The following is a 72,089-nucleotide window of genomic DNA, read 5'->3' on the forward strand; positions in this document are numbered from 1 at the left end:
ACACTTTTATAAAGTGTAATATTGAGCAAACAGTGGTTCATTGGGGCCAATTGATCCCTTAGATGTTCATTTATGGAGAAAAAGGAAGATTGTTTACACTAAGTTCATTTGAAAATCAAAAATACACACTCAATCAAGTAAAACAAGCATAAAGCAGGACATCCTCCAAAATGTTTAATGTGATTCATTTATTCATTGCAGAATGCCAACTATATTCTATCTCTTTTTGTACTAGAATTATCATGATCCAGTGCTCACAGAAAGGTAAAGAATAGGTGCTTTAGTGAGTGAAAAAAAGGTAAAACATGAAACTCTTTTAAACAACAAGACCTTGAACTCCTGTTGATAATTTTATATAATAAAACAAGGGGTTAAGTAGTAATAACGTCAAAGGCGTTTCAATCTCATTCACTTGAGATCAAAACAGGTGTGTGAGCACCTAGTATCTGGCTAGCTGAAGGCTAATCCAATGCCTCAATATGATCGGTCCCAATTGAGAATGACTGTGGTTTTTGATCCGCGTGCTCTGAGCCGTGAGCAGCTGGTTGATTAATTTGGTTTGTTCCTCTGGAAGTTGTTTTGGTATTCTAATTGACTCAGCAACCTTTAGAAACTGGCCATTTTCTTGCCTAACCATTCTGTGCCTCTACCTGTCTGTAGAATACTCATCTGGGTTGGTTGACAGTTGGGCTTTGTGCCTTCACTCCAGACAGTCACACAAAGGGAGCTTAGGTGTGCCTTGCATATCCTGTTTGCCCATCATCAGGCTGGTGCTCCTTCCTGAGCTAGAGTGGTGGGAGGAGTTGTCAATGACACTTGGATAGGGCTGCCCCTGTCACCACACAAAGCTTTCTCTACCCCCCCCGTAGTGTGTTTGGAGCCAGGTCAGGGAAAGTTAGGGTCTTCTGCGCTACAAACAAGTTCCATTGAAGTTTGTCTACTTCAAAGGCAGAAAGGTGTATAGGTATTGGGCCTCTGACACCCCAAATTCAGAACACATCTGGACTAAAGACTTTCAGCCAGGAAAAAGAGTTAGATGCTGTAGCAGGGACTGCAGTCTGCCTGTTGCCTTGCTGTGCTTGCTGCTTCTATTCTGGAAGTGAAAGGGCTGGACTTTGCTTTCTATATCCTGCTTCCAAGGTTCTCCAAGGGTTTGTGCTTGCTTGCCTCCTGTTAAGAAGTCTCAGGGTCATGAAAGATTTCACCTACCAGTGATAGGGCTTTTCTGGTGCCAAATCGAGCTCTTGGGCCATTGGAAGTAGAATATGGTGATCTAAAGGAGACAATTCACAGTTTGACTCCAGGAGCTGGTTTTCTCTATGAATTACTGCAGAAGATCGAAGCATCGCCACTGCCTGCCCCAAGCATGGTTCCTTATGGCGCATTGACCACAGCTTTCACCACAGGCCCCAGCTTGGCATCGCAGGATGTCAGGATAATCTCAGCACCATTAATTTTGAGCACTGTGTCACAATACAATATTGCAGCGCATCTGGATTTTTGACACATCGTCCCTGGACACTGATTCTTCATCGACATCGCACTTCAGTATGGAACCGAGACCCCGTGTCAGGAAACAATGCATCACCTCCACCTATCAGTAAAGAACTGACACATCATCTCCCCTGCCTAGGAGTAAGGAACTGACGCATCACCTCCTCTGCCACTAAGGAACCAACATATTACCTCCCCTGTGTAGCAAGGAAAGAATGCGTCACTTTACTTTTCTGACACCTCACTAGCCCTGCGCCTGGCAACATCTTTGATTTTTTATGCATCTTAGGTACTTCGTACTAAAATGAATGTATCCATTGATTTCTATGGACTAAACTTGCTTAATCTTTTAAAAGTTATATTTTGACTTGTGTATGTTGGATTTTTGTTGTTTTGGTCTTTTTTTATTCAGATAAATATGAGCTATTTTTCTAAACTGGTGTGGACTCTTTTTGTAGTGCTTTTAAAGTATTAACGTGTGTGTGTGTGTACAAATGCTTGACACATTGCCTCTGAGATAAGCTTGACTATTCATAGCAATGTATCAAGGGGGTGATCAGGGGTTATCTTAGCTTTGTGACTCCCTTACCCTGACTAGAGTGAGGTTCCCTACTTGGATAGGTTGCAAACCACTGCCAACTAGAGATTCCAATTTTAACACCCGTCCTTCACTTCCTCCACAAATTATATGTCTTAACTCTCTTGTGGGGCGTTTTTCCTAGAGACCTGACAGTTGGCCTTACCAGTGACATAACAAATGAAGCAGAGTTCCACGTGGGAAATATTTTATACATTATAGCTGTCAAAGTCACCTCTGTACAGTATGAATGTAATGACCACATGTGATGGTGCACCTATATGCACATAAACTGTACTTATGTTATCTTTTTTCACTGGAAAACTTGATATGCGCCTACCTCACAGCGTCATTTGCTATGTAAGACATACAAATTTGCATTAACTGCACCACGCGGTGCCTGCCATGCTGTGCATGAAAGTGCACAGCATGCTTTCCTGCAATTGTGGCGGGCGGTGCTGAGTGCACCGCCCACCACAATGGTAGGAATGCAGGATGCGCCCGCCACTGTGGCGGGCGCATCCTATTGCTGCCAATGGGACCCCCGCCCTTATGGCGGGCGGACCCTAGTGCCGCGAGGATGGCGGGCAGGCAAAGTCCGCCCGCCATCCTAATGGGGGCCTTTGTGTTTACTCCTGTTGACGACATAAAAATAGTGTTTGTAGATATTTTTCACATTCTTCAATAATTTACAGTATACATGTAGCTGGTTTCCACTTTTGCCTCCCCTAACCACTTGTGTTTACCCTTAAAAATGGCTCATACATTATTCTTGCATTTTAAGTTATTTTTAATATATCCACATATCACATATTGGTCTTATTAATCTCCCTATAAGTATGATATGATAACATTTAAGTAAGTTAGCTATTTTATTCTCTGCCTTATATGCTATTTTCTACATGTCATTTGAATGGCGTTAAAATTATAAAGACCTACCATACCAATTATCTGGACGATGACCTCCTACAATGTGAGACTTTAAGGTTAAAATGCTGACTTGCATAAAAAAATGATCAGATTCTCCTGTTTGACACGCAAAATCCTTTCTAAACTGTTTACCCATAGGACAGTTAGTCTCTTGTTTAGATTTATAGTGCCGTTTTTGTTTATTCACTGATCTGCACTGAGTCACTCCACTGTGCCACCTGTACCACCACACACTGCTCTCCCCTATTATATACTATTCCCTTATGGGTGTTTCCTGTGAACATCTCTACTCAGATCTATTGGTTTCAGAATAGGTATTGATTAAGTTGTGCTAAAACGAATTTATCGGCCTTTTCATCATTAACTGGATGATGTACAAAGAGATCTCAGAGATATATAAGTTAGACAGACCTTCCGGTATAGAACACTCATTCTTTTATTTTGTACATACTTGGTTCTCTTTAAGTTATTGAATCGCCCTTTTTAATGATATATGTAGCTCAGTCATTGGGTTGGCAAGAGAATTTTATTTTATTAAATAATTGACCACCTTTCTTATGGGGTTCTCCCTGTCTACCGCTTAGTAAAGAAACTGTTACAGTGAACAATACATTGCACAACTTTGCAAATCCTACAAGAGGATCATCTCTATGGCAACCGTCCATTTTATCATGTACAGGTGTCAGACTTGGAATATTGGTGACTAAGACTTGGGCAGTATTGTTTGTTACACAAAAACATCTTTCATTTGAAATGTCATGCTCTTAGCAGTAACCCTCTGCCACAACCCAGTACTTGATATGACAATCGAGATGTCATCCTCATTTAAAGCACAATCCTTAGATTGTATTGAAGTAATCCTACAAGCACTCACACTGTGTAAACAGTTATACATGCTATGCTGATTATTGGCATCTTCTTGCTTCAAGGAATTTTGCACAAATATAGCTAAATGCTCGTTGCGACATAACAGTTTTAGTGGCACCTATATGTGTACTAAAGGAACAGGTACTACATTTTATTTGACATAATCCCTAGGGCAAGACAATGTTATAAATAAAGGGCCAGATGTAAGACACGCAAAATAGCACATGACAATTTGCGAGTCTTTTGCGATTCCCAATGGGGTAGAAAATTGAGAGGCTCATGAATATTAATGAGCCTCTTGCAATTTGCAAGTTCATTGCGAATGACAGGCACTCCCAGGGATGGTGGCCTGCTGGGGTCAGCAGACCACCATGTCTGGGACTGCTTTTAAAGAAAGCAGCTTTTTTCTAAAAATGCAGCCTGTTTTCCTTAAAGGAAAACGGGATGCATTTAAAAAAAAAAAGAATGAAACATTTTCGTTTCATTTTTTAAGGGCAGGCAGAGGTCCTTGGGATATACTTTGGGGACCCCTTCCCTTTTGCGAGTGGTTTACCACTTATTTCAAGTAGTTGGTAAACTGAGAGTGTTTTGCGGCCGTAAATGCAGTTGCAAAACATTAGTACTGGATAGACATGTCCGCCAAGAGAGCCTGGTCCTGCCAGAAGCAAGAGGGAATCGCAGTTTGGATTAGCAGGACTTCCACCTACGCCTGCCGCGCATCGGACAAATGGAAGGCCCTGGAGAGCCGTGGCTTGTCACACTGGATATCGACCTCACACGCTCGAGCCTGGACCTGAGGTTCCGTGATTCTGAACCCGTTTCATAAAGGTCGTCGTATCGTGACGATTTTGGTAACAGTGAACCGCAAATGATGAGTGCGTTATGTACGAGTGTTTTCGTCATGTTCGATTGATGGATTCACTGTGTATTCAGGGATTTCGTTTCGAACCTTCGTTTTCCATTTTGTGTACGGCAGCCATTTTGTGGTTGCCCTCACATAGGCCGATGACTATGGCCGAGCGAGTCTTTGGGACACGTACACCTTTAGTTGACTTTTAGATGACCTGAGCGAACTGACTCCATTGCCCGAAGCTAACCTTGTTTAGCCAATTCCTTGTTCGGCAGCTGGTCAAGATAGAGATCAAAGAGCAGGACATTGCTGAGTTTATGGTACACGCACACACCCTTCTATCTTGCTTCTCATCTGTTTCTGTTCCTTCTTTTATGGCCTATTTATGGTTTGGGTTGTGGTCTTTTTATTATGGGTCCGTCCGGCCTGTCCGAGCAAGAATGTTGGGTTTTCCCTTGTAAGTGATGGTGGGCTAGACAACTGAAAAGTGGGCTTGTTGTTATGTGATACCTTTTGCAATGTCACTTGTGATTGGATAGTTTGTAAATAATTGTTGTTTGTCAGGAATGTGATTTTTGGCATAAAAGACGATGTCTCGCAATACGAAAATTGTGCAGTCTCTAGCGAACCACCCGTGTCGTGCTTCGTAGACTTCTGTTCCTGGTTGCAGCCAATAAATTTGATCTTTGACGTCACCGAGAAGTGTCCTGTGTCTCTGTAATCTAAGACAGGTGAACCCAAAGACAATGGGCGTGCCCCTGGCGCCGCTGGGTTCTAAAACCCGGTTCTTCAGTTGGCGCACAACGTGGGGCGACTTCAGCGGTATTGGTCCAAGCCTGAAGATCGTGAGGAGGTTTGTGTGAAAATTCTGGAGGAAGGCCTACCACTTCATCGACCCCTGTATGTTGTCGTGGTCCGAAAGTCTTTGCTGTGAGGTTCTCCACTTTCCGACGGCTACGAAGGACTGCTGCCCTGACTGTTGCCCTGTCTTGGACCCTTTGACGATTTGTAGAGCGAGACAATAGACAGGTCTTCTGGTGACGTGATCGATACCTCAGTTAAGTATGAGTGGAGCGTCTCCTAGTCCTTAGTTTTTGGGTATCCCTTGGGATCTTTGATTTGGAACTAGCAAGCTCCAAAGCCGAGGGACTCGTGTATTCGCGAGACTATCGTATTTTATATTCCCTTGAAGTTTGAAGCTAGACTAGTGAGCGAAGATGCCTGGTCTTAGCAGACTTGGAAAGATATTTTGTTGTGGTTGTAATAGGGATTCCCGATTGGAGGATTCGTGTCCGGTACCTCCGATTGGAACTCAGACTTATGAGCTTTATTTGAAACATGGCGTGGGCCCCATCACGTATAATGAAGTGTGGATTCGCTACACTAGGAAGGATGGTGTCCTAAAGTGGCCCCAATATGGTAGTTATGACACGGAGATTTTAGATAATCTGGAAGTTAAACTCTTTAAGAAGAAAGCCCGGCCGGTGATGTTTGACTCTTTCCGCCTTTGGCGAAAGGAAGCCAAACAGAAAGAAATTAAATTAGCTAAGAGAAATAAAAGAGAGAAGGGTATCTCGATAATGCAGGCTGCTATACAGTTTAAAGATAACGAAGAAGAACAAGCGAGTGAGCAGTTGCACATGCAACGTAAAATGGTGATTGATAAATGTTATCCAGCTTTGCCACCTCTTCAGCAAGGTGCTACGAAGGACCTTGAGAAAGATCCTTTGATGTCACATTTGTTGAGTTTGCCACCCCCTTATATGCAGAGTGCTACAGCACCTCCGCAGCCTCCGGTTGCTTTGCCTCCTGCTATTGTACAGCCGCCAGCTCCTCTTCAGTTGGCTCCTATTTCTTTGGCGCAGCCTTCTCAAGGGCCGCCGACTTTGCTACCTGCTTCGCCTCCAATTTCTACAACTTTTTCTCCTGTACTTGTTACTTCTTCTGCTACTGTTCCTACAATTGTTTCTTCTTAGTCTGCTTTGTCTACTGTTCTTTTGTAAACTTCTCTTTCTGTTCGACAACGAATGACTGATACTGTTACTGGTCTTTTATCTCCTTTCTTTGGGTCATTGAGTATGACCCCTGTTTCAGCGCGTAAACAGTTGCGTAGCAAAATGCCTTGTCCCGAAAAGCGGGAAGTATTGGATCATTTAGCGCGTAAATGGGTTACTAATCCTTTAAGATATACTTTAGAGTCTGTTATGGATGTCTTCCATCAATTGGAAGCACCGAAGCAGAGGTATGTTTTTGACAAGATGTGTACTTTCCTTCATGAAGAATGGGAAGATGGTGATTTGGGACAGACTCCGTCTGAGTTGTTCCGTGTACAGTCTGAGTCTGCGAAGGGAACTATAGTGGGTCTCGACGTTGAAAGAGCAGTCGCGACATTGTTGTAGTTTAGGAGCGATTCTCCTTCTCAGCCGTTGTTTGAGCCTGATCCTTCTGTTAGGAGAAAAGTGCGACAATATCCAATGAGAGAGGTTCCTCCGGTGTGGAAAGATGCAGTTCAGGCCAATGCTCAGGCTGGTATTCAAGCTGCGCCGGCTCATTTTCAGCGTGTTTGGGTACATGTTCCGTGGAAGCGAGCTGAAGTTTTGGCCCTTAAGCAGACTTTGCCTGATCCTCGTAAAACTCCTACAGGGTACTATAAGGAATTATCACAGACTGCAGACTCATGTGTTATGAATCTAGCTGATATAGACATGTTGTTTGGAAATGTGGTTCCACAGCCTTTATGGGGATTGATTCGTCATACGGATCATGTGCAAGAGTTGAGTGATACATGGAATAATATCAGTGCAGCAGATGGTCGACAAGATGGTGGTGCTAAACCTGAGCCCTTAGTTGCAGAACTTCCTGGTAGGATCCTTACCTACATGAAGACTTTGATGCCTGCTATGCGAGTAAACTGGGACAAATTGTCTGCATGTAAGCAGAAGAAAGACGAAAGTGTGTCTGATTTCTTCACTAGGTTTGAAGAGACGTTTATCAACCATAGTGGTCAGGACATGAGTACGGAGGTGGTCAACGGTTGTTTGTCGATAAGTTTGTGCATAACTTGCTTCCCGAGTTGTGTACTAAATTGAAGGATTCAGAGAGTTCTTGGGCTGTTTCTTTGTCAGCGCAGATATTGGCTACTGAACAGTACTATGAGAATAGGGATAAGGATGAGAAAGAAAGAGCAGTCAAGAAGACTAAAGAGTTGAAGACGAAGGTTCTTTTGCAGCAAGCTTATCCGCCTCATAATAATCAGCGCGATTATCAGCAACCTCAGCAGTGTCAGAGAAACTCGCAAAGGTTCGAGTCTTCTCAACCGCGTTTTCCTGTAGGCCCTAATCAGTGTGCGTATTGTAAAGAAGAGTGTCATTTCAAGAATAGTTGTCCGGTTCTGTTACAGCGCGCGAATGGTACTTCTGGTGTTAGAGGTCGAGGTGTTCAACAAGTTCCTAGAGGTAGGGGACGTGGTGTGTTCCCCCAGAACGCGTGTTCCTTTCCTCCACAGAATTCAATGAATTGTTTTGATAAGCAGAATGGTGCGGCTAGTAGGACGACTCAGTACTATGCTGACGACTACTATGTTGAAGGTGAAAATATGGACGGTAATGATTGCTAGGACAGCCATAGACAAAGAGAGGGAGTTGTTTCAGTTCCAGTAGATCAGAGTGGACCTTATGTTGAAGTGATTACATCAGGTGTGTCAGAGCCTTTTCTGTTGGATACTGGTGCTGCGAAGAGTTCTATTATGCACTCTAAACTCCCTGGCGCACATTTGTCTGGCTTGACGAATGTTTCAGTAGGTTTTTCTGGCGCCCCAGTTAGTAATCCGATTTCTAGTCCTTTGTCTCTTTCTGTTGGACCTCGTGAATTTGAAGCACCCCTTATTTTGACGACAGGTTGTGGTGAGAATTTGTTGGGATTGGATTAGTTGAAAAGATTGTATGCGACGCTACATTGTTCTCCTTCAGGAGTACAGCTTACGTTGGGTAAGAGAGTGATTTCTCCGATGTATTTATCTAAGGATCGACTTCCAGCAGAATTGTCTTCTCTTCCTGATTTTCTTTGGGCTACTGGTCCTAATGATGTGGGTCTTTTGGAGATCCCGCCATATGTTGTGACGCTGAAAGCGAATGCTAGATTGCCATGTGTTCCCCAATATCGGATTTCCAGTGATGGTGAGAGAGTGCTTTTAGCGATCATTTATGATCTGATTGAGATAGGTGTGATTGAAGAAACGAGAGGTAATGTGTGCAATAGTCCGGTTTTGCCTGTTCTGAAACGTACTGATTCTTCACAACCGCCTGTGTATAGGTTTGTGATCGATCTTCACAAGGTGAATAAGATTGTAGTTCCGCAATTTCCTGTTGTTCCGGATATCACTGCTTTACTGACTATGATTCCTGCTTCTGCTACTTGGTTTTCAGTGATTGATCTGAAGAATGCTTTCTTCAGCATCCCGATTGCCGAGGAGAGTAGAGATATTTTTGGCTTCTCTTTAGGAGGCCGAAGTTTCCGGTTCAAACGCGCTCCTCAAGGCTACTGTGAGAGTCCATCCATCTATAGTCAGGCTTTGAAAACACAGCTTGATTTGATTGTCTTGCCTGATGGTGCTGCTCTTATTCAGTATGTCGACGATTTGTTAGTTGCTGCTGATAATGAGGAGATTTGTAAAGAGGCTACGTTGTTGTTGTTGCGTCATTTGTCTGACTTCCATCATAAGGTGTCTCTTTCGAAGTTGCAGTATTGTCGACAAGAAGTGACCTACTTAGGTCATCTCTTATCGAAGGAGGGAAGAAGATTGACCCCAGAACGAATTCAAGCGATTGCAAAAATGAGTGTCCCAACCACACAGAGAGAAGTGCGTGCTTTCCTGGGTATTACGTCATATTGTAGACAGTGGATTCCAAATTTTTCGATTCTTGCGAAACCTTTATTAGCTCTTACTGTTAAGGATACTCCGAATCCTATTCCTTGGACTGACGAATGCCAGAAGAGTTTTTCAGAATTGCGTGATGCGTTGTGTTCGGCTCCTATGTTGGGTACTCCTGACTACAGTGAGCCTTTTACACTCTATGTCCACGAAAGAGAGGGATGTGCATTGTCAGTCTTGACCTAGCAGTTCGGCGATAAGCAACGTCCATGTGCGTATTGCTCGTCTACTTTGGATCCGGTAGCTAGAGCGTTGCCGAGTTGTCTGAGAGCTACAGCAGCAGCAGCTGTCTCTATTCGACAGTCTGCAGGTTTGGTGATGGATAATACTTTGATTGTCATGGTTTCACATGCAGTGGATACCTTGTTGAACAGGACCAAGACACAGCACTTAACTAGTGCTCGATTGTCAGGTTACGAGTTGACACTTTTAGTGAGTCATGTGCACATAAAGAGATGCAATACGTTGAATCCAGCTACGTTGTTGCCGATTTCAGTAGAGACAGATGTTTCTGAACAGCATGATTGCTTTCTTAGGACACAGGAGGAAACGAAAGGGAGAATAGACCTTAGGAACACTCCTCTTGCAAAGAGTGATGGTACCTTATGGGTAGATGGTTCGTGCTTCAAGCTTCCGAATGGTGATACGACTGCGGCATATGCTTTTACGACTTTGCATACGATTGTTGAAGCTGCACGTATCCCACATAATTCAGCTCAAGCAGCAGAGTTGATTGCATTGACAAGAGCGTTTGTGTTGTCGAAAGGGAAACGAGTGACTGTATATACTGACAGCCAGTATGCGTTTGGTGTGGCTCATAGTTTTGGTCGTTTGTGGAAGGAACGTGGGTTCCTCACATCTCATGGAACGAAGATTCAGCATGGTCAGTTGGTGAATGAACTTCTTGAGTCACTTACTTTGCCGTTGCAAGTTGCGATTGTGAAATGCAGTGCACAAAAGAAGGCTACCGATGACGTTGGTCGTGGTAATGCGTTTGCGGATGAAGTTGCGAAAGAAACGGCGAGAGATGTGATGAGTCGCATGTATGTTGCGGGTCCGGCGAGATGGGTTCCGGATAGAAGTATGTGTGAAGATACGATAGAGAGTGTGAAGTCAATTCAGGCTGAAGCTACAGAGAAAGAGTTGAGCGTATGGAGAGAGTATGGATAAATTGGATTTGAATGGTTGTTGGGTTGAGTTGTCAGGGCATCAGCGATGGTTGTTACCCGATGCGTACGTGCTTGCAGTGGTTACGATGGCGCATGGAATGGCTCATATCAGTGCGAAAGGGATTTGTAAGTTGTTGGCTCCAGTATTGCAAAATGCTGGAATTCCTAAGTGTGCAGAGAATTTGGTTAAGAATTGTATGGTTTGTCTGATGTACGATCCTGGTAAGGGAACTCCAACTCCATCTGGTCATTTTGCGCCTCTGACGTATCCGTTTGAGGTTTTGCAATTAGATTTCATCCACATGGAGAGATGCAACAACCTGAAATACGTACTCCTGGTTGTTTGTGCCTTTTCGAGATGGATAGAATCATATCCCCTGAAAGATAATACTTCTTTGTCCACAGCTAAAGCCCTTGTTAAGGAATTTTTCCCTAGGTATGGTTTGCCGAGAATGGTCTGGAGTGACATTGGGAGTAAATTTGTGGGTCAAGTGATGAAGAGAGTGTGTGATGGCTTAGGTATACAGCAAAAGTTCCATGCTGCAAATCACCCCCAATCTGCAGGTCTGGTAGAATGCTATAATGGCACACTTAAATTGAAGGTGGCCAAGATACAGGCGAGCTCTGGTCTACAATGGCCCGATGCTTTGCCATTAGCACTTTTGTCTACTAGGATGACTGTACATTCTCGAGTGGGACTTAGTCCCTACGAAATCGTGTTTGGTCGCCCGGCAAACATATGGGGAGTGCCGAGGCCGACCAAATTCAGTGAGATTGAACACCCTGTATTGCTTGACTATCTGTATGATTTGACAGCTAAATTGCGTGTCTTACACCAACAGGTTCTTGATACATTGCCTCAGGCTTCTGAAGATTCAGGGCACGCCATCGATCCTGGTTCCTGGGTCCTGGTCAAGAATTTTCAGCGGACAATGAACGATCAGCCCCGATGGACCGGACCCTACTTGGTGCTATTATCTACGCGATCTGCAGTACGAGTGCACGGGAAAAAGAACTGGATCCACAACGTACATTGTAAGAGAGCTCCTTTGCCTCTGCCGTACAACCGGTGGGTCCAAGAGGGTATTCCTGATTCAGAAACTGACACTGTGCCTCGTTTTCTGCTTTTTAGCGATGCACGTTTAATTAGGACAAATTCTGAGCGTGAAAGAGACGATCTTCTGCAAGAAGCTGTGCCACCGTCAGTTCGATTGGACACCACTGAACCTGAACTTTTGTTTCATGATCAGACATTGCCTGGTAAAGGCTGTTATAATTTGAGACCAAGAGTCGTTGGACTAATAAAGTGAAATTCTTTTCTTTACTATTTTTGAGGTTAAGCTCTCCCATCTGAGAAACTGTTTTGACCGATTTTTGTTTTTCGAACCGCCATCCGGGTTCAGCTGTAGGGTCGCGGTATAAAGACTCAGAGCGTACTGCCGTGTAGATACAACGTTGACGGTTCTGGTTTGTTCTAGGGCATTCCCTAGGATATTCTGAGGTACACTGAGCGATTCGAACCAACTGCCGCGAACAGCACGGTTAGAGGATGGAGTTTTTCGAGATGGAGAGACCTGTTGATTCAATGAACTTTGAGAGCAAAATGTGCAAAATTATGAGTAGAAAGTGTTTCTTGATATTATGTCTTTTTATGCTACTTAGCCTGATGATGTTTTTTGATGGGATATATTATATTCTCTTTTCAAGTGACGTTTGCACCCACTACACAACCTATGCCTTCTCCTACTGTTTCTTCGCATTCTTTTCACCCTCTGCCTGAACATGAGTCCATTAGGAGATTGGTCGTTAATGGGGTGGTTTTAGGGATTGTTATCCACCTGGGGATGGAAGATTCTGATGTTCATTGGGATGGTTTTAGGTATCCTTTTCCTGGTCTGTCTTTGCGTACAGTGTGCTCCTGCTATATGTGGCCATTGTGCTACTTCGTGTGCAAGGAGACCTGCCAGAGAGAGCTACTAAGTACTAGGATGATGCTACAGCAGCATCTTGATGATCTGATGAATATAGACCTGGATTCAGACTGACGTGAGTTTAGGTTATTGCCTATGTAAGGGCAAAAGGAGGGTCTGTGGTTCCGTGATTCTGAACCCGTTTCATAAAGGTCGTCCCATCATGACGATTTTGGTAACGGTGAAGCGCAAATGATTAGTGCGGTGTATACGAGTGTTTTCGTCATGTTCGATTGATGGATTCACTGTGTATTCAGGGATTTTGTTTCGAACCTTCGGGTTCCATTTTGTGTACGGCAGCCATTTTGTGGTTGCCCTCACATAGACTGATGACTACGGCCGAGCGAGTCTTTGGGACACGTACACCTTTAGTTGACTTTTAGATGACCTGAGCGAACTGACTCCATTGCCCGAAGCTAACCTTGTTGAGCCAATTCCTTGTTCGGCAGCTGGTCAAGATAGAGATCAAAGAGCACGACATTGCTGAGTTTATGGTACACACACACACCCTTCTATCTTGCTTCTCATCTGTTTCTGTTCCTTCTTTTATGGCCTATTTATGGTTTGGGTTGTGGTCTTTTTATTATGGGTTCGTTCAGCATGTCCGAGCAAGAATGTTGGGTTTTCCCTTGTAATTAATGGTGGGCTGGACAACTGAAAAGTGGGCTTGTCGTTATGTGATACCTTTTGCAATGTCACTTGTGATTGAATAGTTTGTAAATAATTGTTGTTTGTCAGGAATGTGATTTTCGGCATAAAAGACAATGTCTCGCAATACGAAAATTGTGCAGTCTCTAGCGAAAACCACACGTGTTGTGCTTCGTAGACTTCTTTTCCAGGTTGCAGCCAATAAATTTGATCTTTGACATCACCGAGAAGTATTGTAACAAGAAGGGGGAACGTGAAGCGGACAATATTTAACGGGGTCCAATGTACATGTCCTGTAACATAGAAACCAACAAAAAGTGTACAGAGTTCCCCGCAGTGGATGGACTAAAGTTAAGAAAACCTCTCTTTCTAGAAGTGTCTGGAATAGGGATTAGAATAATCCCTTACCGGAATTAAGGATGCCTCACACAAGTCAAAGGTTGGACGGCTATTGCCATCCCACCCGATGATCGTACAGTGTCATCATTGGCTTCCTGCTCCTGCGGCAGGCTGGCGATGCAATGCCCGTCGGGTAGCACTCAGTGCTACGCTTTAGCGGAGTTCTTTTATTCCTTAGCCAATGGATGCAGGTGTGTGAGGGGCCTAAGAAAAGGTGCAAAAGTGAGCGTGAGTGTGGTTTAAAAAAGGTCAGTAGAGTCCATTTAAGAAGACTTTAATAACATGGCTCACTGCCTTATTAAAAATTGGTGAAAGTGAGGGGTATTGAGGCGTGACAGTTAGGGTGATCAAGCCTCATTCAACCCTCAAGCAAAAGACGTGGTCGACATGTTTCATGCCTCTAAGGCAATTAATCAGGACCAAAGTGCTCATCAACTTGCTGTAGATTCCCCAGTGATTGAAGGAATCAAGTATACGACCTGGATTGTGTCGCAGGATTGACCCTTGATATAGGACCTCCCCAATACCGTAGTTCCTTAGCTTGACCGGCTGTCCTACGAGTTCTCCGTTGTGGGCTGGGTAGGTGATGAAGCGCCCTGTGCCAGAAGCTAGCCAGGAGCTAGCCAGGTGTCCTCCACACAGCTCTGGCCCCACTAGGACAGTCTGTGGGACCCACCTATAAGGAACTACGGTATTGGGGAGGTCCTATATCAAGGGTCAATCCTGCGACACAATCCAGGTCGTATACTTGATTCCTTCAATCACTGGGGAATCTACAGCAAGTTGATGAGCACTTTGGTCCTGATGAATTGCCTTAGAGGCATGAAACATGTCGACCACGTCTTTTGCTTGAGGGTTGAATGAGGCTTGATCACCCTAACTGTCACGCCTCAATACCCCTCACTTTCACCAATTTTTAATAAGGCAGTGAGCCATGTTATTAAAGTCTTCTTAAATGGACTCTACTGACCTTTTTTAAACCACACTCACGCTCACTTTTGCACCTTTTCTTAGGCCCCTCTAACACATGCATCCATTGGCTAAGGAATAAAAGAACTCCGCTAAAGCGTAGCACTGAGTGCTACCCGACGGGCATTGCATCGCCAGCCTGCCGCAGGAGCAGGAAGCCAATGATGACACTGTACGATCATCGGGTGGGATGGCAATAGCCGTCCAACCTTTGACTTGTGTGAGGCATCCTTAATTCCGGTAAGGGATTATTCTAATCCCTATTCCAGACACTTCTAGAAAGAGAGGTTTTCTTAACTTTAGTCCATCCACTGCGGGGAACTCTGTACACTTTTTGTTGGTATCACCGAGAAGTATCCCGTGTCTCTGTATTCTAGGACAGGTGAACCCGAAGACATTGGGCGTGCCCCTGGCGCCGCTGGGTTCTAAAACTCGGTTCTTTAGTCCGCACCAAAACATTAGTACATCGCATGTTGACTCGCTATTAGGAAGGGACGCCGCTTCCTAATAGTCAGTGACTCGCAAAATAGCATTTGTACATGCTATTACCCTTTTTTGCGTCCGTAAACGGCAGGATCTCCCGTTTGCGGCCACAATAAAGAGCCTTCATCTGGCCCAAAATCTGCTATGTTTACAGTGATAACTAACAGAAAGCTAATATGGCCTAAAATCTACGCAAGCCTTACTTAATTAGAATTTTGTAATTACGATGCTGGCTTTTCTCAAGTGTAACTTTGATTAGCACAAGTGCAACTCTGCTATGGAAAGTTGCCGCAGCAACTTGATAGCATATCACATTTCCAATTCCTCACTCAATAAGGGTCCTCATGTACAATTAATGTGGTCGCAGTATGCGCACTGATTGTTGTGATAAATTCTTTTGTGAACAGACCTATGTATAAATAGGTTGGTTCACAAAATAGGCAGTCCTAATGGGTCCCAATTCGACCTACCTCATGAATGTGTAGGTCGCAAATTGCAACTCACTCTAATTAGAGGCCATCGCAGGGATGTTGGCCTGCTGGGGTCAGTAGAACACCATATCTGTGATCACTTTTTAATGACCAAAACTTTTTATTTGATGCAGCCTGGTTTCTTTAAAGGAAGCAGGTCCTGTATTTAAAAAGGAACATTTTTCTATTTATGAAAAGTTTGTGTGAGAGCTGGCAGTGGTCCCCTGGCGTACTGGATACTTCCTGGCGAACATTTTTATCAACATTGAGAAAGTGGAAGGACTTCCCCTTTGTGAATAGGTTCCCACCTCCTTTGAAGTGCAGTTAACTTTTGAATGTTTTGTGACAGAAATGTGATATTAATACATAGCGCACTGATGCAGTATGTGGAAGGAATGCCTACAGCATGCCCCTTCCAAATACTGAATGGGTATCTTTTGTAATCAATCAACAAGTCGGGACCAGGGGCAAAAATGGTCCAGCACACGAGCCCCAATAAATGAACTGTAAAACCATGAGGTGTGCTGTTTCTAACAGAAGAGAGGTGGAGGTCGAATCCTAAACAGGAGGTATAGCACTTATAAGGAGCAAGGGCCCTCACACACCCTGGGGGATGTCATGCTTCATCATAGGGCAGCTTCTCGTTGGGCCAGCGCTGCAATGCCCAACGGGCCCCAAAGGTGGGCTATTTGATGGAGATCTTTTGCCTGGGATCTTGGCCAATGATGAAACAGGTGTGTTTGTGAAATGTGAGGTGAGTAGAGTGTGGGAATATGTACATTTTAAAATAACTATGGGAACCAGCTGAACAAACTTTGATTAGCGGGTTCCATGTCATGATTAAAAACCTACAGTACTTGCACAAAGAGAGTCTAGTAGTCTTATCAAGCATTTAAGTAAGGATATCGGTCAACATGTCACATTCCATTTTGTGTGTTAGAGATCGTGGCATTTCTTCAGGACCTAAAAACCCTACTGGCTACTCGTATAGGGACGGTTCATATTTGTGTGTAAAACATAGATGACCATACCCTCACCAAATAACCAACTGCAACAAGGTTCCTCTGAGTAGGGACCAGGAGTGTAGAGAGGAATAAGCCAAATGCTCTAGACTTCACGGAGGGTAGATCAGTCACTAATTGCGTACCCGACAGATGAGTTGGACGCAATGCCATTGAGTGTTCCGTGAAGTCCGGAGAATTTGGTTTATTCCCCTCCACACTCCTGGTTCCTACTCAGAGGAACCTCGATGCAGTTGATGTATTTGGTGAGGGTATGGTTATCAATTTATACACACAGATACGAACTGCCCCTCTATGAGTAGCCAGTAGGATTTTTAGGTCCTAAGCAAATGCCACAAAGTAATAGTTTTCCTGTGGCTAAATAATTTTTTTTAAGACACGCCTATCTTCCAGGCTCTTTGTACATCATCCAGGAGCTGCAGCGCAAGCAATGCAGGACGCTATTGTCTCAGGCCCAGCTCTTTAAAATCGGGACAATCCAAACTTTCCTCAGGTTTCTTTTTTTTTTAAATGCCTCATATGACCTCCGTAGATGAAACAACCTCTCAATCTGTACAACCCTTGTTGCTTTTATCTAAGGGGTATAGACTTAGCTGATGGTATTTATGCAAAGTCCAGTCGCACCACACATCGTGAGCTGACCAAGAGGTATAATCATTGGATTGTACAAAGTAATTTAAACAGCAACAGTGCAATCTAACAAATTCAAAAACAATACGCTTTCGGGACTCTGCATCTCGTGCACTTAGCCTCTCCACTACCCCTTATTTTGGTAAGCTTCACGGGCGACCAGTATATCCTGTGAAGTGTGGAAAATTGATTCTTCCTGAGTGCAGTAGATTTAATCAATGGATATAAAATTTCTAAGGATAAGTACCATAAGTTTTCCAGATCTTCACTCGGCAAACCCCTCTCCCAGATCAGGTATGGATGCTCCATTTTTCTATCCGCTACCGCAAGAAGATGCTGGTACCACCAACCTACTTCCTTTTTCTTAACAGTTGGGTCTTGCAACTCATCTTCCATGGAGATATCCTCTGGGATTAACCAACGTTGGTTCATACACCATGAAAAGATTTGATAGAATTTAAATCTGGAGAGAGATCCACTAGTAAGGTTCCACCAAACTTCCCAGGGGTAGCAGGTAATACCATCCATTATATCCTTCCATTGTGTAACTCAAGCCTCCTTTGATGGCTGAGATAGAGCGTCTGAGAGGCATTACAGTGTTCCTGGGGAATCCCACACTGGAGCCCAATCACTATAATACTACAGTCCCAAACTTGCCCGACACTCCGTCCATAGCTTAGCTGCCATAGATAGAGTCTTCAGCCTAATCTTTTTAAAGTAATTAGGGGCTCCAAATTTATTCATAAAACCTACCTCATCTAGATCTAAAAGCATAGCTTTAAACATACTACCAATCAGGGAGCTATCTGGTTTCAAAAGTAACATCCTTCAGTTTTTTATTTGATATGCCCAACAGTACAACTGATGGTCAGGCAAACCCAAACCTCCCTTAGCCAGTTTCGCCTTAGTTTCGTCCAGGACAGCCTAATCCCTTTGGCTGCCCAGGTAAATGAAGAGATCAGCAGTTTTATCAAATTCCATGGGAATATTAGTAAAAAGGTAGACGTATTTAGGTAGAACACACATTTTAAACAGATTGACTCTCCCGTAATGGGATACTGGTAAAGTCTGCCATCTCTTCAATTAAATCTCCACCTCCCTCAAAACTTTCGCTAGGTTTGTTTTGGGGATCTTTCCTATATCCTGGTTTATTATTACTCCCAAATACCTTAGCTCTTTAGCGAGCCTTACCACCTGTGCTGGGGTATTCCAAGCCATAATCTCGGTCTTATCACTATTGACTTGATACCCCGCAACTTTACCAAAAAACTGTACTTCAGCCAGTAGCTCAGATAGCTTGGAGTTAACATTAGAGGACAATAGATTTAGGTTGTCCCCATATAATGCTACCTTCCTAGTAAACCCATTAACTTTAAAAGGGAAAATGTTGTCATTCTGCCCTAAACTTTGGGCCAAGGGCTCGATGTACAGATTGAAAAGGATGGGGGATAATAGACACCATGCCTTGTGCCACGCTGAATTGTTACCGCCGCAGTGAGATTACTATTGACCAAGGTCTGGGCAAGGGGGAATTGTATATTTCTTTAAGCGCTTCCCTAAAATTAACTCCAAAACCAAAAGCCTTTAGGGTATTATTTAGGTAGTGCCAATTAACTTGGTCAAAGGCTTTTGCAGCATCAACCATAATGATGGAGAGGGGGACCCCTTGCTTTGTTGCCAGATCGACCAAACGTATTAAGGAATAAACCAAGTCCAGCCTTTGTCTGCCCGGTAGGAACCCCTTTTGATCTTGATAGATCATTGACCCCACTATCTTGCTAAGTCGAGCATTTAATATACATCCAAAGATCTTATAATCACAATTAAGTAGTGATATGGGGCGATAGGATTGACACTGAGTTGGGTCCTTCCCAGGCTTCAAAATAAGGGAAATAACAGCCTCACTCCATGAAGCCAGCAGGGTTGAACTCCCTCTAAGGATCTTGTTAAACAATCACAGCCAGGTCGGGATGATTTAATCAGATATTAATGTATAAACCTCTATTGGAATTGCATTGGGTCCCGCTGCTTTCCCTTTCTTAGCTTTATTTAAAATTGCACGTATTACACTCTCCTCTACAGCTTGGGTGAAAATTGTTTGACTAGCCGAACCCAGTTTTGGTAGTTGTTTTTTAGACAGCCACTGATCTATAACCTCATCCTCGACCATTAACTCTTCACTATACAAACCTTGAAAAAACTCCACAAATGCTTTCTCAATATTTCTTTTTTCCTTCACCATTTTGGCACCTGCCATAATCTTATTGATGAAATTATGGGACCTATCAGATCTGCTTTTCATGGCGAGTAATTTACCACAATTCTCACCCTGGTCAAAATCACTCATCTTACTTGCCTCCCACTTTTGGAGCATAATTGCTTCAGTTTTAAGCCTAAACTTCATCTGTAAATCCTCAACCCTAGCTAGGAGAGTTTCTTTCTCTGCATCAGCCATCTGCCCCCTTTTTAAGGCTGCCTCTGCGAGTGCTAGTTGCTTTACTAAATTTACAATCTCGTTTTTTTCTAATCTGGCCCAACCAACAACAGCCCCCTTTAAGGTACCCCTAAGCCAGCCCTTAAAGGCATTCCACACTATATGCAAAGGGTCCGAATCTAAGCTATATTGAAAAAAGGTAGCTGTTTCTCTGTTTAGTAGCTCAGGGTTCGAAGGTTGCAAACAGAATCTCTTATTCAAGGTCCACCTCCTCAAGATTGGCTCAGAGGGGAGTTCTAATTTTAAAACAATAGCACCATGATCCAAAATGTGGATCGGCTGATATCCAAGTAACCTTACTGATTCTAACTCAGAGAGATAAATGAATATATAATCAATTCTGGAATAATGGTGGTTCTTTTTACAATAGAAATAATATTCCCTCACCTCACCCATTTTTTTCCGTCAAACATCACAGAGATTAAAATTTTTTAGCATTGTAACAAAGTAAGCTTTGACACGGGGTACCACAATCTGTGTTCTGGGGGAGGATTTGTCTAAATTATTATTAAGCAAAACATTAAAATAGTCACTTAGAATCAAGGGGGCTTCAAAATCAACCAAGGCTAAACATAAATTGTTTAAAGGATCGATATCATCCTCGTTAGGGGCATAATAATTGGTTAAAGTATAGTTAATACCATGGCACCTCACCGCAGCTTACCCACCTTCCTCTATTGTCTGTCTGTGACTTGATAAGCTCCACTCCTGCGTTTGATTTAATAATTATAACCACTCCTTATAACCTTCCCCACCTATCTTAGTTTTCCAAACAAAGCCTTTCACTCCGACTGCAGCAAATGTGTCTCTTGAAGCATAAGAATCTTAGCCGCATTAGCCTTAAGGTGTTGAAAAACCAAACCCTGCCTTCTCCTGACTCTCAAACCGTTCACGCTCGAACATAGAATCTCAAGAAACTCATCTCTCCCTAACCCAGGTCTACCCCCTTTCATATTCCTTATTCTTCCCCAAACTATATCTACAGATAAAAATTAAGTCATATGAGGTCATGTTTAGGATTTCTTTTCCAATGCTCCCCACCCGCACACGTGAAACACCCCTCCACCCTCCCACCCACCCTTGGGAACCCTCCCTGACCATTCCTCAGGTTCTGTAAAACCTGCAGAATAAAAAGACATGTATGGTCGAGTGATCCGAACAGTTGTCACACGGACACAGACTTAATGTTCTCGACCACTTATTCATACCTGGAAAGCTCACTAGCCTGTGGAAAATATTATATCTAAAACGGGTTGATAAGAACCGGTCATAGCCACCAGGGACAAACAGTAGATAAGACTGGATACTATACTGGACAGTAGGCTTTAAACTCTCGGTTGCTACTCTAATAGAGTCCAGATGAAGTAGTCCCTGTTTTTTTCAATCCTTTCTACCGATCGATTGCATAGAGATTGGGTTAATGTAATATTTCAAGTAGCTGAGATCAAGCATAACATTTCTAATAACCCTCAGCCACAGGAAAGTAACGCTCTTTCAAGTTTTAAACTTTCTGCTAAAACATCCTGACTTTGCTTGGTCTCAGGTTTAGACAATATTCTGTGCCGTAGAAGAATTGGCTCCATTTTTATCAGGTCTGAGATACATGGCAAACCTAGCTCTGAATGACAGACATATGGAGACATGCTACTGGGGACAACTAGAATGTATCTCAAAAAGATGTTCTCCACCGTTTGGAGTGACTGAGTCTCCGCAAAACCCCAAACTGCCGCTCCATACATAGCTGCAGAGATGCATTTCGCTTTGTAAATCTGTATGAGTTCCAGCAGTGGTCTTCTCCCTAGTTTCCTTGCAAAGTTTGCGAGGGCCATCGTTGATCTAGCCATTATACTTTTTTTGTTGGAATGGCTCGTGTCCAGGAATCATCTTGATTGAACAGTATTCCTAGGTATACAAAGCTTCTAGTATGCTCTATTTTCTAGTTCTCCAGGAGTATGTCCCTACATCTGTGACTCCCTGGCCCACATCTCATAATGTAAGTCTTAGAGATATTCACCTTAAGATCCAGTTGACCCATAAACTTAGTAAAACTATTTAAAACCCGTAGTAGACCTACTTGCATGTGGGACATTAAAACTGCATCATCTGCTTAAAGAAGTGCGGGAATGGGGCGTGCAGCTATTTGTGGACAGTCATGATTGTCCTTAATTAATGCCTCACATAAACCATTAATTTAAATATTAAAAAGCAAGGGGGTCAGGACACAACCTTGCCTGACCCCTTTCCTAATGGGTGATGGGGCCATGCGTTCTCAACCTGTGCCAAAGCGTACACAAGCCTTAGCATCACAAAATAGGCGTCTGAGGAAATGGATAATTTGTGTATCTACCCCTAGCTGATCTAGGATAGCCCGCCGAAGGCGGCGGTAAGATCGACAAAGGCTAAGAACAATCTACCTTTTTTCACTCGTGTGTTCTTTCCCAATAAAATAGATACATTTAGACTCAGCTCCACTGACCCCAGTCCAGCCTGAAAGCCATATTGTATATCGACCAGAATGTTGTTTTCCTCTGCCCATTTACTAAGATGTTCCAGTATTATGTGTCCGGACACTTTAGTCAGAGCATCTAATAAGGAAATAGGTCTGTAACACTTCGGGTACTGACGATCCCCCTTTTTAAAAATTGTTACGATGCTAGATTCCACCCACGTAGTTTGGAAGGGGGCAAGGCAGCTAGCATTTAAAACCTGGGTGAAAATTGGTCCCCATTGTTCAATGTTGGTTTTAAAGAGATCTATGGAGACCCCATCCAGGCCCGGGGCCTTCCCCCCTGAGCTTGCAGCAAGAGCATGGGTTACCTCCTCCAGTGTAAACCTAAGATCAGAATGCAGAGGCTCAGAATTAATAACAATTTCCCTAGGTGTACTCGCGAAGGTGGTAACAATATTTCCATCAGTATTGTACACCCTCAAGAAGTAGTCAATCTACTGGTTCTCAGAAATAGCGACCTCTACTGATGGCCCCTCCTTAGAATTCAGAAAGGGTGTTTTTATCACCATCCAAAAAGCTGAACTATCACCCCTTAAGGATGCTTCATGGAGGGATTCCCAAGCCTCATTTCTCACTGTGTTTTTTCGTTCCCTGTGGGCCACTCTATATTCCCCTCTTACCCTTCTTATATTTTCGACATGTTTGGGAATCTTTTGTTGTTCCCTTTTCAAATTAGAGTAATCCAGAGAACACTTTGAATCAAACCAACCACTAGGTTTTTATTTGTTTTTCATTGTAACAAATAGTGAATTTCTTACTGCCTCAGATATTAACTCAAAAGATGAAAGAATGCCAGCTGGAGTTACTGCCTCATCCAAACACAAATCGATGGCTGAGTTACACTTGCATATCACTTTTCTGGTAATAGCGACAGGGTCCACTTTCGACAATCGCATGTTATAGCCATTTATCTTACTAATAGTGATGTCTGATAACATCTGGTCTGTTACATCTTGCCTGTGTAGCTTGTTAGATGGTTTTAAAAGTGAGACACACAGTGGGTAATGGTCGCTTAGAGAAATATCATCCACATGAAATGCATCTAATCTTGAAAACAGTGCAGGGTAAGCTAGTTATGGTTTGTAAAGATTAAAGTAATGTGGTCATAATTGTTTCCTATAACCACCAACTGAGCTACTTCTAGGAGAATAGACGTAATAGAAGCTAAAAAGAATCCAACAATGACTTATTAAGGTGTCGCCTCAGCATCACTGTTCTAAAGTATTAAAACAGAATTAATGGTTTTATCTTGCATTGAAAGTTAAGGTGTTAATGGACAAGATTTGATATTTTTGCAATTTGGGGTTGGTTTGTTAACTGTGAGTCCAGTGTGGAACCAAAGATGCTGGCAACAAGGACAATTTTTACAGCACCAAGGCGGCTTTGGGGGACAGTCCATGTGCAATTGCACGTCGCTACATATCATGAGCATATAAACATTGGCAAATAGCATATATAAATCTATGAACAATCAAATGACGTGCACCGGTCTAAAGAGAAATCCTACTGTTAAATATATGATCAAATATAAATTGAAATACAGTCTGGCATTGTTGTACAGCCAATGTGTTCATGCTGTCTGTAAGTCATGTAAAAAAATCATAACAAGGGACGATAACAACAACAACAAAAATGTGTGACATCAAACAAGGGCTTTGTTTTCACTGCCACAACTATACCACTCTATGCAGATAACAACTAAAGGAAATCTAGCACTTATTCTTTAATTGTGAGAAATGCCATTTCGTGTGCTGTACAATTACGCTAGATAATCAGAATATGGTGCAGATATACTCAACTTACCCAGTGCTTAATTTGTAAAAAAAAAAGAAGTGCAGGTGCTGAAAAGTTTGCCAAGGAGGCCACCGCACACGTGTTCCTCCGGTGAGCCCCACTTTCAACACTCTCACTGCCTCAGTCTCTATCTTCTAACCTCTATCTGTTGTCTGTCCCCTAAGTCTTTCCTCTAAGAGTCTATCCTCTCACCTCTCTAATTGTTTCTATCACCTTTGTCACACCCTGTATTTCTGATTTGCCCTTTATTCATTTTAGCCCAGCCCTTTTTTCTCTTCACTTTTATCCATGCTCTGCTCTCTCTCCCCTCGATCTTGGCGCTTTACTATCACTCTCTAGCTGTGTCTCCATTTTATCATTTGTCTGCTTTTCTTTCTCTGTCCCGTCTTCCAGATCCTTTCATTCTATCTTCTCTCTTCTTCACATCATGGCTGCTTTCTCTTTGTATCTGATTTGCTTTCCTCCTTTTCGTCTACTTTGCTCCTTTTTATCTCTCTCCTCTCTTGTTGTTTCTTCTCCTCGTTACTCTTGCTGTCTCTGATCTTTAACACTGATGCTGCCTTTGACCCCTGTCGTCAGCCTGTACACGTCCCTGCTATTTTGAACTCTGCGTTTTCCTGTTTTCATTCCTAAAGAAGCGGAAGATGTTTTACTTTCTTACCTACACTGAGTGCAAAAACAAAATGTATACAAAATGAAAATGCTTTTTTGCATTTTTTTATACAGTGTGGTATGGCTTGGGTTATTGCGGAACAGGTGGCTGCTTGAGCACAGCAGGTCATGTCACTGCTAGTGCTGCCTGCAATTAGTAGGTCCAGGGATGGCAACGGCATCGGCATCCACTGTTCAGCTTGATGTGATCCTGCCTGCTACAGCACAGGCATTTTCCCCAGCAATAATGCTACCAATGCCAGTAAGTATGGCTGTGGTGCCTACTGGACTCACTCACACTCAGCAATTACCATGCTGGGGTGCAGCGCACAGATTCTACTGGTGTTGCCATGGCGCAAAAAAGTTGTGTTGGGCCATAGCCTCATCGAGCATATTGAGGATAGCAGCAATGCAGGGCTGCCAGATATGCAACTCTGGCTACGCAACAAGTGGAAAGTCCACACTTACTATCATTTATTCTTCCTCAAGAGCCCTCACTCCCAAGTTCCAAATGCACTCGTGCAGCTTCCTTGCCTCAACTCTGTCATGAGCTAGCCCCCAGCTACAATTATTCAATGGGAGGTATAGGCTCAGGCAGTGGTTGGGTGCAGCAGACTAGGTGAATAGAATGCAAGCTATTGTTTGTCGATGACTTCTTGGATTTGTGATCAGTGTGATGACATCATCACTAACGTGGTGATACACAATCATGCCTGCCTGGACAGGCGTATGCCGGCCTGCTTATGAACATTTACCAGCCAGTGATCCTTTCAATGTATGTTATTCTTTTTATTTTGTATTGAACAATTAATATTGAGACCACCACCTGCAGGTTCAGAAATTGTAGCCCCGGCCCTGTGAAAGAAGTGCAGGTGCTGAGCACTTGAAAGCACCTGCTCAAATTAAGCACTGAACTTACTGTTATTCCTTATAAAGCCCGATGATTACAATCCAATCTCAGCAGCACTTATAGTTTGAGCTTTCTCAGCTCTGGAAACAGCCAACTCTTCCCTTGTGGTCTCCTGCCTCCGAGTGATTAATGCGCCCCTTTTTGAAAAAGGTTTTGATGTCCTTCAGCCATTTCAGGAAAGTTTTTTTGTGATAAACTGCATCCACTTTTATGTTCTTTCAATCTATGAAGAGAATATAATAATAATCACTGTTGTTGTTATTATTATTATTATTATTATTATTATTATTATTATTATTATTATTATTATTATTATTATTATTATTATTATCATTCATATTATTATTATCACCATGGTTATTATGAAGGTGATGAGTATGATTATTATTATTATTATTATTATTATTATTAGCAGAAGTCTTCCTTGCAATGTTTATAATATTCCTTGAAATTACCACTATGGAAAAGTGAGATTACAAATATAAAATCATATAAATAATAGAAATTGCCATTACATTTGATACGCTGTGAAAATAGTGCACACATTTATAATTCTATGCAACTATCCACGTCATGGAAACAGCAAATCCCTTGACCCCAACTGCCTGTTCCTCTATGCAAACATCCTTCTATCAGTTGGAAAAGGCTGCGTCCTGAGCATAATCTATAAACCAGCACACACTCCTTTGGTAGCACCATGTTGCTCTTTCTAAAAGTCAAAGGTGTGCCCATGCACTGCATGAGGACTGTACCATATGCACTCCTGCCTACCTTCATTGGTGTTAGGGCATATGCTATGTCCCTTGACAATGATACTCCATAACAGAATTGAAAACACAGGCACACACAACTCTGGGTACATCATCCTCCTAATTGCCCTTGATGACTGTCCCCTTCATGCAAATGGCCATAGCACCCACCAATCGCAGCTCGTTACTCATATATTTTGAAATGCCAGCCTGTCATTCCCAGATTTCAAGCCTTATATGTGACATACCCAAGAAAGCCTGCCTGCACATTACATCCTAATATGTTGATCCCAACTGAAAGTTTGATCATCTCCATACTCATTTCCCAGCACAGAGCTCTCCTCCTCATCCCTGTCATCATGGTCTTGTCAGACCATGCCCTATTCCTGCTGTTCCTTCCTTAAGCCAACTGATATGATACCTCTCTGTCTACTCCTTTCACTTGCCAGTATCACCTTACTGCCCCTCACACAACACTCCCTATAATTTAAACCTCCCCCTCCTTATATGTCTCCTCTTCTGTCTTGGGCACACAGCAGGGTCCAAGTCCCATTCTCCACCTCTTAACCTGGGCTAAAGTATATTTATCTATCCTGCACTTTTCCAGCGAACTCTAAAAAGACGCTACTCCCTGCTCATGTCTTAACTTATAGGCCATCTCCTAGATGTGACCGCATATCAATTTAGCTCGCTTTGTAGGCTCAGGAATGAATCAATGGTGCCACTTGAGCGAAATCATCTGTATGCAATTCTGATCTAGATCAACAAACACTGGGACCATTAGCTCAGTCTTTTCACAATCCTATCAGGGTTATTGCCTCCCAATTGCATTGAGCATTCACAACCCTCAAAACAAATGAGTTAATCACTGGCATCCTTCCACTTTTTCAGCAGGGTTTCTCACTCTTGCCATAGCATAAGGTACTTGTTAGTTTCTACTTTGCACATTAAGCCCACTAACCACACAGGACCAGAACTCACTCCATTAAAACATTACATCACTTTATATACATTCATGATCCTGTTCCGTATCACATTTCTTAAATTGTGCCATCTCATGTCTACATTTGTATCCACCACCATTCACTTTGATCATTAATACTTGAGTAATTTACCTTAGTTCAATCACCAGACTATGAGAGATGTGCCAACAACCTCTCATGGCCCCAGTCATCCATCAGCTCACTCACTAAATATATACACTCCCTCCTACCTTATATTCACACTGCCCTGCCACATAGGATACCTAAGAGACTCCTTTCATGTTAGGCTCTATACATCCTCAAGATATACATAAAAAGTGGGCATCTAGTACATCGACGTCTGTTGAAGAACATCGACCCAACTGGTGTAATGGACTATACAGTATTGATGTATTTGAAATTTTGCTAGAGAGAGCCCCTGGACAATATCTTTATGAATGTTGAATAAAAATGTTGTTTTGATGTAAATGTAAATGTAAATGTAGGTGTACTTATATAGCTCAACCTGTCACCCAAAGGGCATCCTGGCGCTTGCTTAGGGAACCCGTCCTGGTATTCCCCTGTGAGAGGCCCCGGCAGGGTATCCACAAGGTGAAAGCCAGGCATCCCGCGGCGAGGGGCCGTTGATGTTCTATGTTCAATACAATTTTTTTAATGGATACACCTGTGCCAATAATGAATGTTTCTGATTATGAATATGTTATGTTCCTTGCATTGATATTGAATTAGATTCAAATGCAAGTAACATGCATCACTGAATGGCAGAAAATCCTAAATAGTATTTCATAACAATATCCCTTGTTGGTACTTTTGCTTTTCTCTGGAAGTAGCACAGATGAGAAGAAGGCAACATGTGGAATGTATTGCAGTCCCAAGTCCTTCCCCTTCCATCATTATCATTACACTTCAGAGCAAAGTTTTGTGCTTGAGAGCAGTATGGCTACCCAGAGCTACACTAATCTACATGGATGTTTAGGTTTGGCTTGACGGAGAACATGTCCGTGACTTTATTTGATCAACAGGTAAGAGGTTTTAGAATAGTTCTGGGAGAGGGGTTTAGTCTTCACCTATGTGTTGTTTCACCTGGGTACAGGATTTGATTGGGCCTGATATTTGTGTTTGTGCTAAAACGACTGCTTGTGTTGCACTTTTTTGGCTTATTGCAAAACGTATGTTCAATACAGCAGGACTGAATTGTTTATGGGGCCAAAGAGCATGGACATAGGCCGCATCTGTTTATTATTGAATGCTATAATAAAGGCATAGGCCTGACATATTGATTGCGATAAAGCATTTCCTAAAGTTAATAGGCATTTAAGTGTGCATTGTTATTAGTCTTTTTTAAAGCATCCAGATAGATCACAGATTACCTTTGTATAAAGGTATTGCAGTGCTGGTACCCACCGCTGACAAACCCAAAGGGGAAAAGATTTGCACTGTGTTAATTCTTGCCAAAATCTTTTCTTTGCTGATTGCCAGGATCTTGTCTGGTAAACATCATTAAAATGAATAATAATAATAAACAAAATTATATATATATATGAATGTTGAATAAAAATGTTGTTTTGATGTAAATGTAAATGTAAATGTAGGTGTACTTATATATATATATAGATGTACACATAAATACGCATAAATATATATATATATATATACACGCACACACACATGTGTGCGTTTGTGTGTGTTTGTGTGTAAAGAGGTATATATAAATGTGTAGAGGACCTTTGGGGCACCTCTGTTCTGCCAATGGTTATATGAGTGTCAATTACACTGCTTCCATCCATGACAGCGTACTGCATGAGGTAAAGGTTCAGTCCTCATCAGTCATTGGCTCCCTTGCCCTGTGAATACCTGCATTTTCTGATCACATGTGTACATCCACCTGAAAACAACTGCGTCTCAGTTTCAGGGCTGGTTCACAGTCAGTCCTTTAATTTTCAATTTTCTCCTTTTATATTTCCCCTTTCATTTCTTTTCCTTTTCACTTTTTATTTTAATGTTTCTTAAGATGATACTACAGCTCTCCAGACAGTGCTTACAGTTTGATTCCTTGCTGCTCATTTCATCTGCAGTGTGTCACATCCCACATGGCCACTTTTTGTAAATCAGGAGATCATTATGGAATCCTGTTGTCCACAAGGTATCGTTGTTTTACCATTCCAAGATCACCAACATGGTAATTGTAAATGTGCTGTTGATGCTGGAACTTTAAAACTGAAAAAAAACATCTTTACTATGCCTTTGCAAGGTGGTCACACCCTGCTATGTTTAGTTTAAATGTTGCAAGCATGTGCCCGCCATGTTTTGATGGCAGCATGTTATTTTTCTATTTACATTCTTTTAATTTACCTTGCAGATGTTTTTGAGTTTGCATGTGTTTTATTGCAATTGTGCAGAGGATTAATTCATAAATGAGTCAGTGGATGGATGAATGGATGCATGAGTGTAAAGATGAGAGAGTGCCTGTACAATGATTTATTGAGTTCCTCAACCAATTAATGACGCAAAAGGTACTTTCATTCATAAGCCATACCTGTTGGCATTGCCAATGCTTCTTTGGAGTTATCACAGACTGTGAGCACAGATTGTTTAAACAAATTGTTAGGTCTAGAACAAAGGCCAACAAGGGAAAACCAGACTTCTTGTGAAAAATATCCCAAGACTGAATATGTTTTCTATAACAGAATCATGAATTAGAAGAACCAAAATGAGCCTGCACATCATAGAACCAGATGCCATGTACGAGTGGAGTGGAAGGGGCACAGACAAGCTGACCAGGCCGAGTTCCTCCATATGTCCAAATTAATGCATGTGGCTTGGTATAGTAAAAGAAAGATTTTATCCAGACCAAGGTAATACTTTGGTCCTGGTTAAATGGGATGATATGTGGCCCATAGGCAAAACAAGCTATAAAGATGAGGAAGCAATCTTTTCTTGATTATGGGTTTACTTCCAGCAGTGGCCCTACTTTAATGATTACCTCAGTGACTCTTTGGAGGCATAACAGACGAGAAGTATATTTCATTGAAGAAAATTGCCTGATCATACACATGCTTTTTTTACGCTTTTCATAACAGTTTCCCATTATACCCATGTCTGGTTGCAGCCAGGGTTAGTGGCCATACAGAACTGCTGTTGTAATTAAGTCTGGGCTGTGAACTCCGCTGCGCTCCGGGAGTTTGCAGAGTTTTCTGCATTCAGCATTACGCGGAGCTCGGGGAGTTCTGAAGAACTCAGAGCAGAGATTTTTCCTCACTCGCTTTCATCAACGTCAAGTTGGTGAGCGCGAGGGAGAAAAAAACACCTCCCGGTGAGATTTTTCCTCGTTTACGATTGGTAACATCAAGTTGGCGATCAAGAGCATGGAAAATCAACCTCCCGGTGAGATATTTCTCAACGAGGACAGTCAGATTTCTAATTTTGAGTGGTCGCATATGCTCGCGACTGCTCGCATTGAGAAACCATCAGTTCGCATTGAGAAATCTGCCGCTAAAGTAAAATCTATTCAAGCGGCAGAAATGAAGCAGCGCCGGCTTGCTTATTGCAGAGTGCAGACAACCACCTGGCACTGAAAATAACCGTTAACGCCATTTATTTCAAGCACTCCGCTGCTTGCGGAGCTCCGGGTAGCACAGCTGAGTTTTTTTTGCACTTCGCGTAGTGAAACTCTGTGAACTCCGCACAGGCCACCATCATCTGTCGGTAACCCTCAAGAATGAGATTATATTAATTTGACAATATTTTCTGTATGGGGTCTGACACTTTGGGTCAAACAAATACAAGATTGTGTTTAATAAAATGAATTAAGTGTCTAAGTCAATGATAAGTCATCATGGAGTTTTTGAGTCACAACCATCTGTGACTTCTTTAGAATATATGAGACCTTTTAAAAATAGCAATAATAGAGTCTTAGAATGGCTCCTACATTTAGTTGAAAACTCTTCTTCCTGGCTTTCATTGGGAATGTTAACTGTTTCAAGACTGAAGGTCCCTTATGGCCCATGTCTTTTTGGGACTGGGACACTTAGACTTAGTGGAAGCTATCAGATTGAAATATGACTTGATCTCTAGTTAGAAGCTGGCTTTCACCTCTTATATTCTATGGAATTTTGATCCAGTTCATGTGTATTCAAGATTCTGGCTTGCTCATCTAGAGTATGAACAAAGATTCCCGACCGAACTACAGCTGTGGGTTTGTTGAAATGGGTGCAGAGTTGACTTAGGCAATTGGGACACTTTGCCACTTTTTTTGATCATGCAGTGTTTAAAATGCAGTGCATCCTTGGGGTCCTCAACAAGCTACCCAAAAGCAGAGTGCCATTATCTGTGAGTGGGTTGGCTACTTAAGTGCAGAGAAGCAGGCTCACATCCGGGTCTGTGCATGTATAGTAAGGGACCTAAAGCGTAATTATACAGTAATACCAAAGTGCCTTCATCATGGTCAGCCATCAGATGAAATCCTCCATGTCAGTATCACATTGAAAAAGAAATGACACATTCAGAACTGGTTGAGACCATAAGCCCAAGGTTTATTTAAAAGCTTCAGTCATATCAGGGTATAATATAACAATTCATAGCAATGGCCTTCAGGGAAGATGGATAAATCCGCATTTAGGCAACCCACAAACATTTATGTCATACCGCTCACACTTGATTAACATTTCTTCTTTTCTTCATCACTAACTCATTTTTTCTCCATAGAAGTGACCAAGACCAACTGTGGTTGGAAACACTTTGAGGCAGATCTACTAGAAACTAACCCAGCGCAGTGCCGCAAGTCATTTTGCTGTTCTGTGCTGCGCTGCGTTAGTTTCGAAGCACAGGGATGCAACAAATTTACAACAATATGTTGCATCTCAGTGCTTCCCCCTGTGATGTCGCACAAACTGCTTCCATGCGTCATGGTGCAAGGAATCCCTGCGTCATGGGGAGATTGTTTTTGTTCAGGAAGGGGCACTTTCCTGCACAAAATCAATCAATTGCGGTGATTTTCTTTACCAATGCATGCTGTAGAATGCAGCACGCATTGAAAGAGGAAATAAATTAGGAGAAATGAAAACATTTCTCCTTGTTGGACCTCGCTACGCCACCCCCTAGGGTAGCATAGCATTCTGACGCATTTTCAAATTTACAATTTCTCGTAAATCTGGAAATGCATCAGTGGACATGGGTTTTGCGAGGGAGCACCCACAGCAACACCTGTGTCACGCCCCTAACACACAGAGTGTTGCGTGAACCAGGGCGATATTTACAAGCACAGGTTAAGTCACGCAGGGTGACTTTACCTGTTCTTGTAAATATCACTTAGCAGGTTGCTCCACCAGTGCGACATGTAACATGATGCCCCGGCGACGCAAAGGGGTTTTAAATCTGCCCCTTTGAATGGAAAGTCCACAAATTGTCAGATGAGAATGATTGAGTTCTGTACCCTCTAAGTTTCTCTTGGGTTGACGTAGCTAAAAGACTAGGCCTGAATCACCTTACTGGGAAGTGCAAAGCTTGTAGCAATGATTGTGTGCAAGCATCTAATACCACTTCCAGTTCTCCCACAAGAGTCTAATAGCATTTCCAGCTCCCCTCACCTCTTTACAACACACTAATTAACACCCATAGACTCAATAGCCCTTAGTAATGACTCACCGTACATCACCCACGTATTCCCTATTCACACCTATGGCTTTATCTGTAACAACTCCTCTCCATCTTCTGTTTCTGCATGACTTATAAAGATATGACGTTGATGTAGAGGGTGCCAAGGACTTGGATCACGAATGGCTCAATAAGATCTTGTGTTTGGATGTCCAGCCCTTCCGACCTTTTAGGTCTGTTCTTTTCTGCATTTAGATGTCCTTATCCTGTTACATTCTTCACCACGTGGGATTATGAAAGTCCTCTGCCACTCATGCCACAATTGGCAAAATATAAGCCCCAAAAGGCTTTGTCACCACAAAGGACTTTGGAGCTTATTCACAAGGCCATTGCTCCACCGGCACATCACTTTTTTTGATGCACCACCGGCGCTGTTTGCTGGCCCATATTTACAAGGCCACACAAAGTCACCCTGCATGACTTTTCGTGGCCTTGTAAATACGATCTCTTTTCATGCATCACTTTGCGTGAAAGGGGAGTGCAATGGGTGTTGCTGTGGGTGTTCCCACGCAACACCCATGGATTTTGCCGCATTCCCAGATTTACAACTTTTCGTAAACCTGGCAATGCATCAGAATCTTACGCCTCCCCAGGGAAGGCATAAGGAGGGGCATATAGGAGAAATAAAAATACTTTTATTTTGCCTCATTTTTTCCACTTTCTAGGGGCGCTGTAGTCTGCAGCACTCTAGAAAGAGGAAAACATCATCCTTCTTGCACAAAAACAATCTTCCCTGCAACGCAGGCACCCTTGCAACATGACACAAGGGTGCCTGCGTTGGCACATGGGAAAGCACAGGGATGAGGTATATTGTTGTAAATATGACAAATCCCTATGCTTTTAAAATGACGCAGCTCAGCGCAGCAAAATGGCTTAGGCACCGCACTGCATCACTTTGTTGTAAATGAGGCCCCTAGTATTTAGTGCCTACTGCTGCCTCCTCGGAGAGCAGATCTGGAGCAGATCATAGCATACATCTGGGCACATACATGCCTGCACATACTCACTATACGGATGGTTCCCTTATGCAAAATTTTTACTTCTTGTAGTATTTGAGAATGTGCTTGCTCTCCACATTTACACATTTTACCTAGCAGGTGCGGTAGCAAATGATGCCATGAACGTCATCAGTTGAGGATACTGAGCCACATTTTGATATTCATATTAGGATAGAGAGCAGACAAAGCTTTGTAAATTAAAGTGGGAATGCTGCCAGTGTTGGATGTGGAAATAGCGTGGGTCAGTATTCGAAAAATGTAAATGCTTTACTGACACTCTGCAAAGGCTTGGTGTAAATCGATGTACATTTAACGTTGTTGTTTCCATTAGCCTATCTGATGCATCTCTGAGAAAGTAGGTGTGATTGGAGAATGGTAAAACTAGAATTTCTCATGAAATTGGATAGACTGCTGTGATGTTAATGAGTTTTTCATACTATTTAGGAAAACTACTGGTGGGTCTCTTATCTAGCTAAGATTGCTTTTACAATGGTATTTGTTGCCTCCCTGGTTGTGATATATGTGATTACATTACATGTTCTGGTGGCTTGCCTGTTATAAGCTTGTCAAATTGTACCCTTTTCAAATATTTTGTATATATTTTACTTTGCATAATTATTGTTTTTGACTCAAGAAAGTTCCCCTGCATGGTTTTGCGAGCACGAACCCCTACCCTGAGTTACACAGCGGCAAGTAATGTTGGTAGTTTTGCAGTGCTTAATTTAAGCTAGTGGTGTCCGATGCTCGACACCGGCTCTTAATTGCCGGTCCCGGCACTTATGACAGCTGTCACATGGTGACCTATTTGTGTAATTTAAAAAGATGAGCAGAAAAACAGTTGTTTATTATTCACTACATATTTAAAACAACTAACACCTGCCAGCCAAGCCATTCTTAAATCTTTGGGGGCCTCGAAAAGTCTGAATTGTCTCACTTGTAGCAGTGTGACAATTCAGGGTGACAAGTAGTTGTGTAAGTACTATCATTGGCAGTGCTGGCAATGGCAATGTGTGGTGCACAATTAAGTACTGCATTGTTTGAAGTTGTAATGCCGAGAAAAAGCAGCAATCATGCATGCATATTGAGGCCTTGCATTTGTAATGGTACCAAAGACCCAGAGGAGGCCTCTTTATGATGGAGGGATGCGTTAAGCATGTCTTTATTTTAACATGGGATTACTCTCCATGTACTGGTTTATTGGTGCTTTGCACTGGTGACAAATGCACAAAGAACAATTTTTGGACAGAATACTGAACAATGTCAAACATTTACTGCCGGTACAGAAATCTGGGCCTTAAATCCATGTTTTTTCCTCACCATGCCGCCATAGTTTGGACCCAGCCATGTGTAAATCAGTCTTGGTCCTGCTCCCCTTGGGTACAGTACATCCTGTACTGCCAGGCCAGGTCCTCCCGGGACTGGAAACAATCATCCTGGGACCAGCTTCGGGGTATCACCCCTCATCAGCCAGGCTAGCTTGAGTCCAGTGGCATGGCGAGCACGGGACCCACGTCTGGGCATATGCTTTCCACTTACAGTGACAAATGCAGCAAGAGCAATCGATGGATGGAATACTGAAAAATGTCAAACATTCACCGCCAATACAGAGATGTGGGCCTAAAATCCATAGTTTTTTTGCTCACCATGCCATTCCACCGGAGTGGTGTGGCGAGCAAAAGAACAATGGTTTAGCCCAGAGCTGTGACTGGTAGTGAATGCTTGACAATGTTCAGCATTCAGTCTGTAATCTTTTTGTGTTGTTAAAAGTCAATTTTGTGGGAAGGGTGCTCCTAGATGTTAGTACCATGCTTGATATACCACTGGATTCAAGTTAGCCTCGCTGATGAGGGGTGATACCCCAAAACCAGTTCCAGGATGCTTGTTTTCCAGTCCAAGGAGGACTTGGTCTGGCAGTTCCGGCTGGACTGTTCTCATGGGGACCAGGGTCAAGGCTGATTTGCATATGGCTGTATCCAAACTGGGGTGCCCTGGTGACCAAAGGAACAATGGTTTTAACCCAGATCTGTGACCTGGGTGAATGCTTGACAATATTCAGCATTCCAGCTATCGTCTTTTTGTGTTGCTAAAAGTTGCACTGATGGCAGCACACTATTTATGGATCTCTAGTACCAGACAGACCTTTTTCCTATCCCTGATAGCATATGAGAAGCATACTGCTCTCTCTTTCCATAGTTCTTCTAAAGTTCACTGACCGGGTCATTTGCAGACATCCAGAGTGTAAGATATGTGTTTCTGCTGGTTAGTATTATGACTTTGTTTGACATGCAAGTGTGCGATTAATGAGACCAGTGTTAACCATTTTGGATTTCCTCTGGTAAATCATGGCATAAGATGAAGGTTGACTTTCCTGAAGCTTTTGTGAAGCATCAAGTATTTAGCTGAGGGTGGATAGAGACTGAGCTCCCTATAGAAATATATCTGTGACCTTTCAGCAGTGGCCTGACTAATTGTTTCTACCTGAATACTCCCCATTCTTTTCTCCTAGAGGTGTTACTCTAAAAGGTTAATGGGTGTCAGTTGTGAGGACTTCACTCTTCACTGTGCTCTTAATGGGGGCAAACATCATTACTCATTGGTGTGAAGCCATTGCCTGAAAAATGACTGTGTCTACTATAGAGAGAATGGATACACAAATTGGTTCCGGAAGACTGACATTGGAATCAGCATTTCTTATTTGGAGAAGGTCTATATGAAAAAGCTTGACACCTCATCAACTATTTCAAGTATCACTCAATGTCCAAAGAGGTGACACTCCAAAAAGTGTCTCTTGAGATCCAGCACCAGTGTCACAGCCAGTCACCCAGGAGAGAGGGGATGATAGTCTGTAACTATTTCCTGTAGTGGAGCTGTAGGTCTGCTTTGGGAAGGACTCCTACCTGGCCTGCTGAGAATGGAGAGGGAAGGTTAGCCCTTCGGGAGGACGCCTCCCCCTAGGAGAACCCTAGCTGTGTGAACTGTTCAGAAGAGCAGGTTACCATGAGATACATTGCAGGAGCCAGCTCCTGCAATGGTCTCCCTGCATCGCCCATTAGAGCCTGTCACACTGTGTCAAAGATAATATATGTGGCTACTGTCCATGGTCACATCCGAGCAAAGCATTGTCACAGAAGGTGACCCAAATCCTAGAGTCCATCTCCATGCATTTCCCTATTTGAGCCTTATGTTCTGTGCCGATGATCCCAAGTGTGACCAGGAGTAATGTCACAAGAGCCTAACTGAGTGCTGGAGTGGGCCTTCCTGCCTTTTCCTGCTTTTCCTATGGACCCCCGCAATCATCCTCATGCTATGCTCCCCAAGAAATGTGATGCATTCTGGTCATACTTGTGACATTTGAGCTGCCTGGGCCCCAACACACTTACCAATGACCATTGTGTGGGCTAACATTATCAGGCTCAAGTTACCACTAGATCTGAATGTTTCTTCAGGAAGGACGTAGGACCCACCAGTCGCCTTCACCATCGACAGTGCTGAACACACAGAAGTTTGCTCTTGATACTGACGATGAAGAGGGGTAAAGGGGAATAGTTATATGAAAGAAGGCAAACAGGAAATGTCATCAAGTTGTAGTAACACAGCTCATCTCATGAAATTGAGGATCGTTCATGTGTTTTGCAGTCTTCCATGAGTGACGATCCTTTACACAAAAAAGAATACAAGAATACTGTTACTCTCTGGTCTTACATCAATTTCAATTAGATGCAGTTTTTTCTTTTATACAGATTTCACATGAATAGTAACTTTCTATAGAAACTGAAAAATAACCCACTAATCACACTAGCAACATGTGCATTAAGTAATCACCCAATGAAACATTTACACAGTATATTTATCTTACAAGAGCCAACTGAATTGTCATGAGACTGACCCTGTTCAAATGTCCTACACACAGTTGTTAAAGCTCTTCATCTTGAATCACCAAACAGAAACAAATGTTCATTCAGAATTTTCATATAACTCTGTGAGGGCCTGAAGGACTTTTGTAACTTAGAAGGTAAGGTTGGGTTCCTGTAAGAAGGCTCAATGGGAAGTTCAAGAATTAAACAGTAGTTTCACAGTTCAAAAAAATAAATCTACCTCTCTCTAGCTGATCACCAACCAGAGGCCCAGGAAAATAGTGCTGGAAGAGGTTAAAGAGTTTCAAGGATGCAAGGAAATTCTTTGAAGTGCCGCTGCAAAAGATGTTCTGAGATATGCCACAGGCAGAAAACCTCTGAGTAGATGACCTTGTGTTCCGACTATAAGATTGTCTCAGCTTAAAAGCCAGACACATAGTTGAAGAGCAAAGTGCCCAATTAGAGGACTACAGGTAAGCAGCAGAGCCCAAGCGAAAGCTTCCTCTCTTCAACAGGAAGGAAAGCCAAGTACCTGGCCACGCCCAGTGTGTGGCCTTTATAGACTGTTGGTTCATCGAATCCTGAATATTACTTCAGATCCTAGAACCCTTTAATTCTGCAGTAGATCAACAAATCCAAGGATCCTTGAATCCGCCAGTAGATCCTCAAATCCCACTGTACCCTTACATGGGACATACTGTCACAGCTTTTGTGATGTCTGCATGGGGACAGGATTGGCTGTGCAGGTGAAGAGAAGTTCAAAGCTGGGAGCACACATGTAGCAGCCGCAATCCTATATGGTATTACTCCTGTCAGGTCAGTGGAATGTCATACTGAGTGACTACACCCTAAACAAGAGGAGGAAGGGAAAGTCAATAATGTCCAGGGAGTAGGGCAAGCACCACTGGTTGAGTGAATAGCAGCTGCCCCCACTATACGTCACTGTCAGCTACAGCTTCATTGCCAGCACTGAGAGAGAAGTTGGGATCACACACACTTAAAACATGAAGAGAGGACCTTCAACAGGGTCCCACTGTATTGGAAAAGGTACCCGCTAGCAAAATCTGCCTCACAGATACATGGGACTTAGAACTAAGACTGTGGGCCTAATTTCTATTTGCTAAGAAACCGGATACCATTAAGTGACTAACCTGTGGATCATAGGCACATTAATCTGCTCTCTCTTCCGACGTTGACCCTGTACCGATCATTTACTTTGTTAGATCACTTTGCATTTCCTGTAGCACATCATTGGAGCCATGCATTCCCTTGTATAAACTGTGTTTGTTGTATTAGATCCTTAGTGTTATAAAGTACTGTTCCTTTTTCAAAAAGCCTCAGCACTTGGCTGGACAATCATTATTGAGTTCTATTGTGTGATTAATGGTTTTTATTGTTTCCATGCCTAAACTTCCTCTTTCAGAAGCCTTGGAATTTTTGCCTCATTACCCTCAGAGTCAAGTGCTGAAAGGTGTACTTGGTGTTCGGTTTTCAGTAGCCACAATAGATCAGGCCCTAGGACATCAGAGGGAAACGTCCTCACTCACCTCACTGGTGGCCCAGGATAAAGCGTGCATGCCCTGGGACCCCCAAATGATTTTGACATATACTTTTGAAATGGTGGTTATAGCAATAATTGCTGAACAGAATTACAACAAATTTACAAGCAAAAGAGAACTTCACACAGAGTAATCCTTTTTTTGTAGGTTGATATAAAACTGATCAGTAGGTTAGAGATAATTGTATCAAAAGACTACCCACTGAATTTCAAATGGTAAATCTTTTGTAATTTAAGTTCGTGTTGCGGGAGTTGTACTTGTCTGGAAGACCACATGTCATCAGTTCTTCATAGACATGCAATAAAGCTATATAGCGAGAAATCCTACTTTGGATCAGCGTTTTGCTTGTATTTGCTTTCATGGTTTATCATTGATTAGATGAGTTGTCAATCAAGTTTAGGTCTTTTTATGAATGGTTGTATAGTCCCATATGTGTTCACTTTAGGCTTTCGTGATGAGGCGAAAAGTCATCGTTTTGTTAGACTACAGCCAGCGGTTGATTTTTTACACATTTATTTTGCTGACATTACATCATTTTAATGAATGGTTTATGGTTTTTTGGTTTAGTGAGTGTTTTATCATCGGGCTGCTCCTCCTCATATATCTAAATTCTGTTGTCCATAATGGGCTCCATCCAGAGCTCTTCAAGGTTGTTTTTATATATAGTCAGGTGAGATGGGACCCAAGAGAGTTAAGAATGCATACAGAGAGAATTATACATTTTATTGTTGTGTCCCAATCACATCAATAATAATCTGCATATACAAAGTCTGTGTTCTATAACGACCCTTGAAAACTATTTGACTGTCAGCATGTTTTTGCAATGAGGAGAGGACCAATGATGAAGCATTCCAACTTGGTGGGTGAAGGCCTTTGTCCCTTTATATAAATACTAGCAGCCCGTCCCGACGTTGTCCGGGTATGAATTGCTACCGGCCAGTAGTATATTGTTTTGTAGGATTTCGTTTTGATTGCATTTCTTATCTGTGACAGGCCTGTGAAACGCTCCAATTCACAGTGCACTGCTGATGCACTTAAGAGTGCGCGTTCAGTAGTGTGTGAACTCGAGTTTCCCTACTTTATTTTTCCTTGCAATATTATATAGCGAAACTCGACAACATTGCATTTGCACAATTTACATTACAGAAGAACACATTCATTTGTGGTAGGCACGGGGAGGCAAAGCGATTTGCCTGGAATCACAGGATGTTGAGCTGATGCCGAGATTCGAACGTAGCTCTCCAGCTCTAAAGTTCGCAATTCTAGAACTTGTGGCGGGAGGTGTGTCTAAAAGTGTATGTCGGTGCAGGCCATCAATGAGAGAGACCTGTGCATTTTTCAAACGGGTGGTGAAAAAATATGAGTATGTTGCTGGAGATGTGGGCCGCCATGCCACCAATGTACTTACCGGGGGAGGGTAAACACCCATTATTCCGCAACTTTCTTTCCGCATACCATCACTCCGCATACTTTCTTTACGAAAGTACCATGACTCCGCAATGCCATTATAACGCATGGCATTACATTTTATATGCTTTTACCACGCATACATTTACAACGAAATTCATTGTAAATGCATGAATGGTAAAAGCATGTTTTTTTAATGTTTGGATAAGGTAAGTAGGGTATATGTTTTGGGGTACTGAGGTATATGTTTTGGGGTGTTTGGGTATTTCAAGGGTTCAGATATAGTTTTGGGTTATGGGGTACAGGGGTAGTTTTAGGGTTTAGGGATAGGTTTGGGTTTTGGGGTATAGGGGTATTTTTAGGGTTCAGGGGTAGGTTTGGGTTTTGGGGTACAGGGGTATTTTAAGGGTTCAGGGCTAGGTTTGGGTTTTGGGGTACAGGGGTATTTTAAGGGTTCAGGCTAGGTTTGGGGGTACAGGGGTATTTTAGGGTTCAGGGGTAGGTTTGGGTTTTGGGGTACAGGATTATTTTTAGGGTTCAGGGCAAGGTTTGGGTTTTGGGGTACGGTGGTATTTTTAGGGTTCAGTGGTAGGTTTGGGTTTTGGGGTACAGGAGTATTTTAAGGGTTCAGGGCTAGGTTTGGGTTGTGGGGTACAGGGGTATTTTAGGGTTATGGGGGAGGGTTTGAATTTTGGGATACAGTGGTATTTTTAGGGTTCAGGGCTAGGGTTGGGTTTTGGGGTACAGGGGTATTTTAAGGGTTCAGGGATAGGTTTGGGTTTTGGGGTACAGGGGTATTTTAGGGTTATGGGGGAGGGTTTGAGTTTTGGGGTACAGTGGTATTTTTAGGGTTCAGGGCTAGGGTTGGGTTTTGGGGTACAGGGGTATTTTTAGTGTTCAGGGGTAGGTTTGGTTTTGAGGTACAGGGGTATTTATAGGGTTCATGGCTAGGTTTGGGTTTTGGGGTACAGGGGTATTTTTTGGGTTTAGGGATAGGTTTGGGTTTTGGGGTACAGGGTATATTTATAGGGTTAAGATGGGTTAGTGTTTAAGGGTGTTGGGGTATTTTAAGGAGTATGGGTGGGTTATGATTATGGGGTGCAGGGGTATTTAAAGGGAGCAGGGTGGGATTAGCACACGATATGAGACATGGCATGAAGGGCGGAACGTACCACACGCCCCCAGCGTTTGTCACGCCCCCAGCACACACCCACAGCACAACGCAGACATGCCCACAAGGGACTACATTGTTGGCACGGTTCTTTTACCTTTTAAATGTATATGGTGGGCGTCTGCATAGCCTATGTCCTTCTGCTGCAACTGCCCTTTCCAACGCTGTATTGGGTGTTTTGATTGATGCTGTTGTTCCTGAGATTACCCACCTCAAAGGTTTGGGCACTCTCTTTATTATATTAGTGTGGATAGCACAACGTTTGGTTTAGGGCATTAGAAACCTTTACAAGAACACCAGATTACGGTACACATATTTTTAAGACAAAGGGAGATGGGAGATTAAGTGATTTGATCAAAATCACAAAATGTTGAGCTGAATCAGTTGAAAAGTATGCAGCTCTAGTGCCTAAGCAACATATCCTCTCCTTTGTTTACTAAGAACAAACAAACAAGTGCCTCTAACAATCCTAGCCCCTGCCTTCCTTACGCTAACCAGTCTCCTCATATGCCTCTTTAAAGAACACATCACAAACAGTGGCAGTACACTTCTGCTACCAGAACCCAACAACTCTAATATCTTGTGACATGGCATTGCATTATACCATGTACAGACAGCTGTTGCCTTTTGGCTAGCATAAACCTGGATATCATGTACATACATACCTTCAGAGGAAAGTGGACAAAGCCGGCAACTGTGTCCATGCACTATGATTACAGATTGTGACTTTGGGGATGCCCTGCAACTATGACCTGCGCTCCATGAGATGATGCTCCCAAACCACCAGCCTTATGTTTTAGGCGCTCACTGTGCCTTCTACCTAATCCTGTGGCTATTTCCCTTTCCACTAAAGCTCACTGGGAACACCCTTTATCAATACTCATTTCCTTTGGTCCTGCTTAACAATCAATGGGCTCATGTGTGCCCTATGACCATTCCCTCCAACCAACTGCCCTACTGTATAGGCCACTGGGTTCTCTGCACCTGGTAGTAGATTGCTAACCTTCTATGTTCAGATACTTTATACACAGAGGTACTGACCATAGTGAAATTAAATGCCCGCAACTAGAGTCTGGTAGGAACGCAATAAGGCCATGCCCTATGAAGTCTGGTGACAGTGGAACTGAACGCAGGATATGGCCAGTGATTTAAATGTGCCTGTACTGTCCAGTACTGAGTACTGGCCCCTTTCTTTAGAGAGGGAGAGTACCTGCACTTCTCAAGAAAAATGTAATGCTTTTAATTGGAGAGTACCAGCACTTCTCAGAAACAAGCAAATACTCTGGCACAGAGTGCCTGCGCTTTTATTTTTCCATTTCAAGCACTGGATATGGCCAAAGGCCATGACCTGCATCAGGGTTTACTGGGCATGGAATGGCACCCAAAAGGTTATGCGGGGACGGAATATAGGAGTTCAAAAACCAGAGTCTGAATCTAAAACCCTTGCCGGTACTTGGCAGACATTCAGAACACGGTAAGGGATTTGGCTGCTGGACACCGACTACAGGACTGGGCACAAGATGAATACTTTGACCACACCTTTAGCTCACGTCACCATAACTTGTGCTCACTGGGCACAGCCTAGAGCCAAGTGCACAAGGCACAGGGCATGGGTTACTGTCATGCCTTGAGCCTGCTGCACTTTACCCCAGATCATGCTAGACTCTACCATCCGTAATGGGCACCAGGGGCCATATAACATATTGGTATTGTTGCGCCCCATTATGGTTAATGCGCTGCCCTGGGGGAAACAGTGAACTCGCACTGCCCTGGGGGCAGCGCATTCATGTGAAAACACGGAGCAGCCGCTCCGTGTTTTCACAATGCAGGCGGCACCCGCCTGCACTTTCATAGGGGATTAGAGATCCCCTTGCAGGCAGGTGCTGTTAGTGACTGCACCTGTCTGCATGGGGATGTCTGGGGGGTTCATGGGACCCCCTTAACCCCCTGCAGAGGGCTGCTGTCAGGAGGGTCACTGACAGTGCGCCACCTTTTAAATGGCTTACTGTCAGTGTGCCTCCTAAGGTCTTCGACTCTGCGCCCGCGTCTCTAATATGGCAAAGGAATTCCCTAATTTGCTTAGAGCACGCCCCTATGAAAATGAGGGAACACCTTCTGTTGATATCACTGGCCCTATAAGTGCACCAGCGCTATCGGTATTATAGAAGGGGATGCACTAGCGTCTACATCCCCTTCTATAATACCTAAGTGCCTCTGAGGCACGCAAAGCAGGCGCAAACTCCCGTTGCGGCCCCGGGGCAACTTATGTAACAGCCCCAGACGGCACGTACAATGGCCATACCATGACCACACTACGCCTGAGCCCGGTGCTCTCTCAGCACAGCTTAAGGCCGTGCCCACCATTGAAATGACATGGAGCGTGGCCTTACCCAGCACAGCTGTGCCTATCTGCGATGCCACACCTGTCCTCAGTACCCACTGGGCACAGACCATCGCTTTCAGGATTCCGTCTGTGAGGAGTGAGCAGACCATGGCCGCGCTGTAAATACAGACCACTGCATCACTGTCAGCTGCTCAGCTCTTAGAGCTACAGAATAATAAAATCCAATCTGGTGTTTATAATATTCATAATGAATATGTATGAGTCCAGTTTACATCTAATACATTTCGGTTGAATTGATTTCCATGCTTGCCGAGCACTCTGAAAAGGCCTCTAGATTTCTACTGTTCAGTAATTCGACGATCCCAGGCCTTACGGGAAGACACTCCGTTACTATCTTCGTAAGATATTGAAAAGTCCAAAATATCAAAACACCATAAATTTCCAGACAGGCAACAGCAACAAAGGATTGGGTAATGAGTTTACTATCATGCTCTGGTTGGCTTCAGCTCTCTTTAAAGTCTGCGCGAAATTATTTATTTTCTGTAATGTTAGCACGATATTAATGTATGCATGAAGAGCCATATTCAACGTAATTACACTGGCAAAGTGATAAACGTATAGCTATTTTGCCGGGTAATAATATGTATTTAACAGGTTTATTTGTTCAACAGTTCACGCTTTAATTACATTTTGTCGTGTGGGATTTTTCAAATTTATAACATTCGCCACTCTTCCATGAATATTGGTTTAAGGAAATTGCATGTCTTTAAAACAACTGTTTTGTTTCTTGAATTGCGTTTCTCTAATACTCCGGGAAGAAAGGGGATAAGGAAATAGAGAAACGCGGGTCCGGTTTCCTACTTACAATTCCTGTCTGGCAGTGGCACGCTTCTGATACAGGACAGAGCACCGGCTTAAGTAATGTCCGGTCTGTCTGTTCTTTTCCCTGCAGGCTTCGTCTGTAATCTATCAGTTCGAGCAATCAGGTGGGCTGCCTGGGAGGGTACGGTATCGTTATACAGTAGGATTTACATGTCCAGGAAAAATAAAGCGTTCATTTATGTTATAAAGCATGCACTGACCAGCGTTCCCAACAGCTGGGACCAATCCTTCTGGCGAGCACTGTGTCAAAATATTTTTCTCAAAATGGCGCTTGAAGAAAACATCACAGCATTTACATTTGCTCGCCCATCAATTACTTAGGCAATGTTTAACTACAGGTATGCAGGCTAATTCCACATTGGAACGTATTGATCATCTACATTTGTCACTACACGGGAGGAACAACGTTTTAAAGATGCTAATACTCCCGCAATTGTTATATTTATTTAGATCAGTGCCCCTTGAATTTCCTCTTAGCTTTTTTAAACAACTAGAGAGGATGGCTGGGAGATTTTTATGGAGCCATAAACGCCATCGGAGAGCTTAAAAAAAACTGATTCTTCCGAAGGCAAAAGGGGGGTGGGGTGTACCACACTTTATTTTCTATTATTTGGCGTCGGTATTACAGTTCATTACAACTTTAATAATAGGTGCTAAAGCTCCAATACTAGTATCGCACTCTCCATTTATATATGAGTTTGCTCTAGGGGTAGAGGCCCGTGGCTGCCTGCTGAAAAATGTGGAACCCAGTTATTACAAAAAAACAAAACTCAAGATTCTACATGCAGCATACCGGGCCTGGATTTTAATCCGACGTCATGTAGGGATACCACGAATCTTGAGATACACTCCTTTGGCCTCTCAATATATCTTTCCTTCTGTTTTCAGAGATCACAAAATGGTGAGATGGCGTACTATCGGTATTAGTTCCCTTGGTGATTTATGGCAGGACAATGGTATGATATCCTTTACAGACCTTTGTCTTAAGTTTAGTCTTACAAATATGGATTATTTTAAATATCTTCAGGTGAATAGATTTTTGAATACCCTAACTCCTTTGGAACGTTCAGGACTTTATAAGATTTCCTTGATTGATAGTTTCTATTATAAAAAAAGGATAGGTTTCTTTTACAATTTATGAATTTCTTTGTATCCAGATGATCTACCGAATATCCAAGAGAGATGGGCTCAGTAGTTAGACACTGATAATGTTATGGTAGAGGGCTCTATTCTTTTGGCTAATTCTATCTTGCTGTCAGGCAGAACTCGTACACAACATTACGTGGTTCTTTGTGACCTCTACTACACGCCAGCAAAAATCTCTAAGTGGGGTAATTTAGTTGGTACACAGATGTGGAACGCCAGCTGCTGATACAGTCCACATGTTTCACTCCTGCCCTAAATTAACCCCCGTTCTGCTGGCAATTCAAACCTTTTTAGTTCTACTGCTCGGAACTCCAGTAGAATTAATGGCTGAGCTAGTATTGATAGGGGTAACTGCAGATACAGTGGCAGAAGAGAAAAGACATTTGCTATATATATCAATGGCGGTTTATCGGGGCTGTATCACTCAGGAATGGATTAGCCCAGAACCTCCATCCTTTTTCATATGGAGGACCCGCCTTTTAGCAGTGCACAACCTAGAACATGCCATTTATAGAACAAAGGGGCGAAAAAAAGAGCCTTAGGAGTGAAAACCTGGGCGCCGCTCCAGCGGTGGATATTGGGAGAACTGGGATAGGGGTATTCCTGGCATTTTTATACTTTAGTCTGCTAAAGTGATACAAATCGCATCTCAATGTAAAAATGTTCTGCTTTATTTGGAACTACTTCTTAAAAGTCTCTTCTTTATTTGTTTGTTATATTTTCTCATTTTTGCAATTTTGTTTGTTGCTCTTGTATATAATGCCTGTTTCAACCAGTTGTATATTATTTGCGAATTTAATGAAACATGCTTGTAACCTGACCAGCTTGCAATAAATAAAATAAAATAAAAAATAAATAAAAAGTATGCAGGTGCTATCAGCCTGGCACGTCACCCCTTACCCAGCCATCCCCTGGCTGAGATTACGCTGCTCCCTGTCTGCCCCACGGATACGCGCTAAGGAGTTCGTCCAGTTTGAAAGGAAGTGCAGCCGTGAAGCAACGCCTCAGCGTCATACATTACAGGTGTCGCTTGTGCATACATTGCAAGTAGGATAATTGTGGGGCACTCTTCCCTTGACGTTTTGACAGAGACAGAAAACCAGAACTCGCCTTATTTAATCTATTACAGCGTGTTTATTGATTGCATAAACCTTATTGTTTTTAATGTTACGTGACGAGCTGGGCTCGTCATCAGCGTGCGAGGAGGCTAGGCCATGACGAGCCCAGCTCGTCATCAGCGTGGAAGGGGTTAAAAAAGGTGGCACCACATATAGCTATAATTAGCTACTGCACAAAACTGAACTGACAGGTCACCCAGATAAAAACCTCTTGTCCTTTATAAATTGTGAACAATGAAAAGCACTGTACACAAGAACGTCTTTGTAAAATGAGAGTCTTCTTTTGTGTAGCGCTATTTAAACAAAAGCCACCCAGGAAGATCTTGAGCGTGTAAAGGAGAAGGCCCTATTTAAAAATAGTATTCTATTTCTGGCTGCAGAATAGCATCTAACCTGCTGCTTCTACCTGCAACTTCCATGTTCTCCGCACTCGCGATGCTACTTTTCATCATTGGTCTTCCCGCTTCTCCACCTAACAACTATAAAGGCAGTAATGCGTCTCTCCCTCCCGAGTGATGCTCGGCACTATTACTTGTAAGTAGTTGAGGTCATTTCTCTGCCATGAACACTTTGCTGCAGGCATTGACGGAGTAATACACCCTCTGGCAGAATCAAAAAAGCTACTCTGGGCATTTCCAGGCCTTTACACTATGGGGCATATCTACAATAAAATGTCGGAGTGCAGAACTATGCAAAATGTGGCAGCGCAGCACAGCACTCTGACATTTTGAAAATGCAGGGATGCGCGTGCCATATTTACAGGAATATAGCACACCCCTGTGGTTCGGTTAGAGCAAAAAAAGCTGCCTTAGCGATGGGGCAGGTACCCTGCCACCATTTTGCAAGGGTGCCTGCGCTGCAGGGACGATTGTTTATGTATAGGAATGGAGACCTTCCTGCAGATAAACAATCAATAATGATGATTTGCACCTTCCATGTGTGCTGCAGAATGCAGCACACATGGAAACAAGAAGAAATTAATAATTTCTCCTCCTATCGACATTCTAAAGCCTGATATTCCATGGCATTCGTTTTTGGCACTGCCTCAGCCTTGTAAATCTGGGGTAGCGCCAAAGGCAATGGGTGTTGCCTGCCACTTTGCTGCAGAGGACTGTGGCGGAAAAAAGCATATTCACAATTTGGCATTAAGCCACACAAAGTGGCTTAACGCCACTTGTAAATATGGAAAATGGCACTGTGGCACCAGAGCATCAAAAAAAGTGACGCTCCAGTGGCGGTAAGGGCTTGTAAATATACCCCTGCTAAAATCCTCTTACCCTGTATATGTGATGAGGAACAGATTTTCACTACTTCTAAGCTAAAATTCACCCAAAAAGGATTGTGAAGGAGCGAGAAATAACCACTAACTAAAATACCTCTAATGGACAAAACATCCTAAATACTATGACGCACACTAACACATGGACTAACAGCTTCATTTAAAGTTTTGAAAATCGTGCCAGGTGGGAGGTTTGTGCTAAATTTGCATTAGAGTGCTATACAAATCTGTAGGGGCATATTTATGGTTGAGTTGCATCACCCTTGCGCCGCGCAAAGGGGTGCAAAGGTGACACAACAACTATTTTCTTTGCTCCTCTTCCCAAACACCAATGCCTAGACACCTTTGGCTAGTAGAGCGCTCTACAAATCTAAATTGAATTTCTACAAATCTAAATTTCAAGTCAGATTTATCAAGTCGCTCAAGGCCACCTTGCGTGGCCCTGCATGCCTAGATAAATCTAGAGTAACGCAAAGCAGTGCAAATCGCTGCGGTGCATTACTCTGCCTCAAGGAGGCATTCCATGAGTGGATCAGTAGTGTTCCCACGCATCCATCCATGAAGTTTGGTGCTTTTCCCAGATGTACTAACAATGGTAAACCTGGGAATACTACACCTTTGCAGGGGAGGCGCAACAAGGAGAAATATCTTTCTTTCTACTCCTTTCCCCTTTCCATCTGTGTTTTATTCTGTAGCACACTTTGAAAGAGAAAAATGCCTCTCAGGGTTGTTTTTGTGCAGGAAGACAATTACAAGTTATGATAGAATCTTTGAAATTCTTCAAAGGTACATTATTTCTTTTTTTGCCTTGATTCTGCTGTAAAATAATCTTTATAAAATAAGTGGATTACCGCTTCACTTAATATTGAGATAGTAGATCAGTCGCATTGCAAAATGCTGAGCAGGTCTCAAGGTGCACAGTTTGTACCCTGTTTGCCACCAGTTCAATAATACAACAGGACGTTCATGTGAGAATAATTGTGGTTAGTGACAACCAAAATAGCATCGATATTGTAACCTGCTACTGGAGGTCATGAGTTGGGGAATAACTTTTTAAAAGCAGCCCTGCAGACAGCCTTCAGCAGTAGCACCAATGGACTCATAAGATGAGCAGGCAACCAACAGGACGATATGAAATACAATTTTCTTGTGGTGTTTCACCCTGTTTAAACATATTTAAGAACCAGACTGAGCACTTACTCATATTTGACCTTGATTTATATTTGCAGTATCACGTGGTTGAAAACACATAGAGAAGAGTTGATGTATCTACAAACATAATCGGGCCGGCTTTAGCACTGGTGGTGCCCAGTGCGACAAAGTTTTGTTGGCACCCCCAATGAACATCTCCACCACAAAGTCCCTCACTGCCAATCTTTAACTGTGCCTCTCAAGTCTCCATAAGCACTCTCTCTGAGATGCATTTAATTCGTTTTATAGCGCCACTCATACCATTATAGGGTGTCAGAGCACCGGAGAGATCCTTATCCAAATAAGTAAGCAAGGCAATTTATGATGAATATTGCTCTTTATTCTCTTTTTTGCTGTTTTTTTCATGTTCAACCAAACACATGAGACATCCAGCCAACGCGTTTCATTTAAGGTGTCTCACTTGAACTTCGAAAGGGCTGCTATGTATCAAATAATGGAATATTCCCACTTGATCATGCGTGAATTGGCTATTGAGACAAGATTCCTCCTCCTCGTATTTGAATATATAATGCTAATATGTCCATAAAATATACTCAAACCATATGTATGGCAACGGGTTGAATGTACCCGTCAGTAACACCTGACAAATAACAACGCGGTCCGCACAGCAAATATTTAATACATAGAAGCCCTGAATGAAGTTCAAGTGAGACACTTGGAATGAAACGCGTTGGCTCGATGTCTCATGTGTTTGGCTGAACATGAAAAAAGAGCAAAAAAACCAAAATAAAGAGGAATAGTCATCATAAATTGCCTTGCTTACTTATTTGGATATGGATCTCCGGTGCACCATTCCATTTCAAGTACAATTCTCTACTCTGCTGAGCAGCTGTTCAAAACAACGGAAAGTACAGGAATTGCTGTGCACAGACAGTTTTAATTAAAAAGAAACAAGAAGGGAGGTGCAGTATTTACAGTCTGGCGTTGCGGTTTCGAAGTTGTAGGGTGTCAGAGCACTTTACATGACACGCACGGCACAGAGACAATCAATCATAGGTGTGTAACTCAGTGTTTTGGAAATGTTATGTAAGACAGAGGACTACAAGGTGTAGGAGTCACATGTCATCCATACTGGTAGACAGTATAGTTTAATAGTGCTTGGTCTAGAGAAGAACAAACTCAGAATTTAAAACGTAACTCCATGGTTAGGGGTTCTCTTTAATAAGCGGAATTGATTTCTATCCAAATGAACCCTTGCCCCAACATTATGATAATGAAAGACTGGGGAAAAATCATATTGCTCTAATCTTTACCTTGTAGTTTGCATGCAGCTGTTTGATGATGGTTAATAGCTCACTGTTCAATATCAGGATTTAAACTTATAAACTACAAGTAACAGAAGGATCTCTCAGACACAAACAGGAACCCATTGTCCTATTTACATTATATGCATTTTGTGATCTGCATGATACAAGTTATTTGCAATAGGGATATTAACCCGCTGTGCCACCTTACAACGAGTCAAAACTTTTACTAGTCAAACCTCCAATCTCTCTAAACGAAGAACATTAATCAGCGGAGATGTTGTGACATTTTTAACGTTGCCCGAAAATTGCTGGAAGCAAGCAACATGGCAGCAGGGGCTTTAAAAACCATAATATATCTGCAAAAATATCAGTGCCTGGTGCGGTAGACCAGTCGTACCACCCTAGAGCCGGCCCTGAACATAATGGTACCAAGTTTCTTACATGTGTGTGAAATAGCACTTGTATGGTATACAGATTGTTTACCTGATTTCTAGACAAAATGAATGTATACATCAACATACTCCCTGACATCCTAAAGAATGTGCTGATGGTGAAACAGTCATTGGATAAGTTAACACCATTTTCTTACACACGCCTATTATAGCTGGGGTAAAAATAGAATAAAAACGAGCTCTGTAATAAAATGGAATAAGAATATTTACTAAGAATTATAGTAGCCTGACACATCAACCAAATCATGGCCAACACATTTGTGAAGCAACGGCATGAATGGAGTTAGGCAGCCTGTTTATAAGTAAAATTGATGAAGTAAGAACATACTTGGTCTTGCTCATGGACACTCATAAATGCCTACTGCTTTTAGGGGATTGTGGCTATGGGATAAGACCCTGCATCGTGACACCAGCCCAAAATCCTGAAGCACAATACCAATGTTGGAACGACAATGCACCCAGAAGAAGACTTGAGACTAATCATCCTTTGGTTCACTACCTGTTCCCCCTGAGGCCACTAACACAGTGTTCCAATGAGACAGCTTCACCTTTGTCAATCAGATACCACCCCTTTTGACGTGTTGGTATCCCAGCAATAGTTTACAGCCTTAATTGCAGTCCCAAACCATTGAAATATTCCTCTCCAATTCCCAGGTAAAAGAGGGAGGCCCCTTTCATGCCCCCTTCTATTTCCAATTCAGGCCCAGTTGCAAAGCATCTTTTATGAATTTCATTGGAAACACTTTTTCAACTCATAAAAGGCTTTTCTAACGGTTACTGCATGGTCTAATAGCCTGCCTTCCCCTCAACGCTGCTACGACGAAGTGTGGGGTAAGGTTGGTGTACTACCTCTTATATACTGCTAGTGCTTCCAATTCGGGAGTAAATTGGTTAATTAGACACGGAAACATGCCCAAATTCGGGTGCTTGCTACAGACAAAGTCCAGTACTGCCCGCTCGGCAAGGGCCCGGTATGGAGTTGCAATGCGCATGCATTAGAAGCTAGCGCTGTAGCATTCGCGCATGCGTCGAGCCCGGGATGGGTTTCCGGATGAATGCGGTCAGCGCGCATGCGTAGCTGCAAGAAGCCAGCGCATGTTGGCATTCAGTTTCATTAAATTCTAAGGGGAGCAAAGGCTATTTGCCTGTATATTACGGTGCATAAATATTTAAAAAGGACCTGTCACCCTACGTATTAAGCCCATATCAATGGAGGCAAATACAGTAATAGCCATGAAAATAGGATTAGGTTAAGATTAGGGTAATGCCTGTGTTAGACAGTGCGCACATGTTCCAAAATGACGTGTGCACCCTGCGCGTTATTGTTTGGTTTCTTATTGCAGAAGGAGTGCATTAGCAGCATTTTCAGGGTAGCCTAGTTCTAATCTTGCCCTGTGTACAGGCAATATAATTACATATTGAGGTGAGGGCTATCCCAGTATTCATACATCACGTATAGTCAATAGGAAACAACTGCATAGAGGTTACAATGAGTCTGTACTATCAACCTTATGGGCAAAATGAGGGCTGACACTGGCACCATAAACATTCAGCGTAACTGACTCCAGGGAATAGAGTCATTGAGCCCAGAGGTGTCAGTCCCAAGGCGGAACACCCACCGCTGTTCTTTCTCAAACAACCCTGACTCTGTAGGCAGCTGCTCAATCACTGTCCAGTTTAACTCATTCACACAGTGTTGGTATTCAAGGAAATGGGCTGCCATATTCGTAGTTGATTTTTTGCATCTAATGTTGCTTTTATGCTCATTGATCCTTATTTTGACTTTCCTTGTTGTCATTCCCACGTATTCCTTCTTACAGGGGCATGTGATTAGGTACACAACGTTTTTACTGTTACAGTTGGTAAACGTACGTTGTTCCCAACTGGTACTATTCGTGAAGATGAGTGTCTGGCTTTTCTTGGTAAGATGACAGCTGTTGCAGTTGCCACAAGGGTGATGGCCCCGTATTCCTTGTAACCTTGTTTGTTCCACTTCGTGTGTGGGAGGTCTTGTGTGGACAAGCATGTCCTTTAAATTCCTGCCACGTCTGGGAGCAAACAGCTGTTTTTCCAGATTCAGTGAGCCGCTTGTCAGTGTACGCCAATGCTTGTTGACCAGTTTGGATACTTGGTTTGCAACTGGACTGTAAGTTTGGATACTTGGTTTGCAACTGGACTGTAAGTCGTGATACAGACTGTTCTGCTCGGTTGGTCGTCTTTCTGGGGCTTATCTTCAAAAAAGCTTCACAGTTGTTATTCCTGGCTCTTTTCATTGCCTTCTGGATGATTTGATTTGGATATTTTCTTTGTCTCAATTTCCTGCTCAAGTCCTTCGCCTGAGTTTTGTACTTGGCTAAGTCGCTACAATTGCGACGTAGGCGTAGGAACTGCCCGTATGGTAAATTCTCCCTCAGGTGACGAGGATGGAAACTGTCAAACCTGAGGAGGCAGTTCCTCCCCGTAGGTTTAAAATGGGTCTCAGTTTTTAGCAGACTAGCCTCATGATAGATATTCAGATCCAGAAAGACCATTGAGCTATTGGACATTTGGTGGGTAAATTTTAAGAGAGAGTTCTGGTCATTGAGCCATTGCATGAACTCGGTGATTGAATTGCCATCCCCCTCCCAAATGACCAAAATGTCATCAATATAGCATCGCCATGTGTGGATTCTCCCTCTGAAAGGGTTGTTGGGGTGGAGAATCTTGGAGGACTCTAGATGGTGAACGAACAATCCCGCCAGGCTCGGAGCAAATGTGCTCCCCATGCTGGTTCCATGGCTTTGCCAAAACAGGGTGCCCTCATATTCAAAAAAGTTTTTGGTGAGGGCTAGCAAGATACATTCCATGACCACTCCCCTGAAACAGAGCAGGTGGCTTCCAACAAAAGAAACAACAAAGGGGTGGTTTCCGACAACAGAGATCTCAATTCCCCCGCCAGAGAGGCTGGCGAGGTTTCCAGGGTCCTCAATATAACCCTTACCAGAACCATTTTCAGTTCCCACAATATCAATTTGGCCCGCCACAAATGGGACAAATGTACATCAATGGGTTCCAGACCAAACCAATGTACCCCATAATGCTCAGCCTTTTTTATCATGGAGCCAGGGAACCCGCAGAGGGAGGAACAAGAAGGGCAACAATGTCAACTGGCAACCCGCAGACGAAACAGACCCCAGAGTCCTCACTAGGAGTATGACTGCGAACCAAGCATCAACGAGCAAGAGGGGGACCTAGTTATTAATATAACCCCGTGGCCCCTCACTGATTTACAACACGAGGTACTGAACAAAGGCTTAGGATACGTCCCTACTAATAAACCTGACACCTTTTTTGTTACACAAGGAAATCCAAGATTTCATAAGAACTATCAAACTGAGAGCCTTTTTTAATGACAAGGAACCTTCTCAAGATACCTCAGATAAGGTTTAAGACCTAAGTCTAACTTTACACCCTTAGACAACCAACTCCCTGTAGAGGTTCTGACATTCGAGAAAGCAATCATGCATGAACTTAGGAAATTGGACACTAATCCTAAGTTGTTCCAGAACATGAGCAAACTAGAAAATGAGGCGATCAGAGAACTAAGACTCAACAAAAACCTGACCATAAAACCTGCAGACAAAGGTGGGGAAGTGGTCATTCAAACCACTTCTGCATACGACAAGGAATGCAGAAGACTCCTCTCTGATAGAAGGAATTATCAGGTTCTGGCAGAAGATCCCACTGAGTCTCTACGAGTACAAATAGAAGCGATGATTGAGGAAGCCCTGGCACATGATTGGCTTACCAAGAAAGAATCAGAATTTTTGGTTCAGAAGAATCCTCGCACTTCCTCTTTCTATACCATACCCAAGGTCCACAAGAACCTCGAGAACCCACCTGGGCGCCCTATTGTGTCCTGCATCTCATCCATTCTTGAACCTCTGTCAAAGTTTGCCGATGCCTTTTTGAGACCCTTGGTGCAAGCTACCGACACGTACCTAAGGGATACTAAAGCGGTTCTGCAACTACTACAGAACCACCCCTTCGATCCTGATTCACAAATGCTTCTGAGCCTTGATGTGGAGAGTCTCTAAACGAGCCTCCCACGCAATGAGACACTTCTGATCATCGAGGAGGTACTTCATTCTGACCAGTGGAAGTACCAAACTCCCCGGGGAGTGGTCATGGAATGTATCTTGCTAGCCGTCACCAAAAACTTTTTTGAATATGAGGGCACCCTGTTTTGGCAAAGCCATGGAACCAGCATGGGAGGCACATTTGCTCCGAGCCTGGCAGGATTGTACGTTCACCATCTAGAGTCCTCCAAGATTCTCCACCCCAACAACCCTTTCAGAGGGAGAATCCACACATGGCGACGCTATATTGATGACATTTTGGTCATTTGGGAGGGGGATGGCAATTCAATCACCGAGTTCATGCAATGGCTCAATGACCAGAACGCTTTCTTAAAATTTACCCACCAAATGTCCAATAGCTCAATGGTCTTTCTGGATCTGAATATCTATCATGAGGCTGGTCTGTTAAAAACTGAGACCCATTTTAAACCTACGGCGAGGAACTGCCTCCTCAGGTTTGACAGTTTCCATTCTCGTTACCTGAGGGAGAATTTACCATACGGGCAGTTCCTACGCCTACGTCGCAATTGTAGCGACTTAGCCAAGTACAAAACTCAGGCGAAGGACTTGAGCAGGAAATTGAGACAAAGAAAATATCCGAATCAAATCATCCAGAAGGCAATGAAAAGAGCCAGCAATAACAACCGTGAAGCTCTTTTGGAGGATAAGCCCTAGAAAGACGACCAACCGAGCAGAACAGTCTGTATCACGACTTACAGTCCAGTTGCAAACCAAGTATCCAAACTGGTCAACAAGCATTGGCGTACACTGACAAGCGGCTCACTGAATCTGGAAAAACTGCTGTCTGCTCACAGACGTGGCAGGAATTTAAAGGACATGCTTGTCCACACAAGACCTCCCACACACGAAGTGGAACAAACAAGGTTACAAGGAATACGGGGCCATCACCCTTGTGGCAACTGCAACAGCTGTCATCTTACCAAGAAAAGCCAGACACTCATCTTCACGAATGGTACCAGTTGGGAACAACGTACGTTTACCAACTGTAACAGTAAAAACGTTGTGTACCTAATCACATGCCACTGTAAGAAGGAATACGTGGGAATGATAACAAGACAAGTCAAAGTAAGGATCAATGAGCATAAAAGCAACATTAGTTGCAAAAAATCAACTACGAAAATGGCAGCCCATTTCCTTGAATACCAACACTGTGTGAATGAGTTAAACTGGACAGTGATTGAGCAGCTGCCTACAGAGTCAGGGTTGTTTGAGAAAGATCAGCGGTGGATGTTCCGCCTTGGGACTGACACCTCTGGGCTCAATGACTCTATTCCCTGGAGTCAGTTACGCTGAATGTTTATGGTGACAGTGTCAGCCCTCATTTTGCCCATAAGGTTGATAGTACAGACTCATTGAGGTTCCGTGACGATTTGAACCCGTGTTTTCAATATTGTCGGAAATACATAATATTAGTATCAGCGAACCGCAAATGATCCATTTAGCAGAGGTGTCTTCAGCAAGGAAGATACTACTGGTCAGGAAGCAGGAGACTTCTTCAAAGGTTTCCTTCCGTTCTGGGGGCCTATGGCCAATAGTAGAAACATACGTCAGCTAACACGGGTAGTTGAATCTACTATTACCGAAACTGCTGGTGCCCTTAGCAACTTGACAGCTGAGCTTCAGGCGGATAGACTCAGGACGTTGCAGAACCGTATGGTTCTAGACGTAATACTTGCAGATCGAGGTGGGGTATGCAGGATGATCCAATCGAGCTGCTGTGTCTTTATTCCCAATAATGCTCCAACAGTTTATGAGGCGATCTCTAAGCTCCACAAGATTTCCGACTCTATTCATGTAGAAAAGGGAAACTGGTCCTTCATGGAGTGGTTTTGGACTCTGATATCAGCGTGGGGATGGAAGGTTCTGATGGTCGTTGGTGTCATCTTAGTATTCCTATTCTCATGTTGCCTGATTATCCAGTGTGGTCCAGCTTTGTGTAGTCTTTGTGCTGCAACCTGTTTTAGAAAACTACCAGCGTTTGGAGAAAAGGCGCGAGAAAGGATGATGATACAACAACATGTCACTGACTTGATGAGCATAGAACTAGATTCTGACATAGACTGAGTAATTGCCTATGTAAGGGCAAAAGGAGGGTCTGAGGTTCCGTGACGATTTGAACCCGTGTTTTCAATATTGTCGGAAATACATAATATTAGTATCAGCGAACCGCAAATGATCCATTTAGCATATCCTGGTGTTTTCGCTATGCTACGAGCAAGAGTACTCCTGTTACAAACATATTTCCGATCTACCCATGGCATCCATCTTAGATCATGGCAGCCATTTTGTGTTTCTTGCCCTCACATACACAATAACCTCTGATCACTTCATTTCAATTAAGGACACGTAGCCTTAGCCGACGATTCACCTCTTTAGTGACACTTGCACCTTAGAACAGAACACGCTGTAGCTGCATGACTCGACAAAGGCTGCCTCCTCTGCCCGAGGCTAGTCCTGCTATACTGGTTCTTGTGGTCGTTGGCCTGATCATGATTAGGCGGCCGAAGCTGGTAGCCTTGCCCATTTACAACCCACAAACATCCCTTATCCTGCTTTTCTATCTTCTGCACCTGGCTCTGCTCCTTTCCTTCTGGGCCTTTATTAGGGGGAGGTAACGAAATTTACGATGAGGCGGTCCGGGTCTTGAATAGAAAGTTGACATGAGATTATGATGGAAAAGTGGGAACCCCTCGTTCGTAATGTTTTGACATCAGATATTGTCGACGATTCCTGTGCAACGCCAAATATTTATTGTTTAGGACACAAAGGTTTGGGAATGTACTAACATGTGAAGAATTTGCCTGAAGCCCAATTTTTAGTATATAAGGAGCAACCCTCTTTGTACAAATCGAACAGGCTCCTAGACACTGCCCATGCGTAGTTTCTGTGACTTCTGTGTCCCTGCAGTAATAAACCTTGGTCTTTGACGCCACCATCGAGAAGCCGTGTTTCTGTTTATTTGTGCACCAAGACAGGTGGAACTCCGGGGTCTTCGGGTGTTGTTCCCTGACACCTCTGGACGGAACCAAAAAGTCCAGAACTCCAATTGGCGCCCAACGTGGGGCCACGTCATTCGGTACCGGTCCAAAAGCCTGAAGAGTTGGAGAAGCTTCGTGTGAAGATTCCTGAGGGAGGCGCCCCACTTCATCGATCCCGGCATATCGCAAAAGTGGCCCGAAGTTCTCTTCCACGAGGGTTCCCGTTCGGACGGCTGCAGTGGGCCGTTGCCTTGACCGTCGCCCTGTCTTGGACCCGAGGAGCAGTCCTTAGTACGGCGAAACGTGACGGGTTTCTCCTTGGTGACGTCTTCAGTACCTCAGTTAAGTATTTAGTGGTTGCTCGTTGGTTACTTCGTGAGGGTTGTTAAAATCCTTTTTGGTTCTTGGTTTGGTTTGGTTTCGTAAGATTATCACTGGTTGTCCTGGTTACGATAATCTATTGGTTTAGTTTGGGTATCGATACATCAGTTCGCTTCGGTAGGCCTAAGTTCTTGGTTCAAGTGCACATATCTGTTTCTTGTTTTGTTTGTTCTGTGTTCTGGATTACAAAATGGTAAGTCGGAAAAATTGTATGTTGTCTTGTTTTGGTTGCAACAGTGATTCACGATTGGAGGACTCATGTCTGGTTCCTCCGATTTGGACTCCTCTATATGACTTGTATTGTAAGTTTGGTGTGGGTCCTATATCTTATAATGAGGTGTGGGTCCGCTATACGAAAAAGGATGGTGTCCTTAGTTGGCCATTGCATGGTAGTTTTGAACCCGAAATCCTTGATAATTTGGAAGCAAAATTGTTTAGGAAGAAAGCCCGGCCGGCAATGTTTGATTCTTTCCGTTATTGGCGAAAAGAATCCAAACAGAGAGAAATTAAAAGGTTGAAGAAAGAACAAAAAGAGCAAGAGTTGACTCTAGAATAGGCTGTTAAGCAGCTGCAAGTCAACGAGTCTGAGAAGGCCGTAGAGGTGGCCATTAGAGAACATAATTTAGTGATCGACAAGTGCTATCCTGCCTTGCCATCGAAAACAACTAAGATCATAGAGGACCCCGAAAACGATCCTCTGTTGTCTTATCTGTTACAGTCACCTCCACCGTATGCACAAGGTGCTACGGCTCCGCCTGTACCGAATGTTCAATTGCCGGTTGCTGGACAACCTGGTATTCCTGCTCCTGCCCCTCAGAATCAAGCTCCTGTACCTCCTATAATTAATGTGAATATTCCTTCGGCACCTCCACTCCCTGGGTTGCCGGCTTCTTTACCTATACCTGTATCGCTTACACCTCCTGTTTCACAAGCTGTCTTACCTGATACTCCTACTGTCCCGCTATCTATTCCTACTGCTTCTGTGTTCTCTACATCTGCTAGTATTATGTCTCCGCTTACTGTTCGTCGAAGAATCACTGATTCCGTCTCTAATATTCTGTCTCCTTTCTATAAAACCTTAATTAAGACTCCTGCCTCTGACTCTGTACAGAGACGCAGTCAGCTTCCAAGTACTGAGGAACGGGGAATCTTGGATTCCACGGCTCTTAGATGGATTTCGAAGAGTAGGAGATATAGTACGAGAGATGTACTAGATACTTTTATGCAGTGGAAGGAACCAACGCAACGATATGTTTTTGACGAGATGTGCTCTCTGTTGCGTGATGAATTAGAAGAAGATGATTCTGAATCGAACCTAGAAGAATTAATTAATGTTCAAAAAGAGTTTGCTGCAGGTATGATAGTGGGTCAAGATATAAAAGAAGCGATGGAACTGATTTTAAGTTTTAGAAATGATCCATCTCTTCGTTCACCGAGAGACTTAGAGAAAAGTAGTACGAAGCGGACTGGCCAATATCCAATGAGGGAGGTTCCTCCAATTTGGCGCGAAGCTGTGCAAGCTGATGCTATTAATGGTATCGCAGCCGCTCCGGCACAATTCCAGAGAGTGTGGATACACATTCCTTGGAAGCGAGCCGAAGTATTGGCAGTAAAACAGGCCTTGCCAGATCCGCGTAAGAATCCTGCTGGATATTATAAGGAGTTAGCACAAACAGTTGAGGCTTGTGTTATGAATCTAGCGGACATCGACATGTTATTTGGGAATGTAGTTCCGCAACCAATTTGGGCTAAAATTCGTAGGGAGAATCATCCAGTTGCCCTAGGTGGTGATTGGGCAGCTATCATTGCAGCAGATGGTCAGCAAATAGGTGGTTCCAAACCCGAACCTCTAATTGCTAATCTTCCAGGTAGGATAATCGACTTAATGAAGACTCTGATGCCCGCATTGCGCGTTAACTGGGACAAATTGTCCGCTTGCAGGCAGAAGAAAGACGAAAGTGTCTCCGACTTCTTCACGAGGTTCGAAGAGACTTTTGTAGATCATAGTGGTCAGGATATGAGCACAGAAGGAGGACAGAGATTATTTGTCGATAAATTTGTACACAACTTGCTACCAGAGCTCTGCAACAAATTGAAAGATTCCGAGAGTGCGTGGGCTGTCTCTACAACTGCGCAAATACTTGCAACTGCACAGTATTATGAAAATAGGGATAAAGAGGAGAAAGAGAAATCAGATAAGAAAACGAAAGATTTAAAAACTAAGGTTCTTTTGCAACAGGCGTATCCGCCTCGCATGAATCAAAATGATACACAGCAAGGATCGTATCAAAGGACAGATTATAGTTCACCGAGGCCACAATATCAGTGGAATCAGTGTGCGTACTGTAAGAAAGAGGGTCATTATAAGAATGAGTGTCCAGTCTTAGCGCAAAATAACGCGGCAGCAGCCCAGAGAGGTCGTGGTGGTTTTGTACAGAATTCTAGAGGTCGAGGACGAGGTGCTATGCCTCCACAAACGAATGATCGCCCTTCCAATCACTTTGATCAACGAAATGGACAGTCTGCCCAGCAAAATAGATCTCCGCAGTATCATGTTGAAGACTATTGTGAAGTGGATGAGGGATTTCAGCAAAGTGGGTACTAGGACAGCCATGGACAGAGAGAGGGAGTAGTATCAGTTCCAGTGGATCAGAGTGGGCCTTATGTCGCAGTAGCAACATCAGGTGTAGTCGAACCGTTTCTGTTGGATACTGGTGCCGCAAAAAGTTCTATCATTCATGCGAAACTCCCTGGTGCACCTTTGTCCGGCTTAACAAATGTATCTGTAGGTTTTTCAGGCGCCCCTGTTTACAACCCCATATCTGGTCCTTTGTCTATTTCTGTTGGACCGTGTCAATTGAAAGCACCCTTGATTTTGACGACAGGTTGCAATGAAAATCTGCTTGGTTTAGACTTGTTAAAACGCCTATATGCGACATTGTACTGTTCTCCAGAAGGAGTACAGCTTACGTTGGGTAAAAGAATCACCTCTCCGATGTACTTGTCAATGGATGCACTCCCGCCAGAGCTGCGTTTACTCCCTGATACTCTTTGGGCGACTGGTCCTAATGATGTAGGCCTTTTGGAAATACCACCATATGTAGTCACTTTAAAAGCAAATGTAAAATTCCCACGAATTCCCCAATACAAAATTTCTAGTGAAGGTGAACGTGCACTTTTATTGATCGTACAAGATTTGATTAAGAAAGGTGTGGTTGAAAAAACTAGAGGAAATGTCTGTAACAGTCCTGTATTACCAATTTTGAAACGTACTGACCCGACAAAGCCTCCAGTATATAGGTTTGTCATTGATCTTAGAGAGGTTAATAAGATTGTGGTTCCACAGTTCCCTGTGGTTCCAGACATTACTGCCCTGTTAACATTGATTCCTGCAACAGCCACATGGTTTTCAGTCATCGACTTGAAGAATGCCTTTTTCAGCATTCCGATAGCCGAAAAAAGCAGGGATATTTTCGGCTTCTGTCTAGGAGGTCGAAGCTTCAGGTTCAAACGCGCTCCACAAGGCTATTGTGAGAGCCTGTCCATTTACAGTCAGGCATTAAAAAGTCAGTTAGATTCTTTTGTACTTCCTCAAGGTTCTGCCCTAGTACAGTATGTAGACGATCTTCTAGTGGCTGCCGATGTCAAGGAAACTTGCAAAGCAGCTACGATTTCGTTATTGCATCATTTGTCCAATTTGAATCACAAGGTATCACCTTCGAAAATGCAATACTGCTGCCAAGAAGTGACCTACCTAGGTCATCTCTTGTCAAAGGAGGGAAGGAAGTTGACCCCAGAGAGAATAAAAGCAATTACTCAGATGAGTGTTCCCCGCACTCAGAGAGAAGTACGTGCCTTTCTAGGTATTACCTCTTACTGTAGGCAGTGGATCCCAAATTTTTCTCTTTTAGCGAAACCATTGGTAGCTTTGACTGGGAAAAGTGTTCCGAGTCCGGTGCCATGGTCTGATGAATGTCAGGAGAGTTTTTCTGAGTTACGGAAAGCATTGTGTTCAGCTTCTGTATTGGGTACACCTGATTACAGTAAACCATTTACGCTCTATGTTCATGAGAGAGAAGGTTGCGCGTTGAGTGTTCTGACACAGAAATTTGGTGATAAACAACGCCCCTGTGCGTATTTTTCATCAACATTAGATCCGGTAGCTAGAGCGTTACCTAGTTGTTTGAGAGCTACAGCGGCAGCTGCGGCTTCCATTCGACAATCTGCTGGTTTGGTGATGAATAACATGCTAGTGGTTATGGTTCCTCATGCTGTGGATACACTCATGAACCGAACCAAGACACAACATCTTACCAGTGCGAGATTATCCGGCTACGAGTTGACACTGCTAGCAAGTCATATTCAAATCAAAAGATGCAATGTATTGAATCCAGCAACATTGTTGCCGGCTAATCAAGAGTCGAGTGATTCCGAGCCCCATGATTGCTGTTTTAGAACTGAGGAAGAGACAAAAGGACAAATTGATTTAAAAGACACTCCGTTGTCAGATCCAGATGGCACGTTGTATGTGGATGGGTCATGTTTTAAATTGGAGAATGGTGATGTGACTGCTGCTTTTGCGGTAACGACTTTGAGAACGATTGTGGAGACCGCAAGAGTGAGTCAGAATTCTGCCCAAGCTGCAGAATTAATAGCTCTAACAAGAGCGTGTGTTTTAGCTAAGGGAAAGAGAGTGAATGTGTTCACAGATAGTCAGCACGCGTTTGGCGTGGCCCATAGTTTTGGCCGTTTGTGGAAAGAAAGAGGTTTCATTACGTCCCATGGGACTAAGATTCAACATGGTCAACTAGTTAACGACTTGTTGGAATCTCTAACCTTGCCGATTGAAGTTGCAATTGTGAAATGCAGTGCTCATAAAGCAATCACGGATGATGTTGGTCGGGGGAATGCTTTTGCTGATGAAACTGCTAAACAGACAGCTAGAGATATGATGAGTAGAATGTATGTTGCTACGTCTGCAAGATGGATTTCCGAGTCTGGAATGTGTGAGGACACAGTGGAAAGTGTAAAAGAGATTCAGAAAGAGGCAACTGAGGAGGAAAAACGTGCATGGAAAGAAAGTACGGGCAAGTTGGATTCAAGTGGGTGTTGGATTGATTTGTCGGAACAACAGCGTTGGATGTTGCCTGATGCGTATGTGCTTGCAGTGGTGACAATGGCGCATGGAGTAGCGCATATAAGCTCTAAAGGAATCTGTAAGATGTTGGCTCCAGTTTGGAAGAATGATGGGATCAGTAAATGTGCAGAAAGAGTGGTGAAAAATTGTATGGTATGCCTGATGCATAATCCTGGCAAGGGAACCCCAACTCCTGCTGGTCACTTCGCTCCTCCTTCCTGCCCCTTTGAAGTAATTCAGTTAGATTTCATACACATGGATCGTTGTAACAATTTAAAATACGTCCTGGTGGTAGTCTGTGCATTCTCCAGATGGATCGAAGCATATCCACTGAAGGACAATACTGCCCTATCAACTGCCAAAATTCTTCTCAAAGAATATTTCCCTAGGTATGGAATGCCACGGATTGTATGGTCAGATAACGGAAGTGAGTTTATAGGGAAAGTTATGCAGAGTGTGTGTGCCGGTTTGAACATTAAACAAAAGTTCCACAGTGCAAACCATCCCCAGTCTGCTGGTTTAGTCGAGGGCTACAATGGCACCCTCAAACTAAAACTAGCTAAAATACAGGCATCCACGGGTTTATCCTGGCCAGACGCACTACCCCTGGCTTTGTTATCCACAAGAGCGACTGTGCATTCTAGAGTAGGGCTTAGTCCATACGAAATTGTTTTTGGCCGTCCTGCGAATGTTTGGGGAGTGCCTAGGCCAAAAGAGTTTTGTTCTTCGGAATATCCGATGTTGATCGATTACCTTTACGACTTGACTGCTAAATTGAGCCTTATTCACCAACAGGTTTTCGATGCATTGCCAAAGCCTCCGGAGAGTCCAGGTCATCAGCTGAAACCCGGTGACCACGTTGTGGTACGAAATTTCGCGAGGACGAAGAACCTTCAACCCAAGTTTGTCGGCCCCTTCCAGGTGCTGCTTGCAACAAGAACTGCTGTTCGTGTAGCTGGTCGCAAGCACTGGATTCATGCAACACATGTCAAACGTGTGCCTTTGCCACTTCCTTACGACGACTGGGTTAAGAAGGGAATTGGTGCCTCTGAATGCGAGCAAATACCAAAATTTGTCCCTTTTAGCGATGCCGAAGTGATAACTGACACTACGAACTCTGACTCTCCTCCTGAAAATACTTCTTTGACTCCTGAACACTTGCCCTCTGCATCAGAAGAAAGTCTGCCATCTGACATTGCGAACTTTACCGACACTACACTGTTTCCTGATCAAACGATTCCTGCAAAACTAAGATACAATTTACGACCTCGTAATATGGACAAATAAAGCAGGAAACTGCCAATTTTCTACACATTTGAAATTTTAACACTTTGCCTTCAGCCAGGAAGTTTGCTATTGTTCTATTGTTTTTTTAATTGCCTTGCCGTCTGGGTAGCCGTAGGGTCGTGGCTGTGTGCCTAGTTGAATCTGCAGGGATCAGACACAAGGTCGATCTTTCTGTTAGTTCTGGGAACTCCCAGGGCTGATAGAGGCATTTTCATCTACGTACACATCATCAGTGGTCGCGAGCGGATTGTAGAAGATAGAGCTTCCTGTGCTGCAACGAGAAAATGTGATTTATGTTCGCAGAAACAGACTTTACAGAATTCTTCATAGCAAATGCTTTTTGATGCAATGTGCCATTACATTTTTGATTGTATTAATAACGTTGGTGGGTGGAATCGTCTTTGGTATAAATTTGATCTTTGTGCCAGTAACTACAGTACCTCCCCTTGATCCTGCTACTTCTACTGTTTCTTCTATGCACTCTTTTCACTTGTTTCCTGAACATGAGCAAGCTCGACGCTCAGAATTTATCAATAACACTTTTGTACAGCTCTTGCACCAACACCAACTGGTAGTTAACACTACAGACTGCTGGGTGTGTGGCTTGATACCCCACACTATGGATAAAGGTATTCCCTATCTGGTTTTGCCTTTCAGCTATAATGGATCATTTCAGGCCTTTCAAACCATCTTTGCTTATGCCCTTGAAACCTATCCTCCGCGTCCACCACGTTCCACTAAATTATAACTCTGTCAACAAAGCTTTAGTCCAGGGTATTATTGATATGATCAAGGATGTCAATAACACTCCATCTTACCCTAGAGACGAATTACAAGTATATTTGAGTTGGAATTCTTCAGAGTATCGCCTTAGTTTGGGAGAAAGCAAGCGTAAAAGCTCAACTCCAATCTGGGTTGTACCTCACCGAGGTCAGGTCTGTTTGCAAGGTAATGGGAGAAATCCAAGAGCTCAGCTAGCGAGGAGTGAGTGCATCGAAACTTACGTGTTTCCGTCTAACTCCTCCCCTGCTTTTCTCACTGCTAGGGGTACCTACTTCATCTGTCAAGACAGAGCGTATACGTGGTTGCCTACTGACTTTTCAGGGTCATGTTATATTGCTCGGTTGTTGCCTCCAACATACACTGCTTCATCTGATTATCACAAAACCAGAGTAGCAAGAGGTGTCTTCAGCAAGGAAGATACTACTGGTCAGGAAGCTGGAGACTTCTTCAAAGGTTTCCTTCCGTTCTGGGTGCCTATGGCCAATAGTAGAAACATACGTCAGCTAACACGGGTAGTTGAATCTACTATTACCGAAACTGCTGGTGCCCTTAGCAACTTGACAGCTGAGCTTCAGGCGGATAGACTCATGACGTTGCAGAACCGTATGGTTCTAGACGTAATGCTTGCAGATCGAGGTGGGGTATGCAGGATGATCCAATCGAGCTGCTGTGTCTTTATTCCCAATAATGCTCCAACAGTTTATGAGGCGATCTCTAAGCTCCACAAGATTTCCGACTCTATTCATGTAGACAAGGGAAACTGGTCCTTCATGGAGTGGTTTTGGACTCTGATATCAGCGTGGGGATGGAAGGTTCTGATGGTCGTTGGTGTCATCTTAGTATTCCTATTCTCATGTTGCCTGATTATCCAGTGTGGTCCAGCTTTGTGTAGTCTTTGTGCTGCAACCTGTTTTAGAAAACCACCTGCGTTTGGAGAAAAGGCACGAGAAAGGATGATGATACAACAACATGTCACTGACCTGATGAGCATAGAACTAGATTCTGACATAGACTGAGTAATTGCCTATGTAAGGGCAAAAGGAGGGTCTGAGGTTCCGTGACGATTTGAACCCGTGTTTTCAATATTGTCGGAAATACATAATATTAGTATCAGCGAACCGCAAATGATCCATTTAGCATATCCTGGTGTTTTCGCTATGCTACGAGCAAGAGTACTCCTGTTACAAACATATTTCCGATCTACCCATGGCATCCATCTTAGATCATGGCAGCCATTTTGTGTTTCTTGCCCTCACATACGCAATAACCTCTGATCACTTCATTTCAATTAAGGACACGTAGCCTTAGCCGACGATTCACCTCTTTAGTGACACGTGCACCTTAGAACAGAACACGCTGTAGCTGCATGACTCGACAAAGGCTGCCTCCTCTGCCCGAGGCTAGTCCTGCTATACTGGTTCTTGTGGTCGTTGGCCTGATCATGATTAGGCGGCCGAAGCTGGTAGCCTTGCCCATTTACAACCCACAAACATCCCTTATCCTGCTTTTCTATCTTCTGCACCTGGCTCTGCTCCTTTCCTTCTGGGCCTTTATTAGGGGGAGGTAACGAAATTTACGATGAGGCGGTCCGGGTCTTGAATAGAAAGTTGACATGAGATTATGATGGAAAAGTGGGAACCCCTCGTTCGTAATGTTTTGACATCAGATATTGTCGACGATTCCTGTGCAACGCCAAATATTTATTGTTTAGGACACAAAGGTTTGGGAATGTACTAACATGTGAAGAATTTGCCTGAAGCCCAATTTTTAGTATATAAGGAGCAACCCTCTTTGTACAAATCGAACAGGCTCCTAGACACTGCCCATGCGTAGTTTCTGTGACTTCTGTGTCCCTGCAGTAATAAACCTTGGTCTTTGACGCCACCATCGAGAAGCCCGTGTTTCTGTTTATTTGTGCACCAAGACAGGTGGAACTCCGGGGTCTTCGGGTGTTGTTCCCTGACACCTCTGGACGGAACCAAAAAGTCCAGAACTCCATCATTGTAACCTCTATGCAGTTGTTTCCTATTGACTATACGTGATGTATGAATACTGGGATAGCCCTCACCTCAATATGTAATTATATTGCCTGTATACAGGGCAAGATTAGAACTAGGCTAACCTGAAAATGCTGCTAATGCACTCCTTCTGCAATAAGAAACCAAACAATAACGCGCAGGGTGCACACGTCATTTTGGAACATGTGCGCACTGTCTAACACAGGCGTTACCCTAATCATAACCTAATCCTATTTTCATGGCTATTACTGTATTTGCCTCCATTGATATGGACTTAATACGCAGGGTGACAGGTCCTTTTTAAATATTTATGCACCGTAATATACAGGCAAATAGCCTTTGCTCCCCTTAGAATTTAATGAAACTGAATGCCAACATGCGCTGGCGTCTTGCAGCTACGCATGCGCGCTGACCGCATTCATCCGGAAACCCATCCCGGGCGCGACGCGTGCGCGAATGCTACAGCGCTAGCTTCTAACGCATGCGCATTGCAACTCCATACCACGCCCTTGCCGAGCGCGCAGTACCGGACTTTGTCTGCAGCAAGCACCCGAATTTGGGCATGTTTCCGTGTCTAATTAACCAATTTACTCCCTAATTGGAAGCACTGGCAGTATATAAGAGGTAGTACACCAACCTTACCCCACACTTCGTCGGAGCAGCGTTGAGGGGAAGGCAGGCTATTAGACCATGCAGTAACCGTGAGTTGGGTCGCAAGGTTCAGGATTAGCAATTTATCTATCTAATTTACAATGACAACCTAAAACCCACCTTTAATATCCTATAGGTTGCTTTACTGAGCAGTGAGGAAGGAACCCCCCAATACCACGCTTAGGCTCATGAGGTCATCAAACCTTGAACTATAAGTAAGCCTCCATTTAAAAACTCCTCTCCTCCAAAGCCTTTTTTTAGGAGAAATATCCTGTCGTGTTCTATACTGTAGATGTATGTCTTGTGTCCACTGTGTGTCTTTTTTAATGTTTTATTTCACAGGGTCCCTGAACCTCATCCCGGGTTCTTTTTACCCTCTGATGACTAGAAAACATTGTTTTTCCCTGTCCCTGGACGTCCGACTGTGATGTTTACTATGTCTTTTCTTCACAGGTTTCTCTAACGCCAATTGGGGGCAACGGAGCTTACCCATTATTAACATTGATAGGTACATCTCACCTAGTTTTTGTTTTTGGTAGAATACACTTTGACATTCTACATTCCATGTGAGTAAGGTGAGGATAACGTGCATATCCTCGTCCTGGAGGAGTCTCTGTACTCCAAAACATGTCGACGCTTTCAAAGGTTTATATACCCTAATACGTATATTGTCAACCTCACTTTGCACTTTTTAATAATACCTGCCAAGGACACAATAAAAAATGTTTTCCTATGAGCCAGGTATTTTTTAATTAAAACTTCACCTTTTTCACCTCACCTCACCACTCACACATCTTCCCTAATCACACACCTACACATAGTTCACTATCAAGTGCTCCTGCGTATTTGTGAGTCGTAGCACGCCGCATCCCGTAGAGGGGTGCGAAGGCCCCGATGATGAAGCATGACACCAAGGGGCCTGTTGGTGTGTGAGGGGCATTTAAACAAGACTGTGTGCTCCCCATCACTTTAGGGATCACAATCACGTTCTGAGTGGATTCTAATCTGTTTAAACTGATCATAGAACTAGTCTTCTGCACCTTTGCAAGCACTGCTCTTCTAGACAGAGTACAGCACAGGCAGAGCCAAAGGGAGTTATTGGGCTGAGCCGTCACCGCCTGGCTACTACTGCCCTATTTGAAGTGGTATCAAGCCAGGAGATTCTTGGCTGTTGGCCATGTAGAATGAGGTCTCATGGCCAATGAGAGTTTGTCACCCAAAGCAATTCAGCTGTAAGTCCAGCTTGTTAATGTGGGTAGGAGCTATTTTATACTGCAGGCTATGATTACAGTGACCATGCTGTGAAACATGCAACAAGTGCCGTCAGCCTCACCCATATAGTGCCATGGGGGTCTTTTCACAGAGCAGGGCCTGGGAGAAGTTGCCCTCGCCTAACCACCTCTTCTGAAGGTTGTGCCTTCCTTTGCCCATCTCCTTATTGGGACTCCACAACAAATCCCTCAATGAAGGAGTTTATATATATTTTATTTTATCAATTTATAGGGCGCAACAGCTACCCAAAAAGGGTTTCCCGGCGCCTAGACACAGCTAGTTTGAGGACAGGTAGCGAGGGAGATGGCTGTTGAGTGTTTATTGTTCAAACAGCCAGGTCTTAACAAGCTTTCTGAACCTGAAGTAATTTTCTTCCTTTCTGATGCAGGGGGGGAGCGTGTTCCAAAGGGAGGGTCCTAGATAGGCAAAGGATCTGCCACCTATTCTTGTTCGTTTGAACCTTGCCACTGTTATGCAATATAGGTTAAAACAGGTGACTTAACTGGACTTCTTATGTATTTTGCAGGTTAACAAAATATTTATGTTCCCATTGTCGTTTACAGGCAATGCATGTTATGACTTAACAAGACTGATTATTGATTATTTTTTTACATTGAAAGTTCATTTTGAACTTTCAAGATAGCGATAATTCTACATCTGGGTGAACCAGTCTCTCACAATGTTATTCTGCAGTGGACTGTAGGCTCTATCATTTGTCCTGCGGAAACATGTTACCTTTGTTTACAATTGTCAATCAGGATTTCAAGTCATGTGTGTGTGGGGGGGAGGTTATTTTCAGCAAAGAAGACAACCACATATAATATTCTTCTAAATTACTCCAGAAAACCATATCACCATTGAGGAAAAGGACCCCCAGTGTGATGGGTTTTGGACACATTGTCAGAGCCATGACGATCACTGCAACATTGATGAAGAAGGTAACAATGAGCTTTCGGCATCTTTGATTCGTGCATTACTTCAACATCCACCCACTCACCTACCATTGGCACATCCAATTTTAAGGTGCACATTTATAATTTCACAGTTGATCAAGTTTCAGTTTGTCTGACAGTAGTCCAATGTGAGAAGACCCTGGTTTCTGGTCATTTTATTAATGGGTTGTTATTAATGGATCATAGAGAGGCTCTATCAGTGATTTCAGTTTCTAAATGTCATAACTCACTGCTATGGCATAGCGACAGTTGATAACAAAACCCATTACCCACTGTTGGTACGTCGTAAAGGCATTCCAGGCCAGGCTGACAAGCTGTCTGATAGCCTATGAGTGCAGCTATGCTGGTTTGCTTTGACTAAAAGCAGAAAGCAAAGCTGTAGGAGGGGGGGGGGGAGGCAGGGAAGTGATGGTGGTTGGTCAAGAATGGAAGGTAAGGTATTTATTTTAACCTTTGGGACAGGGATACATGCCAGTTTTGTATGACTCCCCCATTACTCCTCTGCTACTGCGTATCAGTTGGAAGAATGGACAGATCAGTTTTGGGGTCAGTAATAGCAAAAAAGTTTAGATGTGTAGCAGTGAATTATGGGGGTGTTTTTTAACTCGGGGTTCTGAGTGACATTACAGACAACTCGAGCTTCACTCTCATTGTCTATTTGATGTCACTCA

This window comes from Lissotriton vulgaris, chromosome 4_1 (genome assembly GCF_964263255.1).
Source record: "Lissotriton vulgaris chromosome 4_1, aLisVul1.2, whole genome shotgun sequence".
Lineage (NCBI taxonomy): Eukaryota > Metazoa > Chordata > Amphibia > Caudata > Salamandridae > Lissotriton > Lissotriton vulgaris.